Source organism: Columba livia, chromosome 9, assembly GCF_036013475.1.
Source record: "Columba livia isolate bColLiv1 breed racing homer chromosome 9, bColLiv1.pat.W.v2, whole genome shotgun sequence".
NCBI lineage: Eukaryota > Metazoa > Chordata > Aves > Columbiformes > Columbidae > Columba > Columba livia.
This window is the reverse complement of record NC_088610.1, coordinates 3,699,527-3,771,615: the sequence shown is the minus strand read 5'-3', so window position 1 is coordinate 3,771,615 and position 72,089 is coordinate 3,699,527. Positions and strand designations below refer to the sequence as shown.

Sequence of the window (72,089 nt, the reverse complement as noted above, 5' to 3'; positions counted from 1 at the left end):
GAAATCCACCAAAGTAAGTTGAGTTACACAGTTGGAAACCTAGGGTGAATGTTCATGACTTAAACTTAGTGAAAGTCTTTCTAGAACGTGAACTTTTTTGACAGAGTACTAAAATACTAACATTCTGTATCAAATCTTATGAATGGAACATGTAGTGGAGATTTTGTCCAAGGAGCAGGTGAGGCAATGGTCATGTATTCATCGTTATGGTGGCAAGGCTTTCGGAAACATTTAACATGCTTTGGATGTGCAGAAGATTTTGTTCTTTGTTTCCATGTTAGTCTGTGACTCAGATTTATATCTAAAAATTGTGTGAAAGGTAGCTGTCAAGAAAACCGAGATGAGAACATAAACGAAAGCTGCTGCTTCAGAAAACGAGAAAGTCAATATGAAATGTTTTAGAGGGACTCCTAATGATCTGCTTGATCTTTACAAAAAGGTCCCTAAGGATCCACTTGTACAGAGTCAAAAATACGTTATTGTAACAAGAGCTTTTAAGTCTGTTGCTGCATTTGTTGGTATGTTTTACCAAGGAAATAACAGGTTTTTTTCTGACATTCCTATGTGAGGGAAGCATGCCAGAGTACCATCTTCAGCTTAGTATAAGAGCATGTTATTAAAGCTTTAATAGAATATGGCAGCAAGTACTAACATCTCTGCCTTTCAGCCTTGTTCTTTCACAACATACTTTAGGCACATTTTCTTCTCAAAACTGTGTCAGGAGCACTTAAAAGCCTGGTTTAAAGGAAAAAAACCATTCAATAATATGAAGTATCATTAGTAGTGACACCCAAATCTGGGCACTGACTCACAGGTTACTGAAAAGCCTCTCCTTGAGAAGCCTTAAACACAAAGTGGAAGAGCAAAATGTGTGACTGATTATGGTTCAAGGGCCAAAGCAAGCCCCTAGATCAAAATAGCACATATACAGGAGTGTAGAACACCCACAAGATGTTCCATGTTTTGAGAAAAGTTGCTTTACATCCCTTTGTGTGTTTCATTGGATTCACCATCTGGATTCCTGTAGAAAGTTTTAAAGATCTGTAGAGCAAAACCCCAGCTTGTAAAATGTGGCATTGGGCAACACCCGATGTGATTAATGCTCCCTGTGCTAGTCATAATTTAATTAAATTAAGAGCAGGAGAGATATTAGGTGTTCTTCTCAATTAAGAGATCATAAATAAGAATGCATTAAAATGCACTGGTACAGCTTTTGCTTATTATTATGAACAGGTTAATCTTCCACTAATGTATAATGTAGGAAGAAAGCACAAATCTGACCATTACATATATGTGCAAAAATGTACTTTTTGAAGCAGTTACCCCAAGGTTGATGTTGCATAGGCTTTTATACTTTATTTTCCACCCCCCACCCCCCCCCCCGAAGTGGACTACCTCCTTGTGCCACTTATTGTAGCATCTTGATATGAGATCACATTAATCTGCAATATAAATTTCAATTCTACATGTGCCTGCCTTGGATTAAGGCTTAATCAGTCTTTAAAGTGAATGATCCAAATTGAACCCTTGGATAAATGTGCTCAGTTCCTTAGGACAGCAATAAAAGCTGACCCTACTTTTCTGACTGCGTTTTGTCTACTTTCTGTTAAACATCTGTCTTTTGTACTCAGTTCGCTGTTATATTCTCCTAGAAGAAAAATGAATTGCTAGCAACAATCTAACCTTGTTCTATGGAAGTTTAAGCGCTTACAATACAGACAATAATTGCCTTTTTTATAATCATTTTTTGGGCATAAAACCAGCGGTTGTCCTTGAATAAGGAAAAATGTAGATTTTAGAAATAGTGGACATCTTAGGAAAGTGAATTGGTTTGGAGCCCATTTCTTGAAAAATGTGTTGCAGAATAAATCACATACTGTCCTTCAAAAGTGAAGCTTTTGGTAATGATGAGACCATAGCTGTTGCTACCATTAAAAGACAAGCATTTATGAATGAAAAATTTGGGGTCAATAATAAAATGCAATGCTGACACTACACTTGAAAAAGAATATTCTAATCAATACTGAAGTCTTAATCTCACTTTCAGATCATTTGTGGGATTAAAAACAGTTCAGTTATCAAAAATTGATTTAGTAGTATTTTGTACTGTGGCTCATTGTGATTGCATAATAACATTTTATGCAAGTATCCTGTAGTAAGATGAAAATTTCACTGATGTCCTTAGAAAAACCCAAACAAACAAAAATCAGTCTAAATGAGTAAAGCACCCATAAGCTTTTCCTTGTATACTGTGGCAGGGCATCTTTTTTGTGCATATAGAAATTACTTTTAATACGTAAAGTAACTAAGTTAATTTACGTGTAGATTTATGAACTAGCTTACTTTCAGTTATCATATTGCTGGCCACTATAATAATAACCATAGCATTGATTTTTTCAGGGCTTTCTGCTGATTTAGAACTACTTGGAATTTTGTATTAATATAAAGAACATAATAATGTTGGAACACATAGTCTCGATTAATATCGATAGGTGTTTGCACAGTAAATACCAGAACTGTATGTGGGTTAGAGGCAGATGAAGTGTTGGGAGAAAGCAAAATTGATGTCTTCCTCAAAAAAAGAAAAGTACAGGAACTACAATTTGCAGGCCAGTCAGTTTAATGCCAATTCTCTTAGGTATCGGTAAGATACTAACATCGATAAGAGCCAACACATCTTTTATTAATAATGATCTATGTCAGAAGGCTCTGATTTCTTTATGCAAGACAGAAGGCTTTGTGGGTGGAGTACTATCTTTTTTATATATCTTTTGCTACAGTTAATACCAGATACTAAAAGAATACTAAAGAAACATTGACTAGGAAGCCACACTAGAGTAGTATAAATGGGTGAGAATCCAGACTGGTCTTAACCAACCATAAAAACCACCATTCAGCAAGGCAGGAGTTGCCAAGGCAGAATTAACTACAGGTGCAAATCCAATACGGAAAACAGCACCGAGACACCAGCTCTACAGAAGAGACTCTGCAGTATATAAAGAATCTGAGCTGGACCATGTAAACTAAGTGTTAGAAAACTGTGTCAAAATATGCAAGAAGGGGCTGACATAGTGTTCTCAGAATGTAATAAGCAATCCTGTTTCAAAGAAGCTGTGCAGAAGCATAAATAGAGGTGTGCTGAAACTTCGGTTCAACACACAGCTTTCAGACTGAGTCCAATTTTCAGCAGTCAGTTTCAAGAAAGATGAATTGATTATAAAGCATAGCGGGGAGAAGCAAGAGTATCGGATCCTGGAAAAGATTTTACATTTATTTGTTTCAAATAAAAGGCTGAAGGGAGGCATAATAATACTTTTAAAGTGTGTAAAATAGCAATACAGAAAAAAAGAGAATAAAATACACTGTATTTAGCCAGCCAGGATGTAGGGGGCTTCAGTTGCATCCAGGGAGATTTGGATTAGAATTTGGAGAAAAATGACAGTAAGACAATGCAACAAATTGCTTCGAGTGGTTAAAGAGTTGCCATGACTGAAGGTCAGACAGTTGTGGGAGGTCAGACAAATGTCTGTCATGACAGATAAGTTATGGCTGGTCCTTCCTTTGGGCACAGGGAATGGACCAGATGATCTCCAAGTGCCTTCCTTGTGTTCTATGATTCCATGTAAAATGTGTCTGGGTCCTTAAAATAAACAAAAATGAATGCTTATTAACATGACAATGGTTGTTAGCATTAACTAGACTTAATCAGGCCTACTGTCCCTTTCCACAGAATAATAATGACATGATACAAGCCATGCCTGCAGCAGTTTCTTCTGTTTACAAAGATGAGAGAGATGATCAGGCCATCTACAAAGAGTGTGATTCTCTAAGAAAATGAAGTGTTTAATGAAGACTAGACATCAAACTGACATTTAATTTTAAATTAAAACCTCCAAAAATGTAACAAAGTAAACTTCAGGGTAATGAATAGGAACAGTGAAGCTTTGAAAATGGAATCTTTTCACTCAGATGGTGGTTGAATGGGGCAGGAGCTGATAGTTACCCAGAGAGTGGTCGGGTCCCATCTAAGTCTGTCTCACAGAGGGGCACAGCACAGCAGCTTCAAATTTGCATCAGGACTCCTCCAAGTTGACCCTATGCTGCCACATATAGAACAGGTTTAATTTTTTCCAAAATGGAATTTCCAACACTCAGTTAACAATATGAGGGGCTCTCCATACTCTTTTATCTATTGATTTGATTTGAATTTATTTCCGGTTTCAAAAAAAAGAGAATCATTATGAAAAAAAAGAACGTTCTTTCTTTGCTGGTAACTGTATCTTTAAGGCTCCGCAGTGCAAATGAGGTAAAGCAGATTTGAGAGTCTGTCATCTAGATTAACATCTGGATTTTTCATAGATTCATAAAACAGAAAGGATTTGCCAGACACCATCCAGACCAGGGAGAACAGTGTAACATTTTGTAGTGAGCCCATTGTCTGGGTATCATTCTGATTGTTGCACACTTGACATCTTCATATATGAGAACTTAGGAATTTTAAAATACCAGAGAACTTCTGGCCTTTATTCAAACAGCAAATCAACTCAAAGCCAAATGCCTGTGTATAGACAATTTTGATAGAGCAGTCTTTCAACATCTTTGAACAATATATTGAAAAACAAAAAATAAACAGCTTTTGGCTTTCATCTGTGAATACTCCAATAAAGGGATTCTTAAAGAAGGTCTGTTTGATTTCCTTTCTCATAGGCTAAATTAGGCAAATTTTTATGTTATGACTTTTTATTATTAAATAGTCCCGTGTTGAATTCATGAAGTGAAATTTTAAAAATAGGAGATCTATCCTTGAGAAAACAATTTTTCCTCTCTAAGTATGATCTGATTCTGTCCATATACACTAAATATGAACATGTTTTGTTGGAATTTTCCATGTTTTAGAAATTTAAGATGATCATAGAAACCTGCAACAATGAACTATAAGCTCCTCTGACAGTATTGCTCTTAGACAGATGTGCCACATGATATGTATTACTTGTGCTCATCAAATAGATGCAGCTATAAGGGTAATTGTGATGCAGTACATTCTTTCTGCTTTGAAAAACTGAAAACATGTAATGGATCCACTGTGCTAAAGGAGCAACATTCTCCACAAGGAAACTAGTATTTTTTCCTTCTATACTTACATTGTAATGATAGACGACTTTCCTCTTTAAAAAAAATAGTTTATCTGAAAAAAGAATAGTCACGCAATATCAGAATCTTATGCCAAAAAGTTAAAAAAAGTGTCCCTGAATCTGCTTAGTGTGAGACATTGAAACTTGCTTTAAAGTACCTTTACAGAGTCAGACTGGTATAAAAGGACCTTAACACAGCTGAAAGTAGGGCTTTGATCTCTGTAAGTTCATACGTCCCTAATAAGAAGTTGTTCCTTATATAATTCAAAAGAATTAACAGTGCAGCAGAAAAGAGAAACCCGCATTTATTTTATGAAAGTCAGAAAGAACCAATATTTCACTGCAAAGAGATGAAGCGAAAGAGCTTCATATTGTGCAAAAGCATGAAAAGGTAAATGTTTCAATGAGGAGTCACAGGAAAAGCCTCCCTGAGCCTGTAAAATCCAAAATGTCTTTAGGGAAAGATAAGAGGGAAAGTTTTATTAGAAATGATAGAAGGAGAACAATGGCGTCTTGGTGTTTTAGACCCAAATGTTAAGGAGAGTCTATTGTGAGGAATTCTTGTGGTGATTCACAATTTAAAAGCCCAATGCTGCACAAAACCCAAGAAAAAGGAGAGAAAAAAATATATATATATATCCTGTTGCATTGTATGAAAGGATTACTAAAATGGTGAGTAATTACTCCCCACTCTGTCATCTAGTTCATAAGAGAACAGAGTGAAACTCTGCAATATCTAATAATCAGAAATAAACAGCACTAATGGTATTTGCGCAGTAAAAATTACCAAGTCCCCAAAAGAACAACTAAAGAATCCAGGCAAGTTATCATGTTGAGAAAGTTATTACCGCTGCCAAAGTGACAATGAGTAAATAAAATTAAATTAAAACTGTGAACAAATGTTGCTGCCCTTGAGACTGGGATAATTCTGTGACATACTGTACCAAGAGAGCCAAGCACTGTACCTCAGTGCCAGTTAATGCGTCCAGTCCAATCCCCCCATGGAGCAGGAACACCCAGATGAGGTTACACAGGAAGGTGTCCAGGCACGTTTGAATGTCTGCACAGAAGGAGACTCCACAACCTCCCTGGGCAGCCTGGGCCAGGCTCTGCCACCCTCACTGAGAAGAAGTTTCTTCTCAAATTTAAGTGGAACCTCTTGTGTTCCACTTTGTACCCATTACCCCTTGTCCTGTCATTGGTTGTCACCGAGAAGAGCCTGGCTCCATCCTCCTGACACTCACCCTTTAGATATTTGTAAACATTAATGAGGTCACCCCTCAGTCTCCTCTTGTCCAGCTCCAGAGCCCCAGCTCCCTCAGCCTTTCCTCACACGGGAGATGCTCCACTCCCTTCAGCATCTTTGTTGCCCTGTGTTGGACTCTCTCCAGCAGTTCCCTGTCCTTCTGGAACTGAGGGGCCACAACTGGACACAATATTCCAGATGTGGTCTCACCAGGGCAGAGTAGAGGGGCAGGAGAACCTCTCTGACCTACTGACCACCCCCCTTCTAATCCACCCCAGGTACCATTGGCCTTCTTGGCCACAAGGGCCCAGTGCTGGCTCATGCTCATCCTGCTGTCCACCAGGACCCCCAGGTCCCTTTCCCCTATGCTGCTCTCTAATAGGTCATTCCCCAACTCACACTGGAACCTGGGGTTGTTCCTACCGAGATACAAGACTCTACACTTGCCCTTGTTACATTTCATTAAATTTTTTTTCCCTGCCCAGCTCTCCAGCCTGTCCAGGTCTCTGGATGGCAGCACAGCCTCTGGCATGTCAGGCACTCCTCCCAGCTTGGTGTCATCAGCAAACTTGCTGATAGTACACTCTATTCCCTCATCCAAATCATTGATGAATATATTGAATAATATAGGCCCCAGTACTGACCCCTCATGCACTCCACTAGATTTCAAGCCACTGTTTAAAGTAGCAAATAAATCACAGGCTGTTTCTTCCTATGCATTTGCAAAATACTTAGGAAAATAATAGGTTTGTGTTATATCATAATAATAATCACTTACAGACTATTCTCATAAGTTTAAATCCTAAAGAAGTACTTTAGGATTTGATCTAATTATCAAATTCTCTCTCTGCCATAGTCAGTAAAATAATTTTGTATTACATAATCTGCATATGTAAGTGCAACAGACTGACCACATTATTGAATTCAGATGCATTTGCAGAAACACCTGATTTCTGTCCATTGTTAAATCCAATTTTATGCAGTGCTTGATGTGTTCTCTTTTGGTTGATATGTGAATGACTATATTTCATAAAAAGTACACTGTGCCTTTTCTTCATAGCAAGTCAAAGGAATGGTAGCCAGTAGCACACCAGTATATCTCCAAAAGTTATTCTGATTGAGTTTGGAAGTAGTTAATAAATTTTATTTCTTTCAACAACATTGGATTTAGTTTCTAAGTCTTTGAACATAGATCAAGATAAGGTGGTTTGAAGCCAATATAAATCAAAGCATGGTCTGAAATGTTAATATACTGCCTCTGTCACTGGTATCATTTCTGTCAGAAATTCTCTTAGATATCAAAAGACAAAAAAAATCTATTCTTGAGTATATTTCTGGGTGAAACACATAAACTTGATGCAAGGTAGAAGTTCCTCTATATATCAGTATCATGCAGGTCATTATAAAGTTGAAATAGAAGTTTGGTATTGGAGTTGTACACACTGACTGTGGATCTATCAGTTATTACTTTTAGGAAAAGAGTCATATTTAACTCCTGTGAATATCAACAGAAGTATCTCTTGCTATCTTATGATATAAATGGAAAAAAACATTTGGAGCGTAAGAGAAGCACACTGTTCTTCCAATGTATTCTTCAGTAAATTTATTAAGGAAAATACTTCTTGGAGTCATAAGCAAACAATGGTTATTTTCAATAGCATTGAGTATTTTGGCCACTTTGGATTTGTAATTGTTGGATTACAAAAGGAAGACAAAACTGAAAGAAAAAAGAGAAACATGGAGGGAGGATGAGGAAACCATTTACAAGGAATACTAACAATGTAGGAGGTGTTTTCTAAACCACACTCCAAGATTCAATAATTGTCTTTTCAAAGAGCATTCAGGGGAAAATATTTCCATGGAATCTTTCATACCAACTCTTGCACACCCAGCAGGATAGCTCTGTCATTTGAGATGCCTTTATTATTTTTGTCAGTTTCTTTTTTTTTTTTGTAGTGCAAACTGTGCTCAAAAGTCTCATGTCCATGCTAACATTTTTGGAGTGGTGGCAATTTCAAACATATTTATCTTCTTTTCTTTGTTGCTGTTTCAGTTTATTGGTACCTGTTTCTGATTTTGACCTTGATATGGTGGGAAGAGTTGTATTTCTTTAGCAACTTCTCTCTTACCAAGAATGAATTTTGATTCTCATATTTTTTCTCCTTTAAATCTTTTGCTTTTTCTTGGATTTTCAGTCTCATGTAGTAACCTCTGATCTGATAAAAATAACATCATGCAGATCCCAGTTCTGTAGTGCAGCGGGGAAATGAATCCACCACCTTCAACATCTGCACCAATACTTCCAGCTACGGAAATCTAGCACCAAAAAATACACCATGTTCATTTTGCGCATGGAGGTTTTTAGAAATGTTTGATTTTGAAGAACTGTCCTGTGGTAAGAGAAAAGTCATTGGCAATCCCATTACTCTGAAGTCACAGGCTACATATGGCTGGATAGATAACTTGTCTTTGAGGTACATAGTCTACTAACAACTGTCCAGGACTATTTATTCATTATTCTCTAACAGAATGGGTAGCTGGACTTGTGCATAGAGCTTAGCTTTATTGCAATTGTTTCTCCAGCTATACAATGCAAAAATAAATACCTACCATATGGGCATGCAGGGGAGATTAATTCATTAATATTTATGTAGCACTTTTAGACAGTTTTATAGACGTGACTATAAAAATACTTATACAGATGAGGCTATAAAAATGTGAAATTGTATTCCTGCTACTTATAAATTTTTGCTACTAATGGCATGCACCTTGTTTTCAGTATTGGCTCCATTCTTTTATGCAAACCCTTCATTTAGAATGGGATAAATTTAATCTAGTTTCAGTCATCTAAAATTTAGGTATAAGGTCTAAACTAGTAATTGTTTTCCTGCTGGAGCAAGAGAAGATAGGCTGAGTTGCCAATGGCTAATTCAACAAATCAAAGAGACTAACTTGATGCCCAAGTTTTGGTTTCTGAAAATGTCTGGAGATGAATCTCACCTCTCTAGTAGAAATTGGTAGTTGCGGCTATGGGGAACCACCAGCTTTAGAGTTTGCCTTCACATCCATGTTTGGATCTAGTCCAAATCTAGCCTAAGACTCTCACAGGTTTCTGATAGAAAGGTGTAATTTGTTTTATAAAAAACTAGTCTCCTGGCAAAACCTATTTCTGAAGAATTAGAATAAAATTTTACATACCATTTTGGGTTGCTGCTTGCTAGCAAGGCAGTCTAGAAATGGTGGAGCTGCACCACTGGGCAGGCTGAGGAGCGGACTCGGGCAGTCTATGGCTGGTTCTAACAAGGTGAGCTGGCATTGGAAGCCCAGCTAAGCCTGGCCGTGGATGTCTGGTGACCATCACAGCCTTTGGGGTTCTGACGCCCTTCTGGAGTGTTGCAGATTGCCACCTGGTTTTGGAATGAAGCTGCTCTATCCAACAGTTTCACACCACCTTCCTTAGACACTGTGTTAACTGAGGAGGATTTTCTCCTATTCTGCTTATTTAGTTTCTAAGGAAATATTAGTTACCAGAAATACAAAATTGTTCCTATTATGTAGGTAATAGAAATATGTCTTATTTCACATAATTCCATACGTAGAATACATGAACGTATGGTTGTTTATACTTTATATTTTTAAAAAGACCTGTGCTTGTTGCACCATGAAAATACAGACCAGAGCTTGCATGTGCAGAAATAAAAGGATGCATTTTCTTCCATGAAACCCAAGGAAATTTCACAAGAAGTGTGAGTGTGCTAACAATATTAAACCTCTTAACTGTCACATTCATCACTGAAATATGTTACAGTGCAGCCTTTTGCATGAGCATTGACTAAAAGCCTGATTCTAAATCTCTGAGTCAAGGGAGACAGAGGGATGAATTCTATCTCATGGCCTAACAGACAAGTATTTTACAATAGTTTGCACTGGTCTGAATGGCAATATTGAAGAATTTGACAAATTACATTTCAGATATTTTCAAGAGAACTTTAGGTCTGTTCATTCACAAAATAACTCCTCTCTGTTGCAGAACTTGATTCATCATTGAGTAGCACATAAAAGCTGAATATGAGTTAAAAACATATGGAGAAAACAACCTTTTTTTTGTAGCTGACTTGATCAAGTTGATTGGTTACCTATATGGCAAAGGAAGTGCATGATCTGTGGTCTTAATACAGTAGGTTCATATAGGAATCCCCTCAGGTGTGGGGTAGAACTAGTTTAAACTGAAGAACTGTTCCATAAGCAATTCTAAGACATAATAAACAACGATTTGCTTCTTGGAGGATTCAGTTTTCTGGTATGATAATGATCTAACTGTAATGAACCGTGTCTTCTTGTTATGAAAAGAAATCAGCACAGTTGTTGTGCAGACCTCCTGTGTATCTTGTCTGACAGCACGCTTTCTTTTTCCCCAGATGCATGAACTCGCTTGTAGGGAAATGACAAAGCATATCTCCAGCCTTAGTACCTTAATGTGAAAAACATGTTTTCCTTTATGCACAGTAGACATAAGCGCATTTCTGCTTTCAGTTTGTTCCAAAAGAAAGTCTAGCTTTATAGCAGTCCTGTATCCTTTGGAAGTCAATAAGTGTTCTTTACAAAAAAATGAACTATACATCTGTTCTGCTGCATTCTATACCTCTGCTAGGTGAGCACAATCTGCAGGGTGTATAATTCACATTCCCAGATGCTGTCATGATTGATTGTGATAGGGATTTCCATATATTAAATTGTTTTGCAGAAATACTGTGTGCATGATGAATGCCATTTGTTTGCAATGACTGTAAATATAAAGAAAAAACAAGAGGTGGCATATTTCTTTTGATATCCCTGAAACTCTCACGCAGAATTTGATATTAACTCTGAGTTCTGGTAACTCTTTCATGAGTGTCCTGTAATTACAGAGATAAAATGGTATTTTTGAATTCTGTTTCTTACCTTTTTCATGCATTTTTTTTCCTTCATAGTACGTGTATGGATATGTCTGTGTTCTAGTAGCCTGAAATGATGAAAAAGCAATTTACTATTGATTTCCAACCATAGAACCCCAGTCAGTCAAACAACTAGTTCATCACTTTCCAGTATGAACAGAAAAGCTGTTGTGAGTAGCACCCAGCTTACACAGGTGTTTCAAAAAATGGACCAAATTACTTAATAGTACTGCTTTGAAATTGGGTCCATCTTTTTGAAACACCCTGTTGAATAACTATGCTACAAAAGCAGCTTACCCTGGCCTTAGGTTTCGACAAAGAATTTAAGAGCAGAATGGCATCTACATTATATGAGTATTGGTGAAATTTGTAAATAAGGAGGGTGCAGAAAGGGGAATAAAACTGTGAAGAAGTATGTTCTGAAAAACAGAAATAATTATGTGTTTGAGGAGGTTTGAATTCTTGAGGGGCTCTAGGTGGTGCCTTTAAGCTCAAGATGTAATTTACAAAATCCTGAAAGGCATGGGCTGTATGAGAAGTAGTTTACATTCTCTAAGAAGGAGCATAGTGCTCCAGTGATGCTGCGAGTCTCCACTCTTGTTTTCCATCCCCATCAGTGGGTATCTCAGCAAAGTGAGTCAGGCCATACCTGCTGTAAAACTGGTGAATGCTGAATCGGTCCCACAAACACAGAACGTCAGTTCCAGCAATGGAACGGGTGGCAACAAACTGGTTGCTGGTTAATTAGACTCTTTCAGACAGAATAATCTAACCTGGATAATAAAAAGGATATTTGTCACATATGAAAGTAAACAAAAGAGGATTGACAGTTATTGTACAAACATGCCCACCTGGGAGTTGACAATGATACGCCGTAGCTTGCTGTCTCATTGCCTGTGGTCCCACCGAGTCCACAAATATAACCAAAGACAAACTTGAGATACCCACATTGTCAAGAACCCTTGGCAGCTGAATAGGAGATGGCATTTTCTGAAGAGGAATCCAAAAGAAAAATACAGACAATCTCTATATGTTATCCATATAAGGCTGTCAGTTTGCCTTGTTAATTTAATACAATACAAATTTTTCATCCAGAACCTTTTGATTTCTAGGAAAGGAAAGTGTATGCTTTCCATCCATCATAAAGTTTTGAACTTTAATTAACTTTCTCAATGTAAAGGGCTGATGCCTTGGATACCAGACAGAAAGCCTGTGTAAGCATATAATGGATAATAGCGTATCTGCCACCTTATGTAATCTTTACATCTATGCCAAAAAGATTTATGTTCTTATGAATAAATATTATTTGGTTAGTATATGAAAAACGATTTCTAACAGGAGTAAACTAGAAGACTGCTTATACTGCTATTACTTACCTAATGAAAGTACTGTAGAAAATATATTTCTAGATTATTCAAAAAGCTCATTAAGGTGTCCAAAATCTAATACTACTTTCTATCAGAAAACACAATATCCTGCCCAAATAATTTAGACCTCTATATAAAGGGGTTAATTTAGTTTTATTCTCATGCAGAAGTTACATGGAAAAGTAGCTGCCTTGAATATGAAACCAATAAATAAACAGGGGCGGGTCCGACACTTGAAATTACACAGAAGTCAAGAGAAAATATAAAGTAACCAATTCTAAAAGGAGGATCAGTATGTCAACTAATTCAACAAAAACTGCTGAGACAATATATGCTGAAAACTACTTTCCCTAAACTGAATTTGTGAAAACAGAACAATTTAAGAGAGACTCAAATCCCTTTTAGATATTGGTCCAAGGCATATTTTAAGCATTGAGCTTAAAACTCTTCCAGGTTTGTGATAATTTTGACATGAATTTGGTTTGATTGAATGACTTTTTGTGATCACTTTCATAAATATGGTGTTTGTTGCCAAAGTATGGGCCAAAACAACTTATTTTAAATACCTGTCAAAATGTATTTCCAGAGCTTATATTTCAGATATATAATGAACACTTTGTTCTGGATATTTGGTTCTAAGGGCTGATGTTTATCTGCTGCGAGAATAACCCATCTTGTGTGCTTTGTGTCCGATAGCTTTGACACTTTGAATAGCATTTATAATAATACTAGAGTGTTGTTAAATACTTTCCAGAGGTTGATTCATACAGCTGATGGGATTATTTAGTGTTCAGAGAAAAAATACTGAAAATGCACACATCTAGTTTGATCATCTAATCGTAGTTGGATCATCAATCTGATTGATCACGGTCAAATCATGAGCTAAAAACAAGGTGAAATTTTCATCAAATATATTATCCTTGTAGGCTGTTTGCCATATGCCACAAATAATGCTTCTTCACTTTCTCTAACATTAAACTATGCATTGCTGAAAAATAACGAGCCCATTAATTATGTGCTGACAAAGACCAGTACTCTGTAGTGGTAGGAGAGGAGTCTCTCTCTCTCTTATTACTTATTGCTACTATTCATATGTCTTAATGCAAGCACCAACAAAAGTTGCCAACAGTACTTGAATTAGACTTTATATTGATAAATACAGGTTCTGTATATGAAAATGTTCACCAGGTGGCACAGCACCTTTGCTAATATTCACAGAAAACTTTGGTAATAGTGCGCAGGTAATTTAGCCTCGGTGGTCCTCAGGTCACCAAAGCCACATGGATGTAACTGTTGGTTACGTTATGAAATTTGCTTTCAGAGCTAGTTCTCACATTTAGGATTCCAGTGGCTTTTGTTTTCTCTTGCATCCATTTCTGTTGCATTATTCTGAACAGTGATGCATTTTTTGATGTTTTCTAACCTAAAACATCAGAAGAGGGTCTGCACTCAATCTCTGTGATGAACAATGAACTACAATTCAGAACTTGAAATTTAGATCCTTGGTATTATTAAAATATTGAGTCATCTTTTCCTTTGTTTCTTTACATTCAGTAATCATCCCTGTTGTTTGTCTATAAATATAAACCCAACCCTTTATACATGGAAATAAATGGCATCATTGTAGTCACACTATGGCACCATTGCCATATTCAGCAATTTTTAACAACTGTTTAAAATACCTGCCCCGTTTCGGTGTCATACTTCTAGATGAAAAAAAGATGTTAATGATAGTTGCAAATCAAAGGGAAACTGACAGCCTGCAACTAAGACTTGGCTTTGCTTCTCAGACTAAATCCAAACTAAGAACCTGCAACTCTTATGACATAATTAGCTGCTTATTATCGCAGACCTAGGATATGCAGGTGTTTATGTTGTGCAAAATATACAGAAGTCAAAGTATCTTGTTGCAGAGAATCCAGTAGCAAAATTAAATAGGATGTTATGAGGTTTCATAATCAAAAGGTTCGGTATGGCTCTGGAAGATTTTAAAACTTATGGAGTCATTGTAAATCTCTAAAGAATTCCAACAGGAGCTGCTGTGCACATAATAAGGCTTAGATTATGTTTATTTGCCAGCTGAGGGAACTTATTAAAAAATCATCTATTAGTAATAGGTGATAATGCTTCTCCCATCCTGCCATGTAATGATAATACATAGTACATTGCCTGTGAAATACAGGTTCATACATACACGTGTGTATCTATACGCATAAACATATTAAAAAAATGTTATTGGCATCCACACAGTAGCACTGATTTGTCTCCAGGATGTTTATGAACGTATGTCTTTTGATCACCCAATATCAATAAGTTTGTGCTCAGGATGACTGATATGTTTTGATTCCATTTTAAGAATGCATGGAATTTCAGCACCATTTCTTTGTGTCCTGAGTCCATAGGCTCATGTTAAGTGGTGACTAATGTTATATTGCTCCATATTTTTAGCCCCATCTTGGAAAAATGAATGCAATGGATGATTATAAGTATGCAGCTTACAGATGACTGTAAACAGTTGCTTCTCAGATGACTGGGATCATTTAGTGAGATTTCATACCAGCCATCAGTGCTTCATATGTAAAGTTCAACACTATAATCTCTGGGAATTTAGTGTCTGGAAAGTTTAATTTCAGTATTTTAGCCTGCAATAAGCATCTGCAACTTCTTGGAGTTCTATCAACTTCTCTGTTAGGGGTTCCCTCCTGTTTATTGCTTCTGTGGCTTCAGAGTTAATTTTGCATTGAAGAAGTCTCACATCTTATGATTCTCTGTTTTTAAGTAAATGTATCAATTTGCTGAGCTGTTTCTCCTTTTCCAAATGTGATGGAGAATCCAGAACAGGTAGTACTGCAGCATGACCTACTTTCAATTTTTAGCTACAGGAGCAGGAGAAAAGGATTCCAAATGTCAGCAGGAAAGGTAATGTTTGTTTGGGCGGATTTAAAAATGAAACTTTTCCTAGCACCATCATTTAACGGCTCTCAGGACATGGCATTATGTTACCCAGTGCAGCTTACAGATATACAAGCTGCCTTCCACATTGCAGTGCTTTTTCTCCTGAATGTCTCCTCTATGTTTTATTCCTACTGCCTAATAAGTATTTAGGAACTAATTTGGACTTGTTTGTAAATAGCCATTACACAAATGAATATATGTAGACAAAATTAAATGGAAAATTAGAGTCTTGCACTTTCAACTAATAAGAAATAGTATCTTTCTTCTCCATTTTAAGCAAACCACGCCTCCCTAGCCTATCTTGAACTAAAAGCTTAACATATATGTGACTTAGGGTCTCTGTGAAAAACTATTTTCTCCTGAAGAGTGGGAAAATGAATAAAGAGTAGAATATAACAGAGTAGAAATACATTAGAAATGTAAATTGCTTGGAGCCAGAATATAAGAAATGAGGGTTGCAACTGTCTCTTTGCCCCAGTTCTCAAATATAATGCTGGGGGGGGGGGTGGGAAGAGGGTGCTGAGCTGGCTTTTTGAAGTGATGGATGGGTAACAGTTATGAACAACTGAGCACAGCTATGGAGCCAATAAGTGTTTGAAACGGTAGTTGTGGAGAGCATCCAATGTTGTTCCATATGAGGGAAAGGAGGAAACCTTTCCCATGCAGAAAATGTTCCAAACCTGTGTACTCCAGTGTGCTTTGTACATCTGCCTGAAATACCAATGACTGGCCATTCTGACAAATATGATGCTGGAAAAATGACCCATTCATCTTGACCATTTGTTATTTCATACATTTCTGTGTTCCTTTTTAGTTGATAGAAAAATAGTGGCTGAGATAATTGTGTAATTAAGTAAAATGTTTTCTCCATACAATCTAGAAGGAAAATACGGTCGGCTTCCTACCTGCTCCTTCAGAACAACTCTGCATATCTTGTGAAACTCTTTCTCATTTAAATGCAAATATCATGTAGCATAAGACACTGAGAGATTTTTCTCTCAAACGGTGAGTATCCTTTTTATAGCCTGTGTACTGGGCACAAGAACGCGGGAGCTCTAAGGCTGATCTGCAGCCTCCACGGGCATTCAAGTACACGAACCACTTCTGGTACTTGCTCCTGTTCCATGTCAGTGCTTTGTGAGCTTTATTTTGCCTTGGTTTATGCATAGAGGATGGTTTTATCTTCTCCAAAATTGGGGAAAAAAAAAAGATAGTTAATTTGAATTAATGTTATCTTATTGGAAGAAAATCTGAAGATTTAATAGCTCTAAGGTAAGACTGACATTGATTTCTTGATCAGACTCACTACACTGACATTCTATCAGTGTCTTCAAAGCAGTGGTAAAAGTAAAATAAGTGACTGGCTTCTATTGATCTTAAGTGACTGGTCATGATTCTCTACATTTATGATGTTATAACAGAAAATTGATCTATAAATACATGTTAATACATAGGTACAGCAATATATTCTTATTATTACTTAGAATACCTTTGTATGTTTAGCATTCAGATTCTAATCATGATATTTCTGGTTTCCATAATGCCTTTACATTAATACTAGAGGGTTTGTGTTTAAGTTAATCCTCCCATTTCTTTGAAAAGAAAAAGGGAAAAAAATATGTCCTTGTAAAAAGTGAAAAATGGAGAATAACAGCAGGTAGGGAAGGAATAGAATACAGTGGCACAAATAATACGTTCTTATGATATAAAACGGATATGTCTTACTCTCAAAAGCAAACCATCTGTTGTGGTAATAATAGTGGAATGGAAAGTCTCAATTATGACTGGCGTAAGCATCAGGTGCAGACTTGCTGTCAGAGCTGACTGAAATTAACGTATATAAAATATGAAACCCCACATAAAGCAGGGATATTTAGGGTATTGCTACTTGTTGATTACTTTAATTAAATTTGGTCCTTTATTTGTCATTGTAAAAACATTTCAAAGAATTGTATAATTATAGAGGTGTTACCACTGATGGTGCTGCAAGAAGAATAAAATTGTCTGGAAAAATACTTCATATTCATGTGCATTTAATATAACATAAAGAAAAAGAAAATTGTTATCACTGATTTCATTTTGAGATATTTTTCATTTCATCACATTACAATATATTTTTCCTGTATTTCACTGTGGTTTTATATCAATACACACACATGCATAAAAGATAGAAATCAATATATGCGTCATTATCCCATTTAAAGAACTACATTACATGTTAATTGGACAGAGTGCCATTTTGATAAATCTTAATTTCCCAGGATGTTTAGGTTTTCTTTAGTGCAATTCTCTGCTAAACAGATGACATTTAATAAAGCAGCAAATCGCTATTCATCTGAATAAGCCTAAACAAACCTATTATACATCATAGTGTATAGGCACTCCAGTGTTTTTTCATCTGTTTTTCTTTCAAAACAGACTGGCCAGAACTCAAAAACTCTGAACGTCTCATTGGGAGCAGGACAAACAACTTTTTAAAAAGGAAGCCTCTATCCATGTCATTCATCTCAAGAAGAGATGACCCCTTAAAAGGTGAGTTGAAGTATGCTGTAATATAAGGCATAACACAATGGCCATCCTTTCCTCTTTTGTTTTGATATCTATTTCCTTGTTTCTGAACAAGGATACGTCACTCTTTTTAAGACTGCACCAGTAAAATCAAAAGCAAATATTCCAGGTGCTTAAAATGTAAGAAGAGATCACACAGAATTTGTGATGAGGCCATTGTAAGTTTGTCCTGTGAACCTTAAAATGCAGCAGGAATTTATGATGATGATGTTTACCTATGTAATGTTTTGCATTTATTAGCTTACTGTTAGCCATGGTAGACAAGAAGAAAATGGCCTTCTCTAGGAGGAACCCATTTTGCTATGTTATACTCAAAAGTGAAGAAGTACTCTAATATATATGACATATTTTTTAGTTACCATCTTGAAAAGAAAACACAGATAATTAAATGATCACAAACTGGAGTGCAATTAGAAGACTTTGATGAAAGATGTGACTTAAATAACACAAGTTTTAATGGCAAAAAGAGCAGTTCTCCACTCAAATGCATATTAATCATCACAGTATGTGTGCTTTGTGGGCTGCTGATAAACTTGTTATTTCTTTCTTCTGCTCTCTCTGAATAAACAACTATTCCCTAATGCCACCCATAGCATTGAGTGCAAAGAGTCCATCTATAGTCAGACAGAATGGGATCCTGCACTCAGCATAGATATCAGCCATATCTTTTTCTTTTAAATAATTTATAGTGGCAAAGGGTTTGGATAATGCGAACCAGTAGACAAAGCTGAGAAATTTGTGATCAGGGTGACTGCGTTTGAGAGGAGACTTTAAACCTTGTCCCTTTCCCCCAGCATCCTGTAGTTCTTTATTTATTTACCTGTGAAAATGTGCTAGACAAAAGAGCTTTTGTTATTACTGCTATTTCAGCACGAGCCAGAAGTCTCAGAGCAGGGTGACATCGTAACAGCAAACCATCCTCGCTGAGGATCCCATTCTGTCCAAAACGTTCATGTTTCTATGAGGAGAGTTCCACAGTCATCTGCAGTCAATTCTCTTAAAATGGTATTTTTTTCCTCTACGAAGTTGAACACATTTTCTGAAATTAGATTTTTACTTCTCATTTTCTTACTAGCTGTTCAAAGGAGTGTTTTGAGTTAGCACCTCAGTCAAGAGTATGCGTTTGAAAGTAAATGTTCCATAGAAATGTGAAAAAAAATATTTATTAACCTCCCATAACACGTGAATTATCTTAGATCTGGGGGCTTATATTGCAGCCATTACACTATATTAGAGAACAATCTTAGCTGTGGGGAAAAGACAGAGACATCTGCAGTCTAATATGAGTAACAGAATTAAACACAATGGGAACATAGAGAAAGTGGTAAAAATTATGCTGCTGTATGGCTCAGTGGAACTAAATGTTGCATAACATGTTTTTTGTTTTATTTTTTTTTTTATTTTTGCAGTGCTTCACCATTCCAATTAATTAAAGAATCTTCCAGAATGAGGTGCAGGGTTGCTTTAGAAAATATTGCTTCAGCAAGCTGTAATGGGCAACTCAGCATACTTCTGTAAAATAAGTCTGTAAACTTGGACCAATTATAGTTGCTATGCTATAAATGAATTTTTAAAGTTCCTTATTCCTAAAAGCCATTTTTAATTCCCTCCATCATTAATGCTTTTCCACACAGTTATAGTAGCACATCACTGAAGTACATTTCAGTTTGTTATCAGAGGTTATGAAGAAATAGATGATTAAATTTCACACTGATTTTCAGTACACAGTGGAAAGAAACTATCTTATTTTACACTAACCATCAAAAGAAATGGCATTAAAGTCACCACACAGCCTCATATCTGTAGCTCATACAAACGGCCATTTCATTGAAGATACCTGAGTAAGGCATTTGACAGAGTCTCCCACAGCATCCTCACAGCTGAACTGAGGGAGTGTGGTCTGGACGATCACGTAGTGAGGTGGACTGTGAACTGGCTGAAGGGAAGAAGCCAGAGAGTCGTGGTCAATGGGGCAGAGTCCAGTTGGAGGCCTGTATCTAGTGGAGTGTTCAAGGGTCAGTACTGGGGCCAATATTATTCAATATATTCATCAATGATTTGGACGAGGGAATAGAGTGCACTATCAGCAAGTTTGCTGATGACACCAAGCTGAGAGGAGTGCCTGACACGCCAGAAGGCTGTGCTGCCATCAGAGACCTGGACAGGCTGGAGAGCTGGGCGGGGAAAAAAATTAATGAAATATAACAAGGGCAAGTGTAGAGTCTCACATCTGGGTAGGAGCAACTCCAGGTTCCAGTATAAGTTGGGGAATGACCTATTAGAGAGCAGTGTAGGGGAAAGGGACCTGGGGGTCCTGGTGGACAGCAGGATGAGCATGAGCCAGCACTGGGCCCTTGTGGCCAAGAAGGCCAATGGTACCTGGGGTGGATTAGAAGGGGGTGGTCAGTAGGTCAGAGAGGTTCTCCTGCCCATCCACTCTGCCCTGGTGAGACCACATCTGGAATATTGTGTCCAGTTGTGGCCCCTCAGTTCCAGAAGGACAGGGAACTGCTGGAGAGAGTCCAGTGCAGGGCAACAAAGATGCTGAAGGGAGTGGAGCATCTCCCATGTGAGGAAAGGCTGAGGGAGCTGGGGCTCTTTAGCTTGGAGAAGAGGAGACTGAAGGGTGACCTCATTAATGTTTACAGGTATATACAGGGTGAGTGTCAGGAGGATGGAGCCAGGCTCTTCTCGGTGACAACCAGTGATAGGACAAGGGGTAATGGGTTCGAAGTGGAACACAAGAGGTTCCACTTAAATTTGAGAAGAAACTTCTTCTCAGTGAGGGTGACAGAGCCTGGAACAGGCTGCCCAGGGGGGCTGTGGAGTCTCCTTGTCTGCAGACATTCAAACCTGCCTGGACACCTTCCTGTGTAACCTCATCTGGGTGTTCCTGCTCCATGGGGGGATTGCACTGGATGAGCTTTCGCGGTCCCTTCCAATCCCTGACATTCTGCGATTCTGCATTAATTTCTAATAATTAGAAATTATATATACATATGTAATGTGGGTAAAGTTGCAGTTAAGAAAATATCTCCACTTAGTAGCACAATGGACAAATCAAGTGGCGGTTGCCATTTGGCACCTATTAAGGACAGACACTAAAACACATAGAAGAGCAACATGCTACTTCCATTTAACTCACACTGTGGTAAGCATGATTTGTTCCAGTGAAGAAATAACATGTCGCCTTCATGAAGGGAAGATTCTTTGCTAATTTAGATTGCTAAACATTTTTTCAGTTTTCTGAAATAACAATGTCTTACATCAGCTGTCTGATTCATACTGGTATCTCTACCCAGTTTGAGATGGGGCACATATAGGGAAAAAATTAATGAAAAAGATGAAGCTACAATCTGTGGACTAGATTCACAGATGTCTGCTTATTTCAGATAATTGTAATGTCTGAGTAGAGAGAGGGTTTCACCATAAATAATCAAGAGGAAAAGAGTTATTTGTAAGCATTTCAGCATGATTCATTCAAGCATTCTTAAGTGACTACCCACAAATATTGTGTAAAGAAGCAGAAAAGGAAAGGCCACTTGGTCTGAAATACGCTCAAAGGAATATATGTAAGCATGAAAGATTTGCACTGCACTGGAATTAAGGGAATTTATGACTTACTCTTTAAAATTGCCATTTCTTTTTCTTGAGATTTGGGTAAGCTATTTAACAGCACATTCTGGATAGTTTTTACAGGTATTGCTTCTAAAAAGTGTCCATTGAAACTACTGACTAACACCCCTAGTGTAACCTTTTAGGAAGGAAAACAATCTACAGAATCCATAAGGGTACCTCAGGTTTTGGTTTTGTTAATGAACTGGAATTACAAGTCTTCAGAGGTAGCAAATGACAAGAAAATGTCTTGAAAGCAGAGACCATTTGGGTGGAATTGAAAATCATGTATTTATGTAAGAATATATCCCATGTTGGGTTTTATAATCCCACAATTGTGGAAAAAATAAATGAAAAACTATACTGTAGTGCATAGTCATGCTGTATTGTATGTTACGTATAAAAAAGACTAAAATATTCACTATTTTTATTTATTTTGCCTAGTGAACATCTTATCCATGTTTTGTCCATTAGCTCAGTGATCAGTGTCTACTGTCATTTATCTTCATTTACTTACGTTGGCTGAACAATGGAACATTGCTCATCCTAATCTCTTTGGCAATCTCTGTTTGACATCGTTCATTATTGTTTGCCTTTCATCATGTCACCATTTTGAGCTGACATTGTTTATCTTTCCTCACCATGCATTTATCTGGCAGTTGTTGTCTAATATCATTAGTCTTCATTCAATCCTGTCTACCAATCATGAGCTGACAGAGTTTACCTCTGCTGGGTCAACTGTCAGAATTTAGTGCAAAAATGAGTATGAAGAACTTTCTTGAATGTTGCAGAAATTGGAAGGCCAGACTCACAAAGGGCACAGAAACCATTATTCTATCAAAAAAGAAAAAAGCTAAGGTCCTAGATGTTTTGAGTTTGCATGTGTCTCACAGACATTTGCATGTTCACGCATACGGATGTGAAGCATAATCTGTTGTTTATGGCTCTGTTTAATTTTCAGCCCTCAAGAAGTTCTGCTAAGTGAGGCGTGAATATTTACACAGGTACCCACCTGAATGAGGGTCTTTGAATATATTTCTATGTTCAAAGAACTAATTACTTTCTTAACTGGGAACTATGAAAAAAAAGAAAGAGAAATGTACCTTGCACGAAATAGATATAACTTAAACACAGAGCAGTACTTTTTCCTCTCTGGACATTCAATGTTATGTATGCTTTTCATGATAAGAATCTATCTGTTAGTGGGATTTTTTTCTTCAAGTGATTGAAATAAGTCAAGTTTGTTCCTTTGTCCTTGTTTCATTACATAAGAAGTAAAAATTATATATAGCTAATCATACAGAGTTTGCACAAATTGCACCTGGAAAGCACTTGCTGACAGGCTCTTCTGGAAATGATTCTGAGTCCAAACCCAAACCAGACTTAACTACAACCAAACTGTGCGGAGTGTGGATAAATCCACTGTGTGGAGGTTGAGCCATATCTTGGCAAGGTAACGGTTCCACTGGTAGTTCACTAAAATCTGAGCACGTCTTTTTCTCTTTGAATACGTGTAACAGAAATTTCCTGGTGGATGTCAGTTTTCTCTCTCCAAATTGTCGGAAAAGTGCTAAATGAAGCAGCTCCAAACTCTTGGAAGTGTAAATAGCACCCTGTCTCTGTAAAACAAAGACTAACTGACCTCTATTTCTTTAAGGTTACTCTGAAGATGAAGTTGACAAGTCACAAAGCCTTAGCTGAGCTCTGTTATGATAACAACTTAGTGTGTCTTTAAACCAAGACAAGTAGTGCCAACGACTTCATCTTAGCTACACTGTGAAGTAGAATAAGTTTTCCTACGTTTGATGTGGAATAAAACAGAACACAAAGGCATTAATTATTGAGGAGCCTATGTGTTATCCTTTTAAAAGGTGACATATGATGATTTGAGCTTTATTGTTATTTGCTTGAGCATTGTTAGTTAACACAAAATAATATGTGCTGAACAGGGTACAATTTTTGCTATGTTTTCTTAATTTTTTTTTTCTGTAGTGTCCCAGAAATATAGGTCAAAATTTCATCTTGAGAAATAAAATAACTTTTCTGGGGTTTTATGGATACCATATACTTGCTACAGACTTTGTATTTTATACATGTCATTCTAAATATAAATAAGCAGACTTGAAAGGACTGGAAATAATTTATGGACTTGATTACTTTTCAAATGTCAGGTGGCATTTCTTCTTTAGAGTTAATTATACTTGGTATTGCTGATTTGTTCTGTAACTAAATCTGGACTAAATCGACAATTTAAAAAGTTTCAGATACCAAATTTTTTTTTTTCTTAAAAGAAAAAATGTTTCCATAAAGATCTGCATATACAAATGTGTCCAAATCGTTTTAACGAGCCTCTAATTTAACTTAAGAGAGCAGGTTTTTTACTGAAAGTAAGAATGCACATTTGCTTTGTAATGTAAAGTACTCTGATTTAAATTAGGGTATATGCAATTACGCTCTTATTTATCCTTGAACAGGTAATACAGTGATTTTAGAAACTTAATCCAAATTCATGCAAATCGTGGAAAATGAATCCATTTTCTTCATCTATATTCATTTTAAGGTAGGCCTCATGTCTACTGAGTCAGTCTGTCATTTCTACCAGACCCAAAGCCCCTGCAAGCTACTGAATGATGCAGAAACCAGCCTTGCGTCTGCTGGTACAACATTAGCTAAAATGTGTTTTAATTCCTGAAATAACTAGAGAGGGCCCTTTAGTTATTTGTATTTATACATAGTAGTAAATACATTCTCATGTAGAAGACGTAACAGGAAAAAAAAAAAGGCAGTTGTGAATGTCAGAATATGATCAATATGTTGAACATAATTTCACGGAATATCTCTAGAGTCTATTAATCAGTAAGTTAGCCTTAGGGACAGATGCAGTCATACGAGATTTAAAAAAGAAGAAGTCATGTTGGTTGATATTTCATGTCCTTTACACTAGAAAGTGCACTAAAGGTTATGGAATAACAAATGCCTCAATGTCCACAAAGTATAGTGTCAGGAACTCTGGGCTCGTCATAGGGTAAACTTTATTCTTTTGTAACCTTATTCAGTTCCAACTCATTTTAAAACTTCTTTTTTCTAGTGAAGATTAAGTCCATAGCTGTGAATGGCTCGAGGTAGTCTATAGTGCAGAAACAAGGCTGTCCGAAATTCCTGATCCTAAAATCTTTACAGTAAGAATGTTTGGAGGACACACAGACACATGTTGAGGAGTTAGGATAGGTGTGTATTAATGCTGCATATACATGGCCAAGTGAGTGATCAAATAAATCTTTTCAAAAAGAAGCTAATACTTTGCTCATCCATTTCTCTTAACACAGCCATATAAAAGACTAGATTATCCAACACCTGTCACTGTGTTCACCTGTGTCACATCAACGATTTAACCTCTCACCCAGTCCCCTGGTAAAGGTCAGCGTGCTTCCTGGGACTTAGTACTCACCAGGGAATCAGGTAGAGCTCCTGCAAAAGTGAGTCTTCCCAGCTCAGGCTTAATATTTGTGATAACTTCACTGTCCACCACCGCACCTGTAATAATATTTTGTATGTTATCTCATTGTTTATATGCAGTGACCTCCTCGCTGCGTACAACTGCGACTACAGCTAAATACTGTTGTCCCTGGATGACCTCAGTGCTTTGATCTGTCATTGAAGGTAAGCACATAATATTTTTGGTACTGAAGTGATGGTGTTCCCAGTCTCTTGGGGCAGGAAGAAACATAACTTCGTTCAGCAGAACAACAGAAGTAGGTCAACATGCTAGTTTTGTTTTTATGTCACATTACCTATTTCCCTTCACTAGTATAATTCACATCCTTGTAATAAACATCCTTCAAGTGTGACCAGTAGCAACTGTTGGAAATAATTATTTCTTCACTTAGATGAAGTTCACCTCAATTTTGTCAGTGCGGAAGTTGCTGGCATGCACATATGACCATGTCCTTGTTTAAAATCATTTGATAAACTGATTGTAGGAATGCTGAGTACTACAACAGGCCCTGCATTCTCTTTTAATTTAATTACAGTGCAAGCACAGGAAAACTGCACAGCTTTTACAGGTTGGTTTCTGCTGATAATCCCATGATACTGCCTGTGAAAGGTAGTATTAAAAACAAGTATGTATTGTGTATGGGGTAAACAAATAGGTAACACAAAACGTGTAGTTTCTCATAGCTTAGAGATTCTGTATCCAGGAGATGTTTCTTTCACATGCAATGGAAACCTCAAAGAAGAGGAGTATAATGTGATGCAACTTATAACAGTTCTGTGATGGTAGTCCATATAATTTTTATTGAACCTATATAGTTGTGATGACACTAGTATGTTGCTGACCTGAGAAGATTGTATTTGACAGTGAAATAAGTTGTATTCTTCTCCTACTATCTATAAAATCAGTATTTGATCCCAAACCTCAGTGATGGCTTTCCTGTTCCTTTGTTACGCTTTGAATTACACCCAGCTAAAGAAACTTTTAAATTATATTAAAAAAAACTTACAGTGCTCATTTCTCAAAAGCATAGGTGATAGCAGACAAACAGTTTTATGAGTCTATAAAGAAATTAGGGCAGCTTTTCTCATTAGTTCTACCAAGGCTGTTAATTCTGTATTGTAATAATTCTCTATCTTCTAGTTCTTGTTAATAACTTATTTTTTTCCTTTTTTTTTATCTTCTTTTTTTTCTTACCACTGCAGAGGATGCATGACTATGTAATATTGTTGCCATAGTGAATGTTGTCTGATATCAAGGGCCTGGCAAACGGGAGGAGCTATGAAACTAAATGACATACTGTTCATATCATTAATCAAAACAATTATTACTAGAGAAATGTGCTGGAAATTTTATTTTTAAATGAAAAGAATTCTGTCCCTTCATTTTAAACTAAAAATGTTTTTATGTTACGACCGTGTATGTATATACATACTTAATGAAGAAAAACGGATTTTTCTGACACTTCTTTTACAGTATTCTCAGATTCTTTTCCTAACTATATTCATGCTGTCACACAGATCTAGTTAAACGGTATAAGTGATAGTCTAATTAGCAGACAGCACTAGGCCACTTGTGTCAATTGACATTTATTAGCTGAGGGAAGGCAGGAGAGACAGATAAGGCTTTCATTCCCCTGGGGGAATCCGCCAGCCATGGGACAGCCCTTACCTAGACACAACGGAAAAAAACGAGTGAAAAGGAGGAATGAGTTGTGGTGCTTAGTTTTGAATACCTTAACGCAAATTTTCAAACTAACTCTGGGTGTAATATTGAAGCCTAGGAAGACCTTTGTTTTCCTGCATGAGAAGTTTGGTGTTGGAGGACTGAAGAGAAAGAAGCTATGCCTTAAAAACTGGTCTTTTGAAAGGGAAGATGGGGAGACATTCCAGGATCTCATCTCTTTTCTGGGAAGGCTAAGTCTTCATTTTTAGTTCGAGATTGCAACTTACAGTACCTTTCCATTAAATAGTATGTGCGGTATTTAGGAAGGCTTACAGCCAGCTATTTCAGTAAAGAAACCTAATTCTAGTCTTGCTTCTCATCTTGTATGATTATTCAGTACATAAAAGAAATCAGCATGCATGGTCTTGCATTACTATTAGTTATTTAAGGCAGAAGGAACACGTAGAAAGTGGGAAGAGACAGCAAAAGAAGTTATTTTGTTTCCTACTTCCCTCAAAATAATATACCTGCAGACTTCATGGTCTTTGAATTTCTTACTTTCCTGATGTTCTGCAGCTAATTCACCGTAACGTTACCCACAGTCTCTAGGACTACAAATATAAGTAGGGCTCCAGTCTCTTCTTGAGTTAGTGATTAGGTGTTAATTTTTTAGTAAAGTGGAAATAATTAACCTCTGATGTTGACAGACCTTAGTCCTCAGTTTGACTATGTATACAGTAAAATTTTCTTTCACTGTGTTTGATCAGTTCGCATTAGAGCCTTGAAACAATCAATATCACACTGTGTTTAGAATTATCTTTGAAGGGACACAAAGTAGTCAGGTGGAAAAAATCTCAAGAGACCAGCATGAAACTAATAAGATTTACTAATAGCTTTTGCTTTCGTAATTTGAAGGGAAACCAGAGTTGGCTCTGAATAGCTAGACTCTTAATTGGATATTGATCTAAACAAATATTCTCTTTCAAAGTACCTGTTAAAATCAGTTATCGCTATTTGTTAGGACACATTATATTTATCCTTATTTCTTTAGAAGTGGTACTGCTGTTCTAAGTTATATAAAGATGCATTAGTAGCACACTTTTAATAGATCTATTAAATTCACTTTGCTTTGATTTGTTCAGTATTTGAGTGTAGGCTGAATATTGTATACAGCTGCAGAAAGAGGAGTACTGAAAATAATGTAATTGTCATCATTTATGCTACTATTTATTTTGCTAATTTGCATGGAACTGTGGTTTATGGAGCACTTGTGCTGGATCTACTTTTAAACATGCTTTATATGTGTCTTAATACAATTTACCCTCCAGTTTCCCTGAAAGATCCAACTTTCATTGGCATTTTCTGGTTTTGGTTTTACTTACTTGCTGTTTTTTCACTGTTGTAGTGTGACAACACAGAATTATTCCAGAATTTCTAAATCATTCTTTTTCCAGACAAAATCTCATCGAGTTAAAATGAAATAGTCACACAGGCAGAGCTGTGAAAAGCAGGCAGAACATACCAGTGACCATTTCTTTTCCTTTGCCGAGGGGAAAGGGACCTTGAGGTCCTGGGGACAGCAGGATGACCATGAGCAAGCACTGTACCCTTGTGGCCAGGAAGGCCAATGGTACCTGGGGTGTATTAGAAGGGGGTGGTTAGAAGGTCAGAGAGGTTCTCCTGCCCCTCTGCTCTGCCCTGGGGAGACCACGTCTGGAATATTGTGTCCAATTCTGGGCCCCTCAGTTCCAGAAGGACAGGGAACTGCTGGAGAGAGTCCAGCGCAGGACATCTTATACAGATCTATTACTATGTGATAAATATCTAAACACAGAGAATGATGATAAACTCACTGTCACATTGAAGTAGTGCCATTTGAACAGGGGTCTCAGTATAGTTTTTTCATTCTCCTGAAGTGTTGTTTTTGTGGTTTTTTTTCTTAGCTTCCCCTCGCTCGCAGCTGTTCAAATACCGTGATGGATGCCAGTTGCCAACAGTGCCATCTTGCTCCTGGAGCAGCCTGGGAACACTGGTGCTCAGGGAACTATTTCTGTGTTTCATTTTCCCCAGGTACTTGCTGAGCCAGGAGTGGAGGGGCTGACGTTGGAGAACAGATGCTCTAGTTTGGTGTCACAGTCCTCCTATAGCTAGTTATGCAAACTCTGGAGTTTCTTTGACTTTACAAGACAAAGACACAATTTCAGGACACATTAGAGGCTGTAGTTAGGTAGGTCGATATGCTGAATGTTACAAATTAAGATCTGTGGATTATTTATCAGTTTAAAGAGTGTGGAGAAACAAGCCTGGCATTCAGCTCCTCAAAAAGAAAGAAATCACAAGTGGTCTTCTGGCTCTACTTTGTGGACCGGGATATTTTAAGCCTTTACAGAAAACAGAGGCTTTGAATTCACTCATTGTTATGCAGAATAAAGACTAAACAGGACAAAGAACATATAATGAAACCCAAAATATGAGCACAGTCAGGACATTATATTAATATCCCAATTTAAATGCTTGTGAGAAAGAAAACATCTCTCCTTTCATAAATGAGACTTCGTAGAACTTGTAAGGAGAGAGTTTGTGATACTGAAAAGGGATCAGAACAAAAGTATTTTGGAGTTCTGGGTCCATCTGCTGGTAAAATTATAATTTTGATATTTTATAGAGCAAGCCGCATGGTATTAAGAAGCTGCAGACAACTTCATTACCGACGTAAACTGTCAGAATTACTAAAACCAGTGAAATTACATGAGTTCACAATTTTTGGTTGAAAATATTTTATGAATTTTCTTCTCCTTTAACATAGCCCGAACCAGCTTTGTTATGAATTTGTTTTCTTATCAAAGTTTCCTTAGGAAACTTTCCACACTTTTCAGAAGCTCTGATCCATCAGCACTAAGCAGAGCACCCACCTCTGCGCAGTGGGGATGTGCGGGTTCACACTGAAAGGTTACGGTGGACAAAAAAGCAGCATGAAGAAGAAATCTTTCCCACTGTTTCCAATCATGCTTTTGGCTATTTGCCTGGCTTCAGAAGTGCCACCTCTTTATTACTTTCTGGGAAATATTCTTTTGTCTTTTTCACATTTGAGGTAGAAAAAGGTGTTTGTGTGCCTCTTTTAGCCATTTTTCAAGTTGCGATTTTTTTTTTTTTTTGGTTTTGTTTTGAAGACCAGTTTAAATTGAATGACTAAATGACAAATTACAAGTAAGCAATTATGTCTCCCCAGCAACTTATTAACAAGTAAAATGAATAATGCAATGTACAGCATAGATATATATCATATGATACATAAATTAGCTTGATTTTAACAGACAAAATAACACCCATCATTAAAGTCTTTTTAGGCAAGTATATGATTCATCGTTTATTTTTGAGAAAGATATATGCAGTTAGAACGTCCCCTGGGAAATCTCCTTGACATACAGTAGAATTGTGAGACTTCCTCTGGTATGTTCTGATTCACAAAATATCAAGCCTACCTGATTTATCTTAAGGTGCTTCAGAGAGAAGAGCTCGTAAAACTCAGGCAGAATGAAAGTTTAAGAAACTGTTTGGTCAGTTATATGTGGAAATCTTTCAAATTCTATGTCTTTGCTGTTTTAAGTCATTATTTTATTGAACATCTCTGCCCCAAATGAAGTGTTTTACACAAACACTATTGCGTAGCACCCTTAGTTAACATTATTGTTTAAATGTGGCCAAGGCATCACAACTGATCATGTCTAATTTTTGGTTTAATTGTCGAAACTGTTAGAATAACTTAACTCACAAAACCTTCAAGCCAACCTTATTTCCATTTAAAAGACTAATGAAAATTAGTAAGAACTCGTAACTTTAGAGAGGGACTAATTTTTAAAAGTCAGCTTGAAGTACTACACAGAAAAAAGCAGAACAGGAGGACTTTTGTGTTTGCAGAGTTGGATCAGGGTACCCAAGGGATTTCCATGTTTCTATTTAATAATGAAGAATGTTTCTTAAGTGAAGAGATTGCACTGATGTATGTTTGGAGAAAACATCTGTACATGCCTTGATGATTTTGGTCTTCATGACTGGATGACTACAATTACTGAAAATAAAATCCCTAACAAACAGAAAATACCACACAACCCCCCACCCTCTCTATAGATATTTATATTTACTGCAGGAGGTTAAATGCTTTAAACAGATGAAGTTCTAATGAAACATGGATCAGGAAAAAACTGAGCCCTGGACCACAAGGTTACACTGTACTCCTCTAAAGAAAGGCAATTTTCACAAAATTTAGTGCATTTTTTGGTTCTTCCACAACTTATGGAACCGTGCCTAGGAATAAACACAGCTGGATTGTGTTAAACCATACCTTCTACTATTTATCTCATTATGGGATGCCATTTAATCAGGAGGACATGCAAGAAGGAAGTTTAAGAGATTATCTTGAATTTGCTAGATTAACCACTATGGATATTTTAGAACAAAAGCATGCACTGAATTTCTATGCAAAGCAAGAAAGTCTTTCCTATAAGTCATTAATTTGGAAAATACCCTGACTACAGTATGGTGTGTTTTGTTTTTTTAACCTCCACCTCCTCTTCATATATAACTGTATTATGTTTAGGTAATTGTAGTCTATTTTGAAATGTACCTGAAGGTGAAGAAGAGGAAAACTTTGTCTTTCTGGCAGTGCCTTTCTGTCTAGAACCCTATGCATTTTCATAAGCTGTGCTTTGAAGTAAATATGATAATGTCTTAACCTTCTAAATGATGAGTGATGTGCCATATAGTAGAACATGAGATAAATCTAGGTTTATAAATCAGTGGGAATTTACTGAAGTGAATATAAATTCCATCGAGATCTAGCAAATATTGTATGTTATCATGAAGGCAGGTTAGATTAAATTCTCAAGCGTACTCCATCAGCAGCCTTATCAATGCCAAAGGTCGTACAAAGAATAATAGTGGCCCAAGTTAGGAGTTTTAAAGCAGGCACAACAGAATTCTCAAGTTTTTTCCTTATCAGAGAGCTTTTTTTGAGAATTGAAAATAACCAGCAGTGCTAAGCAATTAGGCATCTTTATGCTGTTAGTTATATCTCAATGAATTATTAATTATTTGATAATAAATTGAGGTACAAATAGTGAGGTTTTATTTAAAAATGGAAAAATCACTGAAGTGGAAATAAAGATGACTAACACACTAATGACAGAATTCATTTAGGAACATGTTGATCCTTTCAAACAAAACTCTGTGTTCTTATTGGAATGTGGGCCCCTGTAAGGTATCATCACACTTTACCATAAATTGTAGTGAGTTAACTGACTTACCAGTGAAGATTTTAATGTTATTTTGATAGACTGGGTTTTATTTTACTCCTGAGCCCAAATTTTGTTATTGAAAGAGTGAATGGCCTGCATACAGATTGGTGCAGACCTGTTCATGCTCTAAGATACAAGCTTCGATTTGTACTTTATAGGACTCAGAAACCAGGAAATCCCATTTAACTCTGATATTGTCATGAGAGTACCAGCACTTCTGTAGCCTTTCATTGGTGAGTTCCAGGAACACTTTGAGACCTTCGTGCCATGGGGTTTCACAGTGTTTTGCTGACCTCTATGATGAAAACTGGTTTCCAACCTTGACAACAGACTAGAAGGTTTGAGAAAGAGCTTGTGGGCAACTCTTACGAAGAAGAAGGACTTGTGATAAGATTCTAGGAAAAGCAGAGAAAAGAGGAAAAAAAAGAGAAAGGAAAAAAGGAGACTTGATAAAACTCTTTTTTTTTTTAAAAAAAAATATGGCATTTCTGAATTTACGCGGTATTCATCTTCATTGCCCTTCTCCAGTCATTTTAAGGCCATTAATATTTTTTTCTTTTATAACCACACATTTAATGTCTAAAATAGATATATATTGTCTCATACTTTCTTCTCAACTCAACCTTTCAACATGATTTTACTGTAAATTTTTCAGGGAAGCAAATTTTCTTAAAGTTTGACCCACCTTATTTGTGCATAGTACAGAGAGTAAGATAATTTGGAACATAACAAGCCTTCTTCTGTGCTGTTAACTATGGTTACTGGGTAAATGTTTATTCTCACTTTGACAAAGTCTCACATCAGATTTTCTTTAAGTTATGAACAACCTTGAGGTGTTTAATTAGGTCTTTTAAGAAATTAACGCTTGCTTTTTATTTTGCTGTAATTTATTGTCTGGTAAATAGCTCTCAAGCCTCTTGATAGAAAAAAAAAAGGCTAAAATATTCTGAAATAAAAATTCCTCCTACTTCAAAAGAATTATCTTAACTGCTAGAAAAATATAATAATTGCTGCAGGAAACTTATACAAGCTCTCATCTATAAAGAACACAATGAAGGTGTCACTTCAGCTTTACAACACAACATAAATGAGCTCACACAGAGATCATCCTTGGTGTGTTCACTATGCCAAAAAACCGAGATACCTGGTTTCGCTTTGCTTTTACCTCAGGATCAGGCAATGGGAGTATAAAATAGCTGAAATAAAACTGCGGAGTCCTTCTTGTAGTGAAGATTTTGCCATAGCTGCTTAATGACATTTAGAAAGGAATATTGTTTAAAGACACTGCTGCACCTGTATTACCTTCTGCTCAGAAGAATAATGTGATGCCACACTGAGATTTATTCGGGAGATTTCCTGCCTGATTACTTTTAGTTTCAGGGTGGCCAACATTACATGCTACACTGTCTCACAAGAACGAGGGTCTCTCAGGAATACCTGGGCATGATCCCAGAAAATGATATGTGATTTATGATACTCATATAGCGACACTGTGCTCCAAAACGTCGTTCAGCATATGACAGAATGATGTTCAGTATACAGACTATTTTGATCTTGGAGTGAAGGATACAATAAAGATCAATGCACAGACACCATTATCTTTTTGTTTTCTAGTTGCAGCTGATTGAGTGCAGTTTTCCGGTGGTTCATTCACAAGCCACTAGATCGTGCCCTGAAACTTCAAGAAAGGCAGAGAACAATGGATTATGACAAAGACGAAGGTATGAGTCATTACCGTACTGAATTTGTAGTGCTGTTGAGACTTAAAAAGAAGGCTTCAGTGTAGATAAAATAAAGCTTAAACTATTAGTGAGAGATTTAGAAAGAATGGGCACAGATACTGAACAAAATGTGGGAAACAATGCTGGATCCTGTTGATAGATCTGATGATGGCTTTGGGGCTGTCATGAAAGTTGTTGAAAGTTAGCATGATAAAATTTCAAGCTTTGACAGCAAAGGTGATAGCTGGTTGGTATCTGAGCAGCCATCCGTGTGCTGGATGCCCAATATATGTCTTTCATGAACACTATTCTGCTTCATGTACCTAAGAAAACACCAAAGTTCAAAAATATAGTACTTTAAATCTTTAAGTTTCTTTCACTTTTACGTGCAGAAGTCAGAAAGTCTACATTCTTTAGTTAAAGTAGAACTTAGCCTGCACAGAGCAGATTTTGCTTTAAGCTTAACGCCTTGTAATAAACTAAGGCAGAATTCTTGCTTGAGATGAACCACTTCAAGATAAAAGCCAAACTGATTCCCAATGCAGACATTGCCATGCATTGTATTGAAATGAATAATCATCCATTCGAGCATTCCCCATAGATGTTGTTATACTCATTTTTACTTTAAACAATTGTTTTATATTTTTTCAAAAAAGGATAACATGGTTTCACATCTCCTAACATCTGTCAATATATTATAGAACAACAGATTTATAGAGGTGGCTACAGGATTTAAATTCTAGTTTTCCTTAGACCTGGGAGTGAAGTCAGGTAGGGCTCAAGTCAGATACTGAAGAAATGTCCTCCAAGAGGAGTTAAAACTTATTTTTCTAGTAACCTGACCAAAAGAGGTCACAAATAATAAAATAAAGTGCTTTCATAAATTTTAAGCAATAAATGTTAGGCTCAGGTTTTTCAGAAAAGCTCACATAGCATTTCAACACTAAAATGAGTTCCAAACTCTATAGTACTTAGTAAGAAAAATTCGTACTTTTAACTAGGACACCTTTTCTGCCTTTGCATGTCCTAACCACTAATGCGTTTTTTTCATGGTTTAATTCCACTTTTTTTTTAGCCGGACACCTTCATTATGCCAGCAGGGTTCTTTGAGACCGCATAAGTAGCATGATAATGTCCAGAGGAATCTTCACTTGTGCTTCTACATATACTTCTAGCAAGATGTAGATTAGACTCAGATCTTCTTCACAGTGTCACGTCTGTACCAGCCTCAGTTCCAATGCAGAAATGTATGCTCTGCCATCTTAGCAGCCTGACTATTTTCTATTGTTATTTCTTTAATTATTTTTCTTAAATTCCTTTTTAAATAAAAGAGTCTTAGCAAATAGAGCTTCTTAGGAGGTCTAGGAGTCAACAGGTCCTTTTTTGATGTTAGAAGTGGGCTAAAAATAGAATAGAATAGACTAGAGAACTCCAAAAATTATCGAAATTTAACAGTGCTTGAGGAGATCACACTTCAGTGCTGAAAAGGACTTAAAATCCAGGAGCTAAATGAAGCATGGACTGGGGACACCCAACATTCTCATCACAGCTGCTACCACATCATGGAGAGTGTTGCTAACACAATGGAAAAATAAATTAATTGCCCATCTGTGCAATGTAGACTGAGAAAATGGACTTGTGCTAATGTTAGGGTACAGTTCTGGAAAGTGGAAGTCCCTCCCTTGGCTGATGAAGGGAAAGCTTTTTACTGTTATTTCAGTATATTTCAGTGTTTCAGCCCTATTTCAGTGCCGCTCCACAGCTGCACCGCCAAGTAAGTAGCTTGGACCACTGCACTCAAGCCATGAGACTAAATCTCTGCAACTTGTATTAGTTACATCCACGCTTTAGCAGCAATGCCAAGGCTTGCCAGCAGTCTGACGTGCTTTTGAACTCCACTACAACAGATCTTTTGATTATCTGTATTTCACCAAATTCATTTTCATGCCTTTCAGTACGTGTTCTACCCCGAAAGAACCTTAGAGGCTCTGGTCTTTCAGCGTTTGTGCTGCGCTCATTAAATTACCTGTAGCTTTGATGCTGGAAAACAGCAGTCTATATTTCATGAGTTCAGGAACCTTCAGCACTTTTAATTGACTTTTTTTTTTCTCCTGCTTCTTTCAAAAACTTTAAGAGGAGGTAGGAGGGGAGAGAGGGAAACCATACCAGTTTTTATACTTACATAAAGAGCACATGAAATTGTTGCCTGATTTTACTCACCTGAAGGTGCCCATTTCAACATCCATTCCTATTCTGTACAATTTAATTTCCATTACAATATTTTGATGTGTTTCTTTACCTTTTGCTGATGAAAGAAAGAAAAGCCTGAAGACTAGTTACTCTCAGATAGAATTGCCATTTTGTTTTCAGTGTATCCAGAGACCGGTAAGAGGAAATATCCCCTGCATACTGCAGAAGCAGAGAGTACTAAAGGGTCATTTTTGACTAAAGGTGGGAATTAGAGAAATCATGTGAAATATTGAAGCTGTGTCTGTGAACCGGTGTACTTCACTGATCTCACCATGCAAACTTTGACTGGGCTGAGCCACAGACAAGGGGAAGACTTGCCCTGGCTACTCTTCAACCAAAAGATCGTTTTCCCTCTTCATCAGCCCCTGCCATTGCTGCTTCTAACAGACATTGATTTCCTTCTGTTAGAGGCAAGACTGTGGGACTCTACTTCCTCAAATACAGTTTCCATCTAAATACTATTGCTCTCTATTTCTAAAGCCTCAGTTTGTAGTTATAGTTTCAAATCTGTTCCTTCATGTCCAAGTGTATTACTTGCTTTAGGAGACTGGACTATATCTATCTATCTATCTATATCTATCTATCTATCTCAATTAGAAGAGCATAATTAGCTTAAGGTCCAGTTGAAAGAATTCATCCCAGTTGTTTAAGTTTCTGGTTAAACCTCTGTTGAAGTCACTTTTAGTATTATAAAAATCAAGCAACCAGCTAATGAAAAAGAGATAGAACAAATTAGAATGAAAATGAATTGAATTTTTTGGTTAAAAATACTTTCCAAGCTAAAAGCACAGTGTCTCTAGGGCAAATCAGGTTAAAACAAGTCTTTTACAGTTGACTATTACTCATTTAGAACTTGTTCTTTAAGTGGTCAAGAATAATTTTCTCTGGATTATGTGATTAAAGAGATCAAAGAGTTCATTATTGCCTTAAATAAGGGCTAGCAAGTTCTATTCTCCTGCATGCAAAGAGAACAGGTCTCCAGTTATCTCCCACCATTGCAAGACTTACCCCAAAAGTGCCCTCTGCACTTTAATTAGTTACATATCAAAGTCATTTCTCTCTAGGAGGCCAAAAAAGACAAAGGAGCGCGCTTTGCTCTTGGCTGTGCCAACGATGACTTAGTGAAATTAGCGGGGTTATTCAGCTCTATCTGCAGATGGAATTGAGGCCACGAGGATGTGGAATTTCTTGACACTTGGTATTGTTTCATTTTGCTTCAGTTACTCCCTGAACATAGCAGATTTGCATTTTACATCTTCATTTTTCTAACCCACCTATTTGTGTTTCCTGATTTTGATTCATCTCGTTGCTTTCCCCAGCAGCCATGAAGGGAAATCGCTGCTGTTCTTGTTGGATGCTGAGAACAAAATGGCCCCTCTTGGGTGGCCATTTGCAGCCTCTTGCAGCTGTGGAAGCACCAGGTCAGCTTTGGCATCACTCCAGGGGTGCACTTTGTTTTCCCTCCAGCCTCCAGATGTCACCTGCAGAAATGGGGATTTTGCCCTTACAGATTTTTTTATAACTGCCAAATTATCAACGTAGCCTTTCAGCTGGACAAAGCTTCTCAGAATTCTGTTTTCCATGGTATTTTATCTTGGATCACAAAGGGTTATTCCAAGCTGTTGCAGGAAAAAGAAATGGAAATAATTGCACAGCTACTATTGCATCAGATTTTAATGCTAACATTACAATAAAAGCAAAAAGAAATTCATCTTAGGTTTCCTTCCCACATTATATACAATATGTTAGGAGATATTTCTATATCTGTCTTACATTTAGAGAATGCAGATTCTTGAGTTAATGCCTTTTACTCTGGTTCTTCTTTTCTACAGAGTTTGTGTGACATTTCTTCACTTTTCTTTCAGTCCTTCTGATAATATTTATGTGAATCCGTGAGCCGTTATTTTGAACATATGCAGAAAAATTGCTGAGTTGATCAGATATTTTTTAACAAATTAGGCTGACTATTCCTACTTCTGTGTAATTTATTGCTCTGGTTGCCATGATGTGCTCTTTGCATTGCTAAAACTGTCAGATAAAATAATCAGCACAGAAAGGCAAAACCTGAGACTAAGATCAAATCTGGATTTTTATAGAAGTATATGGCAGATATGAAATGAATGTTATTCTAATCTGTTATAAAAATGAAAAAGGAAAGAAGTTGAATGTGAATTGTGTGAAAAACATTTCATAAGTGCAGCTGGAGTGGTTTACTTTAAAAGCACTTGAGTGTTTTTGAAGTCTAAGGACCAGGTTTTAAAAGTATTTATGAACTCGTTATTAAAACATTAATGACACAATAATTAGTTCTTAGTCTTGGAGAGAGGAGAGAGTCCATATAGTAACCAATTTTTCACAAACAAAAGGTTATAAATGATCATGTGTGTTCTGCAATAATACAAAATGGAAAGCAAACTCGTCAAATTCCTAAAAAAGACAATCAAACGAAGGTTTTTGTAATTTCAAATGGACTTCAACCTAATATATTTACATTTTCTTCTAACCTAAAGTCTCATATCTTCTTCTTGTTACTATTATATTTTTCATTGTTAAAATCAAAAAACTATGGCTAAAAGCAGGAAAAATACTTTTTTTTTTTAAAAACTATGAATTTGTATTATTTTTATTATTTCCATTAAAAAGTTGATGAACTCAGAAACAGCCATAATATGTTAGGAATAAATTCTTCATTTTTTCCGTCATTTACATTTTTCATTTAACCTGTATAAACGGCGTAAGCCAACGCTATCAGTTATTGGATCTGTATTTACTGATGCTTAGTAGGGAATGGCATAATGAAAATATTGATTTTACTCTGCTTTCTAATTTGGAAGATGGTCCTTGCAGAAGTACTAAGAATGTATTGGCATTTTTGTCACCTAAAGCTATATTATTATACTTTTTTTCTCCACATTTTAATTTTCTCTTTAATCGGTGGGTTTAATTTACTGTTTATCATCTTATATTTATGGCCTGATTTCTTTCTCTCAACCTGGTGTGATAAACTACATTCCCCAAATATGCATGAATTCTAAACTTTCTGTGTTTTCCCTATCACAGATATTGGAACATTACAAGCATGGCAAAGTTTGTGAATCTCTCATTTATCAAGGTTCAATCCTTTGTGTGTTTCTGTACAATGCTATATATATGTATAGATATATATACACACACATTTGGTTGCAGAGATATTTTTAATCAAGAAAGAGAGAATAAAACAAATTGTGTGTGGTAGTAGGAGGTAGGATTTTCTTCAAGTCCCCTTCATTTCTTTGAATATTGTACAGGTTACCAAAATCTTGGCAACTGTGAGTTAATTTCCCATGAAGATGGGTGATTTGAGTTTCATCTAAGTTTGCATCTTTAGAGACTTGACACTTTTAATACTCTAAAGCATTTGATCTAAACAGAAAGGATTTGATAAAGAACTCATGCAGTACAAGCGTGTTTTCTGCAGGTTGGCTGAAGGAGCTGATTCTGTCTTAATCAGCTTTTCTATGCTACCATGATGTCCTTGACTACTTTTTGGAAGCTTGTGATGATCATCCTTCGAGGAAATATGGACGTTAAAAGAGGTCCCTTTGCAAAGAATTCAAAGGGAAGACAGAGATGAAACGGTGAGTTGCACTGCTAGAGATTATATACAGTCTATGGAATGTGTGTGAAAATCTACCTTTTGTTCATTGAAATGTTACTGTTTGATCCCTCCCTCACATCTCCAGGGTACCCTCGGCATTTTTTATAGAAATATCTGAAAATGCTATTCTGACCATGAGCTGAAGAGAAGAAAGGAAACCCAAATCCTGATTAAACGGCACCAAACTCTCCTTCTCTCCTTGCCTACAATATGTACAGGACCTGCATAGTCTTCTGTTTCAACTAAATTTTATTTGCGGGTTTTTTTTCCAATGCAAAATCTGTTTAAATTTGTCCAAGGCAGTATTTTTTTTAATTTTCCCTCCCCTTTCTCCCAATATTTATGCTACAAATACACTTGTATATAGTGCAAGTTCAGCCCAAATTGAACTGTCAGTCATTTCTCAATGGCTTATGCAGGAGATATTAAACATGAAAAAGGCAAAGCCAAGAAGACATTCTAAGATGGGGAAAAATAAAGAGAGACTCCCATGGTGTTGCAATTAGAAGTTCAAACTGGAATCTACTTTGCTCGTGGAAATATCAGTCAAGATGCTGCAGCAAAGTCGTTACAGAAAAGTTCATGGTGCAGGTAGGAGAGCTTCTCAGCCAGTTTTCTAGTACAATGTTAGAAACTAGTATAGTTTCTAGTTAAACAAAGAGAACATTGTGTAAATACATCCTAAGATTATGTATTTTATGCAAGCTTGATTGAATATTTTAATTGCACTATAATCATTAAACATATCTGCTTAGGGTAATTTTTTTTTAAATTAAATTCAAATTCTTGGTGTTACATGAGAATTCTGATGTCACAGTTACAGTTCATTAGATTCGTAATTAAAATGTGCAACTAGACTAGAGGATTAGGGAATATTTAATTTGGAAAAGCATTTTATTTCATTGCTTCTGTAACAGACTAGGCTAGGTTTCTACAAATTGCACATGTAACAAATACAAAAGCTCATTGCAACAGGAGGATTTAATTCCATTACTAACATGTTCATGGTTATAAGGCTAACACATAATACACTTCAAAAATCCCTATAGCATGAATGTTACAGATTTGCCTCCACCGCAGTCTCGTAGATTTTTAAAGCAACGTTACAATGCAGAAAGACTAAAACAATGAGGCACCAACATTATATCAAAACTGTATGAATGTGAATAGGGTCTCATCTTTTTTTTGACTACTTGTCCTACTTTGGGTGATGAAACAGGGCAGAACTCAGTGTGAACTTGTCCACATTTGGTGACTGTTCACCCTGAGTCAAAACACATATTCTCCCTTAGTACTTCTACTCTTGATGTGAAAATGAATAAACAACAACACAGAGAGGTTTGGGAGGGATGGTAGGGAGCACATACTCTGCATAAGAGAAATTTTATCTCTAGAGAAGATATGTGATGAAAACTAAATACACTGAATCTGTAGGCTGGATGTTTAATGTCTTAGCAAATCAGGATTGACAACAAACAGGGAGAACACAATTTTCTTGCGACTCCCTTGGTTTCCATTTGTGACCCCTGAAGGGCTGTAGCCCTGACTGCTGAGAATCATATCTTGGCTGTGCTTCAGTGCACAGATAACTAACGAAGGTCAGGAAAGTATTTCTGTTTGGGGTGTGTTCTACGCAGTTAGAAAGGGTTATGTTATACTTATTACAACCATATGTTATGGGAGCCCTGAGTTTTTCTCTGAACATTTCTTTGGCCACTGTTGAAAAGGGGTTCTGTTGCTGAATGAATCGTGAACCATTCAAAACCTGCCTGGACACATTCCTGTGTGATCTGCTCTGGTGAACCTGCTTTAGCAGGTGAGTTGCACTGGATGATCTCCAGAGGTCCCATCCAACCCCAGCCATTCTGTGATTCTGTGTTTCCTTTCTGAATTCCAGGCAGTCACCCTTGAGAGCTGCTCACTGAAGTCCATACAAAAGGTGTTCATGCAGCTGGATTGTAATATCTAGAGTAAACGTGAAAACTTGCTTCTTATGTAGGGAACTTTCCAGCTGAACACGGATGTTTTGGTCATTCTAAAACATGAAGCCACTCCTGGCTCCATGAACATTTGGTCTAGAGACTTCAGTGCTGTTTGTTTGATGCCTGGGCATACTTTTCTGTTATTGTTGTTCCCCAAAATGCCATTTAAATGGATGTAAAATCAGTTGCCAGAGCAAAGGGATAAAGGAAGGGTACAAACAGCAGTAGATTTTAATACTTTGGAAATTGTTAGTAGAGCAAAAAATTTACAAAGGTACCAAAAAGAAGAATAGTTGTCTTTCACATGAGTGACAGAAGAGAGAGAGATAACCTGTTCTTTCAGAACGAGACGATGAAGGACAGAAGGATGTCTTCTGCGGTGACAAATGATGGTAACGTTGTTTTCCATCTTGGTGCCATTTACTACAGTTGACAAGCAGGTGGGGAAGAGCTGCCGTGAAGGCAGAAGGGAATGACCTGTCTCCTAAGACTCCTGAGAGACAAAAAACCTGCAGTGTGACAGTTCTTGTTAAGTTAAACCAAGTTTCATTTAGATTAGTTTGTATTTACATATATTTATGCTGAAGGTACAGATTGGGTATTTGGTACATGATTCTAAACTTACTTACTTATGAAGCCATAACTTCTCCTTGCTAATACTCTTATATTAATTACACATACATTTTGTGTATGTCTGTATACATACGTATGTAGTTGTATGAGTATATATGTCATTCCGAGTACCTGATGAAAATAGGATGATGTTAGTTTTCTGTTACCTGAAAATACAATATCTCTACATGGGTACTCTCAGTAACATAACGTTTAGATACTCTCAAACCATCAAAACCTATTTATCCTTTTCTAAAAGGGAAAAGTGCATGGATTTCAACATTACTGTGTGACTTCTTCATTGATTCCTATAAAATATAGTCACTAATAACATCCCTGTTATATAAATTCTGTTTTCTCTATATGCATTATATATATAGGACTAATTAATAATATAGATGATAATTATATTATTTTCAGATAAGCTTCTGTTCACTTAGAAGTTAAGCAGTTTTTAGCATAAAGGCTGTATATTGAAAAGAAGAATGAGAGAACTCCATCACCACCTGAGATTTGAACATTAGCTCCCTCTTTTCAAATACTGTTAATCTGACCGTTTTCTAAATTCTGTTTCATACTTTTATTAATACAATTTGTAAAAACTCATAATTATAAAGTCATGAATTGGTTATCTTTAAACCTTTTACTAGAGCAGAAGGAAGGAAAATCTTCTCCATTAAACAAAGTTCCTGTGTGTAGTTTCTTTGTTATAACACTTTGTTTGACTCCATTGGGAAAAAATCCCTCCAGCCTAATCTTTTTCCCTAAAGCATCTGCTAACCAGATGTTTAGCACAAATGTCTTTTAAATCTTTTATCTCTTAGCTTCAGCTATAAGTTATCAGTTCTTTGTAGACTCAAAGTCTGATATATACTTCTTTTATTTCAAGACAGGTGATGATGGGGAGAAAATGAAGTTATGATACAGAAGCAAAACAAGTAAGTGCCACACCAAATGTGTAAACTGTATCACCAGCCTGATACAGACAGATTCACATTTCAGCTTCATTTATGCCCTGGGAAATCAGAATATTGTTAGTGCGATGAAGAGGTCATATTTCTTCCTTCATAAATCACCCTGCTTCAAATACTAGTCAATTAATTGCTAGTCATCTGCTTATTACTCATTATAGGTTTCTTTTTTTTTCCTTTCAGTTTGTACTCATGACATTATTTGAAAATGTAACTGTTTTAGAACTTTGTTTGTAGAAACTTTTATTTCTTTTAATATAAGCCTGGAGTGAAAACAAGAAATTCAGCTTTTAATGAAACTCCTAGTTTCAATTTGCTTCAGTCGAGCTTTGGAACTCTTTGAGTCACTGTTTGTGCCCTCTGCCACCAGGGTTTGCAGTCTGCATGAATATTTCACTGCAAGCTCTGCTACAGAAGCACAACACATACCTGATGCACTATGCACTTGTTAAATGAATTACCAATTTGTGAACATGGTTTTAAAATACAATGGAAATTAACCATATTTTTTTTTTTCTGTTCTTGGGTTTCAATATATGTTCTATAAAACAAGAAAAACAATAAAATCTTGTTGAACACCACCCAGAAAATACTCTAAACCAGGATAATTTTAAAGAAGAATTTTCATTTCAAGAGACCATAACTGAGCTATCACAAACTGAAAAATAAACAGTTGTATGATATGGATGCTTAGCATGGTAAACATAAAGCACCTGAGCTTCTCTTACTAATGACAGTTTGAGGCTTAATAGAGGCAGGGTCCATGTCCTATTTGTCTCAATCACATCTTTAAAACTTCAGCGCTTTTAAGAAAGACTTGTGGTCCTGAGAAGCACTGAGAAAACTGTCTTCTAAATACCATTTCTAAAATGCAGTATAAGTGAATATCTGTGGCAGCTGTCGTCTTTTCCAATTTCACCCACCTCTTGTCAGAACATTGAATCTGATTATTTTATTTAATGTTTTGATGTATACTGTTCTCTCTAGTCCTTAACAGTCATCCAGCAGCTTTGAGACGATGATTTTTGATGACAGACAAAGGCCGGCTTACAGAAATCTCTCCAACAACACAGAAAATGTAATTGACTCTATAAATAGAAAATTAAGTTTTGCTTTTGAAGTGGGAAGCAATGGAATAATTTTCAATATAGAGGCATTTTTTATTTCTATGAGACAGGTCCTATTTTTGTTCCACTGAAATTAGTGTAATAAAAATATCAGTACCAAGGAATTTGATTAGCGAAGGACTAACTCTCTAGATGTTGATTGACATTCATGATGGAAGTAATATTTGGACCATCACTTGGAACACAAATAATTCTGTAAGGAAAAATGTTTGTTATGGTTACTATCATCAATTTCAAAGTGATGATAGTGCTCCATAGTGCTCTGCCTGGCCTTTCTCATTTTTCACTGGGAATTCATAAATATTTAGTTTGGTTTCTGTATTATCTGAGAATTTAAATTATATCAGATAGTGTCACAAGCTTTACCTATTTATCAACTAATGTGTGAGAGCTTACTGCACAAAATACTAATATATCTGATATGACTGAAATAATTAATTTTAGTCTAGAATAAGACTTTAGGGTCACTTACTGCCCACGTCTAACAGGAATAAATCCAGAGAGGCCAGTAGAGTTAAGATAATTCAGCACATTGCAAAAAATCTGGCTATTATATTTGATTTGTTCTGTGTAGGAGATTTTATCACATCACTGGATGGAAAACCCCGTGGTGCCGGAGGACATACCCAGAGCCTACAGCCTTGACAGGAGTGTGGTTCAATGGCACTTGTCACCCTGGTCACAGTCAGAGCTCTTGACTCACAAGTGGAGAGAAAATAACCCCAATCTGCCTTAGACCTTGTGCCTACATCTTGCTTTCAGGTATGGTCTGTGCAAAATCCAGATCCAGCTTTTCAAGAATGGCTTGTATGGTTATTAGGAGACAAATTAGCAAGTAAATGTTATAAAATATCGCAATAGCTACAACAAAATTAAAGCTCTGACATGTCTGAGTAGAGGAATTGTTGATGTGGAGCCCTTACTGGATCAAGCCATGAAAGAAACGTAAGAAGAACAAGTCATACATTTATTGTAGGGTATAGATGAAACATATGCATGGAAGGGAAAGAAAACAGGATTATTATTTAACAAAGATGTGATTCTTGGTAAGTTACAAGGTGACATATCTGAATTTTGTTTAGTGAAATCACCAACATCTACAGTTTTAAAGCTGTTAGAGGTGAATAATAGAGTTATGTAGACATCAAAATCAGAAGATTGGGATGTGGTCTTTTTGTTTTTCCAAAGGCTTCCTTAAGCAAAGGCTCATCATTATTATTTCAGTCCTTCCTAAGCAAACAGTTGCTTCTAACTTGGTCAGACTTGCTTAAAGCTGTGATATATGGGAATCAAGATCTGAGCTGTGGTCGCAAGGGTAGTGGCTGCTCTTTTGGGTACAGCTGCTTAGTGTCCTGTTGGAAAATGTAGTTTATATTCATTATTGATAAACTGGTGACTGTCCGAATTAATGAAAGTAAAAATGAGTACTGCTTCAAAGAGATGGCCATCATGTGAAATTATGAAACTGCCATTAGAATCTTCAGGAGAAAATTTGACTTTGTCTTATTTAGAAGGGATTGATCAATGCTACTTTTCAAACCTGTGATATTTACGTTAAACAAGCAGTTTACTAGCGCAGCTGAGTTGTTAAGACTCCTGTCTAACTAAATGCAATATCCTAATTATTGTCAAATCACGGCGATTGCCTGGTGACACTTCTGCTATTTTATTCTCATCAGGCATGACCCCACATTCTACAAGGTCTCTCCAAATGTTGACTGGATTGGTCATTTATTGATCATACTGTCATGCTAATGCAGTGTAACATTTCACATGCAATTGAGATGCTTATTAATTCAGGGGAAAGGTGGAAGATTAATTCCCACAGAAACCTGCTGAAACATACATTAAGTTACCAGAAACAAGGATATCGGGGGGGGGAAACAAAAAAAAAGTAAAAAAAAAACCAAACAGCATTGAAGTTCATATTTTGAATATGGATATCTTATTTATCGTGTTATGGATGCAATTGTTTCTTTATTTGCATCAATATTTAAAGAAAGGCATTTGACAGAGTCTCCCACAGCATCCTCACAGCTAAACTGAGGGAGTGCGGTCTGGATGATTGGGTAGTGAGGTGGACTGCAAACTGGCTGAAGGGAAGAAGCCAGAGAGTTGTGGTCAATGGGGCAGAGTCCAGTTGGAGGTCTGTATCTAGTGGAGTGCCTCAAGGGTCAGTACTGGGGCCTTGTATTATTCAATATATTCATCAATGATTTGGACGAGGGAATAGAGTGCACTATCAGCAAGTTTGCTGATGTCACCACGCTGGGAGGAGTGGCTGACACGCCAGAAGGCTGTGCTGCCATCCAGGGACCTGGACAGGCTGGAGAGTTGGGCAGGGAAAAATTTAATGAAATATAACAAGGGCAAGTGTAGAGTCTTGCATCTGGGTAGGAACAACCCCAGGATCCAGTATAAGTTGGGAAATGACCTATTAGAGAGCAGCATAGGGGAAAGGGACCTGGGGGTCCTGGTGGACAGCAGGATGACCGTGAGCCAGCACTGGGCCCTTGTGGCCAGGAAGGCCAGTGTCATCCTAGGGTGGATTAGAAGGGGGGTGGTCAGTAGGTCAGAGAGGTTCTCCTGCCCCTCTACTCTGCCCTGGTGAGACCACATCTGGAATATTGTGTCCAGTTGTGGCCCCTCAGTTCCAGAAGGACAGGGAACTGCTGGAGAGAGTCCAGCGCAGGGCAACAAAGATGCTGAAGGGAGTGGAGCATCTCCCGTGTGAGGAAAGGCTGAGGGAGCTGGGGCTCTGGGGCTTGGAGAAGAGGAGACTGAGGGGTGACCTCATTAATGTTTACAAATATATAAAGGGTGAGTGTCAGGAGGATGGAGCCAGGCTCTTCTTGGTGACAATCAATGATAAGACAAGGGGTAATGGGTTCAAAGTGGAACACAAGAGGTTCCACTTAAATTTGAGAAGAAACTTCTTCTCAGTGAGGGTGGCAGAGCCTGGCCCAGGCTGCCCAGGGAGGTTGTGGAGTCTCCTACTCTGGAGACATTCAGACCCACCTGGACACCTTCCTGTGCAACCTCATCTGGGTGTTCCTGCTCTGGGGGGGGGATTGCACTGGATGAGCCTTTGAGGTCCCTTCCAATCCCTGACATTCAGTGATTCTGTGAAATGCTCATATACACTGAAGATAGTAGATATATTGAACTATGAAAATGTACTCCTCTCTGAGTATTAGCAGAATGAAATTTTGTAGGCTCTCTTGTATCTAATACAGAGAAACTGTACCCCACATACAAGCTGTGTTCAAGGCACAAGTGTTAAACGAAGAGAAAAAGTTTAGTATGCAACGCATAGAGTCTTAGAGAAATTACCTACTGGAAAATGTTATTGAATGTTGCATGAGTAAAAGTATTTTACTATCTGTTTTTCAAACATCTGGTTTAATTGAACTCTAGAGATATAGGGACCCAAATTCTAATTTATGGTGTCATTAAATAGAAGGGAATGTAAAATCTTTTATATCTAGCATATTTGGCTATTATGAAATAAATTATCTATTACTTTCCCAGACAGGTTCTCAAATATCAACTCACGAATGCACGGGGAATAATTATATATACTTGCAAAAGAATATGCTGTAAACCAGAGTTGTTTACACAGCTAGTAATTTATGCAGATGTCTCAGAAGTTCATTAGGAACAAATTATGGAGGATGCTATGTGGAAAGGACATGGTTTTCTAAACTGTATAGTGTAACTTCATTGAAGCTGCACCATGGCTGTGAACAGCTAAAATGATCTTTTATTTCATACTTTTTTTTGGTGGAATTTAAAGGTATTAATTTATATTTAGATTGATATGATCACGTCTGGAAGAATAACTGATGTTCAACTTTCCTTCCTGTTGGTTGATTTTTATTTTTTTTTAATTACTAAAAGCATGCAGATTTTAATTAAAATTTGAATTGCATAGAAAAATTGATTTTTGAAAGTGTAAATTCAGGAATTTCTGTGATGTACTTAATATTTCAATTTGCACCAAAAAATACTAGTAGAAATTCAGCTCTATACCTACCAGCTATTCAGGATATTTAGTTGACTTTAATAATTTTTCTTAAATTTCAGCAGGTTGAAAGTATGTTGTGTGAAATCAAAAGCAAAGTTGCGTGTGTTCATAGAGTTTTACAGGTTAAATACAGTGTGCTGATCTTTGAATTAATGTCCCTATTTTTTTCTTCACTGAGCTCACATTTAAATAACTTCTAGAGATCTTGTAGCATGATGTCTCAGAAATCGTAACACCATGGTAATAAGATGGGTTTAAGACAACAAATGGTGACTATACATGAACTATGACTGAACTTGAAGATTGTTGAGATCAAGGACACCAAGTCTAATTAGGGATTCTTGTGAAATTTATCTCTGGGTTCATGGTAAATGTTCACCAGCTTCAAAGGACGTGTTCTTATCTCATGTTCCTCTCAAATTTTAAACCATTTTAAAAATAGATGTTGCAAAGGGCCACATTGCAGAAACGAACTGTTATGTCTAAAATGAAGAATGAATGAATCCTCTTTTAAATTCACATCTGGCCATATTCTTATACTAACATGACAACTGTAATTTGAGTGTTTTATGCAGAATCTGTGTGGGATGCTTAACTGGAGTGGAAAGAGATGAGCCTTTGTTTTTAGTGAGAAACTCTACAGTCTCTTCTTTCTCAGCTTCAGCTCTGCCTGCCCTTAACTTTGCAGTGGAGGCATATGCTCATCTAGAGTGAAAAAGGTGACCATAACTGACTTTACCTTGAATAATTTAACTTAAATGTTTTGCTTTTTCATGGATAAATATTCATGTCTAACCGCAATGGACCAGAGCAATGTTTTGAGCCCTAGCAATGTCAGCAGACTTCAGCACTGGTCCAGCTAGCAGTGGGCACAGTTCCAAAGCAGATCTCCAATTTTACTTACGTGCTCTCACAAACCTTCACACTGTACAATCATTTCCATACTCTAATGATTCTTTTGCTGTTTTCTGCTACACATTCCTCCTATTCCTGTTCCTCCTAGAACTACTGTTCAGAAACACAAGTTTTGCTTGTCCTAGTAGGGGTGAAGACTTAACATTTTAACTACAGCAGAGTACAGCTTCACAGCTGAAAATAAAATATTGTACAGGGAGGAAGAAAAGGGCCAGGGTTTATGTCAAGAGGTATCACTGCTTAAGCAGGGAGCAAGATTTCGTATTTATTATTTAATTTTTTGCTCTCCAGGCCTTCAGGTCATTCACAGACAAAGTTTCCTACAGTTCAACATCTGTCTGGCTTCAGCATGAGAATAACAAGGTGAGCAGGAAATAACTATCTGTTTTTATTGCCAAAAGTTAGCCTGACCACTTGAAAGGTTCTTTCTAACAGATAGGGGTATGGTTAGGGAAGGTTTTTACTAGTGAACATTAGTGCTTAGGGAGCGTTTGTCATATAGATCTCAAAGGTATTTGCTTTGCCCTCAAATCAGTCTTTTGGTATCGTAGGCAAACTTGTTATCAAACACCATTCAAAATTTAAGCTCCCTCAGGCCAGAAGAGCAGAACAATGTATTAGAAGATTTAGTGACTAAAAATCTCCAGACAATATTTAGCCTGACAAGCTTCTTTAGCAGAAGCACAAGTGGGCTTGTTTTCACAGTAGTGATGCGATTGCTTCCCTGAGAACATGAACCAGGTGAAGTGTGATGAGATCCACGGCTGGCCAGAGCTTTGAGCTGCAGGTGCACAGACCCAGCTGTGGGTCTGCACATCTGCTCACGCAGTGCCCAGAGGCTCTTAAACTCAAAATAAGGTTTTATTAGTAACTGAACTACAAATCTTGTTAGACACTTGCAATTTAGAGAATATATTGCCACAATATTCTGAGAGGAAATTTCCTTTCAAGTCGTGTCCTGCCTGATCTGTGAAATGCACCCGGCAATCTTTGGTGCAAGACTGCTCGACACCGCAATGATAAGATCTGTCATCAAGCTACGTTATATCTGTGAAATACCCAGCCACGGAGACAAATTCGACCTCAGGAGACATTCCAATAGCACATCTTTAACTGTCTCCTCTTTTTTTTTTTAATACCATTTGTCTCCTACCAGATCTTTCATTCAGACTCAAACCCAAAAGCAAGTATGCAGAGAATTATTCATAGCCTAGACATTCCAAAGTTGGCTATTTTATATGTTCTTTGTTGGTTAAAAAAGAGAGGAAGAAAAGTTTGATCTGTTTATTTGTGGCAATGTTGCTTACTCCACAGTATAAATAATGGCATCCTTGAAAGGTAAGATTCAGCACATGGATTTGGAAGTATTGTGCAGAATGCACAAGTAGACTGTTATGAAAGAAAAAACAATTGATTAATTAGGTACACTTTGTGCATGCTATTTTAAAACCATAATTAATCTCATAAATCACCTTTATAAAATCAGGTTAGAGGCATATTAGTTTGGAACTAAAGCTAGTCTTTTCAGGCTTGAATGCAATAAAATCAGGTGTCTAAAGGAATATTTAACATAGGTACCTGTGTTTAAAGTTAGTACTCATGGATTACATTAGCGTTTCAAGGATTCGAACTCTGATAAATTAAAGCACATTTAACACAGAAAAACAAAAGGTTTTATTTAAATGAAAATGTCAGTTTAACTGTTGCAAAAGCTGCTAGTGGGGCATGCACGCTCCTGAATGCCTCTTTAGAAAGATGTCTTAGCACTGACTTGACTCAAATGTAAAGAAAACACCATGGTTGATATTGCACAGGAATTACAAAACAGTGAACTGTGACACCTATATGCTTTAATGTATACTATTAAGCTTCTTTTACTGATGAATTTACTAGAAAATACCCTATAAAAGACCATCCTTTTCATGATGTTTGCATTGTTATGTCCTTCACAAGCTTGAACCTTGAACAGCTCCTAAAATGCAAGAAGGAAAAGGACCACTTTGAAACAGCAGCCCCACATCTGGCAGAAGAAACAAATGTATATAGGGATGTGTCCATATGTGCAAAATTTTGATGAATGGAGCAATTAGTTAACCAGTGGCTTATCATTATTTATTAATTCTTTATTACCATCACACACTGCTTGGAGTGATTTATTTCTCTTTATTTATAAATTGTTCTGTGTGCTGGAGTGACCTGGACATGTGTATAGGCTGAGTGTATGGAGCCCTGTGAGCTGACGTGTTCTCTTGTCATTACAGGTGATCTGAGAGACTATAGGTTTTCATCATGAGCTGTTCCTCCTGGATTTGACTGGAGAACTGGAACTGGGACAGACATTATATTATGGGAAATGCCATCTCAATGGATTCTACTCCAGAATAAAATAGCAAGTAAGCCATTCCATTATATAACAACTGAGCAAGCCCTTCAGCTACGGACAGTCCTAGTTGAGGTAAAGAGTTTTAGTATGTAGTAATAATTAAAAATAAAAGTTCTCACATGGCTTTGAGTAAAAAGTGAATTTAAATAACTCTCACATTGCTTCTTTTGAACACTTGGAGTCACATCTCTAATGTTTCTTCTCTGGTGTTTGCAGAATTTTATGAAGGATATGTTATTTCAAAATGTTATCCTTTTATTAAACAATACATTCTGTTCTCTTTCAGTTCTGCCCCAATCAAAATCTACAAAGACTAGACTGATCAGTCAGGTGTTCTTCTGCTTCTGATAGTGGCTACTTCCAGTACTGGAAGAAGTGTTGTTAGAATCTGTTCTGCTGAAGGGCAGGTGAATGATGCTGATCTCAGATAAGTGCGCAAAAAATGCAGACTCTGTTAAACTGGGAGAAGTGATACCCACAGGCCATACAATTGCTCCTGTCTGATTTATGTGGAAATATATGCTAGATTTTCATATGCCTGGGGTGAAAAGACTTGCAGCTCTTTTACACATACTCCTCTTAAATGACTCACTCCATTGCTTGAGTAGCTGTCCCAATAAATTTTAATTGTCGCCACATTACAATGCTGTTTTTTTTTCTTAAATTGTCTCACATATCAAGAGGCCTGGTGCATACACTGAAATGGCCTGATGGTATTTGCAACAACCTCCTTTCTTTCCTTCATTTTCTAAATGTCAGGCCAGTTCCATTGACTGAAGAAAAGAAGTTGAGGTTTTAAAACCACAATGTATTTTGTCAGGGCTTGATTAAAGTTGTCACGCTAACTGTCGTGCCATGATTTGCACTTGTACTAGTGCTCATAAACACTTTCAGGGCTTGCAATTTATACCACCTGATGTATACTACAGAATAACATATCTTTATTTATTTATTTAGTACTAATGAAACTAAAAGCACATATATATAACTTAATATACATGTATATAGTGTAAGACCAATAAATAATACGCTCATCTTCTAAAGATGAAAGTGAAGCAGAGAAACCATATTCCAGGCAACATTCACCTTATTTTTACATTGAATTAATGCTAATATATGTGCTTTTCATTTGAAATACATATACAAAAATGTCTCCCAAATTGAGAAAACTAAAATTATTTTATTGCTATGGTTTATTTTAGTAAAAAATTAATTGTGGTTAAAAAATATTTTAGCTCCGGAATACCTGTTAAGTATGAGTATGGCAGGATATCCTTTATCACCACTGAATTCTCCTTAATTGCTTTTAGTCTGCACGCAAACACAAAGGAAAGACAATAAAGGTACTAACCTTTTCCTGTAATCCTGACACACAATGATATGCAATTTCCATTTCCCACTGCACTGTTAGAATCATCAAGCTTTGTTTGTTTGAATTTAGTATTTATGATTATAAATTATCTAGTAATGACCAAAGTCATTTGCATAAGAAAATTATCCTCCATCAAGTATGCTTTTACTGCACGTGTTTTAATACTGTAACAGCCTGTTACTATTCTTCCAGTAATTAAAGGCACACTGTAAACTAATTTAGCCTAAAAATAATTCTAAATATTCTCATAAACTGAATGGGGAAAAATGTAAATGAATTTAACACTAAAATAACTAAAAAGTAAAATAATTAAAACCATCTACTGTATCACTAACAACATGGAAATGATCATGAACCTAAGCCAAAGTTGCTGAAGTCATTAGCCAACCTGAAGCTGGCGTCCCTGGCATTTTATTGTTCAACCTGAGAGAAAAGGAATGAATAAATGCTTTATACAAACACTGAACTTACAAAGTATTTCTTAGGAGTTTCTCCCCAAACTAAGGAGCATGACCCAAGTTCTCTCTGGACTAAAAGGAAGCCTGAAGTTAAGATGAAGCACAAAAAAGTGATTTGGTACTGACAGAATACCTACAAGTGCTGGGCAGCAAACAGATGCTTTCTTGGTGTGACTCTGCTTTGTCCAGATAATATTTCTGTCTCGTAAGAGGATAAAGACTGAATCGTTTGTGGGCTGAGACACTGAGATAATTAATGAAATTGAGTTTTCCCATGGCAGCCTTCAAACAACAGGAGAACTGGGAGGGCTGCAGATGGACTAACTCAGACTGGAGATCAACATTATTCATGTGTTTATATTGATAGTCCCTGTACACATAGGAAAGAGGTTAACTAAATTCAGTGGTCATTGCACATGATTGTAAAGATGCACCAAAGTATTTTCTTAAATCAAGCCCTTATCCCTCCATTTTTATCACTGAGTGCCCAGCTGCAAGTGGAAACTTCAGTTTATAAAGTTGGAAAATGTTTACTCTGCAGCTCAATATATTTTTAAAACCTTTGAAAAAATGTCTTGAAGAGCTAATAAAGCTTACTAGCTGGGGGAAAAAAAATCATTTTATTGCTTTTTCTCCTTGGTTGTTTATTTTTGTCTTGTAGGAAGGTAGGATATCTTAATCTTATTGGTGTGGTATCTGTCTAGAAATAAATTAATCTTTGAGCTTTGCCCCTCCACCCTTCTCTTGAAAAAAATCTTTAATCCTTATACAAGTCCTAGTGTTATGCTACATGTCAAAGAGACTTCCTATCCGGTTAGACTCTTCAGCATTGCTCATCTAAAGGAAATATAGCACAGAAAGGTTAGCTATTAACTCCTTGTTACCAAGTGTGAAGTTATTCCATAAAAGCAGTAGATTTTCACTGTAAATGCTTATTCATATGTTATAAATAATTATACCAGGATACCATTACTATCAACATCTCTCAAAGTTTATTTCTGGCATTAGGACAACAAAGATGCTGAAGGGAGTGGAGCATCTCCCGTGTGAGGAAAGGCTGAGGGAGCTGGGGCTCTGGAGCTTGGAGAAGAGGAGACTGAGGGGTGACCTCATTAATGTTTATAGACATATAAAGGGTGAGTGTCAGGAGGATGGAGCCAGGCTCTTCTCAGTGACAGCCAATGATAGGACAAGGGGCAATGGGTTCAAAGTGGAACACAAGAGTTTCCACTTAAATTTGAAAAGAAACTTCTTCTCAGTAAGGGTGACAGACACTGGCCCAGGCTGCCCAGGGAGGTTGTGGAGTCTCCTTCTCTGGAGACAATCAAACCCGCCTGGACACCTTCCTGTGTAACCTCATCTGGGTGTTCCTGCTCCAGCGGGGGGATTGCACTGGATGAGCCTTTGAGGTCCAATCCCTGACATTCTGTGATTCTGTTAACATTCTTATAACTGTTTCCAGGGGGTCCCTTCCTCAGCAAATGTGTGAGCAAGATAAACCTGGCAGCTGCTTCAGTCTGCTCAATGCTGCACGTGGTGTCAGTGCTGAGACCACGCAGGATTTACCCTGAAATTTAAAGTTTATGAACCAGTTTTGAATCATAAACCGAACCGCCACTCCTAGCCTGTGTTTATACATTCCTGACTTAGAGGTACAAAAGGTCGTATATATTCTTTACCTCTCTTCCCAGTGTAGTGAATGGAGGAGACAGTAAAAGAAACATTCCCCAGGCTGTGTGACTGCAGGGATTTTTAGCTCTTGAAATAAGACCTGTAACTTCAGGAAAATGATTTTCTTACTCTTCTGTATTCACAAGCTTTTTCAGACTTGTTTTTCAAAACGGCCACCATGATAATGCAAAGTAGATAAATACTAGTGGTGCCTTATTCTTCTCAGATTAATAATGTTATATTCCATAAAGTGTTTTCCATTGTCAATAGTAACAGTGTGGACTGCAAAGTATGGAGTGATGGCTGTGAGCAAAAGCTTTCTGCCTGGTGTAAAGGAGCTAAAAGAAAGAAATGAGATAGAATATAGTGGGATTTTAGACAGCTTAGTTGTGTGTTAATTGAACAGGAATTCACACAGAAATAGCTATATTTTGTGGTCAGTATACTTGGTTACCAAGAGCAAATATACAAGCATTCTCTTATTTTTTTATTTAGCTGGGTAAAAGCAGAGTAGTGTCTCTCTGTACATGTTGATGAAGTGAATTAAGTGTTGTGAACAGGGGAGAAAAGTGGTGTAATATATGACAAAGTAGTTGATATGAAATGGAGATGAAATGTTCTATACAAGATGTTACAATCTTCTCCTCTCATTTTACTCCTACTGTGAAAATGCATCAGAGGTGCAAAATAATACAGTGAATACAAATTCATGTGCTAACTGTGTGATCATCTGAGCAGTCTTTTTAAGCAATTGTAAATACTTTTCCAGAGATTCCCATCCTGATCAGCTACATGTATTGTGAGGAAAACCTAGCTTAATATTTTCATTCATGTCTTCAGATTTTCTTGAAGTACAAGTAATTCATCTGAAAAATCATATCAAAATCAGGTAATGATTTTGCTGAAGGTTGCACAGATGTTTGTTGATCAAGGTAGGAACAAGATACTGTTCAGTCATTCGCATCTCAGGTATTTGGTCTTTTTAACTTCAGCTTAGACTGAGCTTTCTGAGTGTGTCCCTCAGTAAAGAGGGAAAATCACAGAAGTATTTTTTTGTTTTGTTTTGTTTTTTAATGTCTATTTCTAACTTAATTAGTCAAAGCTTACCTGGTGAATAAAGGTGTATATTTAGGATGCTTCACTACTCTAATGGCACCGTCTATTTTGTAAGCTCTGTATTTTACAGCAGTGTCATGAAAAGTTCAGGCTGCTTTAAAAGTTGTCCAGACAAAGGCGGTTAAAGATCTGTAAGGAGTTCTTGAAAGTGTATTCAGGAATGACAGAATTATTTATGAGTGCCCTGGGCTGATGTAATTTACTCTCCTGTAATCTGGAAAACAAAATTAAAGCACCCTCTGAAAACTTCCTGCTGAACTTTAGAGTACAAATTTCCTTCTTCACAGCAAAATGCATTTCATACAGGTTTTGGTTCTACTAATTTAGGCATCTGAGAGTAGAATTTAGCATTGACAAGAGTTCACTGTGTTATTTGAGAGGAATGCTCCCCATTATTTGGTTTGACCAGATGACCTCCAGATGTCCATTCCAACCTCAACCATTCTGTGATGCTGCGTAAGGGCCAAGAAAAGTACACGTGGAATCCCAGGGAATAACTGGTTTTTATCTTTAAACTGTGACTTTGGTACCATAAAGATGCACTAGCAGCCATTAAGGTGGCCCCGTAAATGAGAACAGGGCCAAAAAGAAAAAGAAACCTCTCAACATGCCACAGAAACACATTTTATTGATTCTTTAATCTGAACAATCATTCCTACATATTTATCACAATCACCCCACATGTGACTTAACTGATGAGATAATGATTCTTCAGTGTTATTTTCTTTTTATTCATGTATTAACCTTAATGTTCCCTTTCATTAACGCTTTAACTCTCCACTGAACTGAATTACTTAAATATTTTATCCTCCTTATAACACCAACTGATAATTTATTTTCCAACTTAAAAATATGACACTAGTCTCCAGTCTTGCATTCATCTACTCACATCAGAGGTCACTGCTTTAACCTTGTCATCATTTTATGATGTATGTATCTTCTAGATTTCTTCCTGTCATTTGATCATTGATCACTTCCCCCCCTCTTTACAATAGATGTGCCAATACCAATTAGTCTTGAACTGCTTGTTATTTTGTGACCTTTCAAAAGGCCGTGTCGCATGATTTATTTGCTCCTGCAGTGTGTGTTCAAATATTGTTTTGCTGTGGTAGAATCATAGACCATCTCAGATTTGGTAATTTATTTCCTTTTCTCTAAATGAAAACCCATCAAGAAATATTGACATTCTCACTCCAGTGGAGACTAGTAAATGTTGTCTGGAGAACTGTTCGGTTTGATTTCCTGATTTTAATTGCTTGAGGAAATTCCTCCAGCACTTAAATTAGTTTCTAGTGAAAGAGACTTCTAGATGCTGTAGAGCAAATGTTTTGGCTGGAAAGAGCAGCAGGATCTGGGATGCAGCCATGGATGGGGTGGAAGCAGATGGATGTCACATGATGGCACCGAGTGGTGCAGCACTGAAGAATTTGGGGGAGATGGAAGAGAAGGAACAGAAAAAGACAAGCTGGTGAGGATCTTCATGTGGAGAATCAGAACACTGTTTTGAAAAGGTAAGAGGTTGCCAATTCTTTTTCTGTCTGGTTCCATGAATACACTTTACTGCTTTTTGTCCATTATTTTAAATTTCCCAATTTAATAGTTGTTTTAAATTCCCTCTTCACTTTTTTTTTTTTTTCTTTTTTTGATAGATGAAGTAATTCTACTGTTTTGAAATTAAATTGCACTTTTTAGGTCATTTTTTAACAAAAGAGTCATTAGCTCCTCTTTGGGGTAAGTACACATATTCAGGGTTTATGTTAATCTGTTTCTCCAGATTGTAATAGTCATGTTCTTTGTCAGTGTAATTCAAACAGACTTCACAGGATGGATATTTGCCTGAAGGGCTGGAGAAGAAAAATATTCACATAATTTTTACTATTGGCACCTACTGCAATTTGACTCACTGGTGAGTTCTGGCCTCTCCTTTCTGTGAGATCTGGAGTCCGTATTTCTGACTGGCTCGCAGGAAATTAAAACTAGATACCAGCCCACCAAAAATGGAGTACGGTTTGGAAAGTCAGAGTTTTCATTTATTTCAGACCTCATATAGTTATCCTTGTTTTAAGGATCCCTTTTACCATTTATTTATGTAAATTGCTGAAATAAAATGTTACATTGTAAGCTAAGTGACATGGGCCAAGGTTTTAAGCCCCATCTCAAAGGAGCATTAATAAATTCCCACTTATCTGGGAATATAATATTGATCAATTACACAACGGATGTTGTGGATCAGTTGTATTCAACAAATGCTGAACTTGACACTGAATTTTTCAATACCAAAAGACAAGATTTTGCTACTCAAACTAAAGAAAAACAACTTCTGCTAAGGTTGTTTTATTTGCTGGAATTTAGACCAGATCAAAGTATTCCAGGTTCAGTCAAGTGTCTCAAGGACTGACAGGCAAGTGTCACCTCAGTAAAATGAAATTCATCCAGACTGAAGCAGTCCTTACCTTCAGGTTATGCCTGTGGAGAGCTGTATTTGTATGGTTAGAGATGTCGAACTATTTCGAACTAAACTAAGATCACCAATAATTTAACATATCCTTGCAGGTTTCTACCCAGAAAGGTGAAGATGAAAAATATTGGTTCCTATTTCATTCCCCTGAATCCAAAAACTGAAAATCTTAAGCTGGCATTCACAAATTATAAAAGTCATAAATATAAAACTTATAAATACTCATCCCCTTCTCTCTCCTAATGTCCAAAAGGGAAAACTGCAGCCTTCTTTGCTACCAGCCAGGAGAGGATGCAAGTCCCCCTCTGTTTCTCTTGTTCATCACTCTAACAACCAGAGAAATTTTGCTGAGAGGAGTGAATGAGCCATTGTATAAAACTTTGACCAAAAATAATAGAAGAAGACAGATAAAACTATGACTATATTACTTATATGGTGCAGAAGTTAGTTGTGTTATTGCCATCATGTGTCGATGGGCACCAGAAGATGCTGTGGTCTTATAACATGCAGTGGGTTACTTCAGCTCAGCTACTCTGCAGTAACTGCTTACGTGCATATTCTTAACTTCAGACAAATATGAGGTAATGCAACATGACCTGAAATCTTTAAAGCTTTAAATTAAACTGAATTACTTCACATTTGTTTTGAACTATGAGCACACACATGGACAAAATGCACTAATTGAGTGGTGTAATTTAGTGAGACACATAACTGGTCTGTGGGACTGGCCCTTATATATTTTTGTAAAGAAGAGAATAGGAAAGGATGAAGAAAAGCATGTGATGAATATTCGTCACATGTAACGAACTGGAAAGTGTTAGGCAAGAAAATAATGTAAGAAATTTATAGTTTCTCTGAGAAAAGAGAGGTTTGCACTGTGCTTTCAAATAATCTCTGACTCCATGAGGCAGTTTAGACCTCTAAGTCTGCACACTAGATTTCTTAGTGGCTCTGCAAGTACATTTCCAAGAAAGAAAAATTATAATGACACAATCCTAGGAAGTATTCTGCAGAAAAAAATAGGCAGTGTGGATTAATTCCAGTGTTGTTAAATATTACTTTTAATATTCATGTTCTGTAGGCCTAAGACGTACTAGTCAGAATTAAGAGCACAGTGTTGAACATGTGGAGCACAGGGTAAGTCTTTGTATCAAAGTATATGCAAGAATTTCTTAAAGGAAGATGATATATCATCTAAGGTATCCAGATGTAAAGAACTGCCATTTATCTCAGGAGTAACTGTCATTAAGTGTCAGTATCTACCTTGGAAAGAAATGACATAGCCCTCTATAACAGCCATAATAGGCATTTGTAGCATGCAACAGCGTATTTTTCTGAGGTAAAAACAGCTTCCACACACTTAATCATTCACGGTCTGCCAATCCAGGATATCCTAACAGGAATTACTCTGGAATTTGCAAATGAAGTTTGCAAAACAAAAGTATTGCAGCTAAAAGCAGCTTTTCCGAATTCCCCACAGGCTTTGCTTGGTGGGACCTATAAGTACATTTTCATGAGAAAAAACTGAAAGCTGGATCCTACTGATAAAGAGGGATTTTTCTTCCAGTTAATAAGTTCAGTGTGAATTATGAGCCATAATGCTTTTAACATTCAAATAAATGATCCTAAGAGTTTTTGTTCTACAGCTTTCTACCTGTGAGTGAAAGGTTTAGTCCAGTGCCCTAGCAGCATGTTTCCTTGCATTAACAACATTTGGTAGATGAAATAATTCCTTAGCATATTATCCTAATTAAATTACCTTTAAGCATTTCTGGGAATCGAATTTATATTGAAGTCACCTTTGACTCCCTTGGCTGTGCTGAGATTTTCCAAGTCATGACACAGCAACTGGGCCTGTGTATTCTTTATTTTATTTACAGATTCAACAATTCCAAGAGGAAGACAAAGTGCATTAAACGGCTTACCTTTGTCTATAAGTCTCTTTGTGTACAAAATCAGAGTACCCACCTCCCCAGGGAGACCTCTAAGAGACCTCTGTAAAACATGCACCTCTTGTGAAAAGAGACTGTAAGAGTTGAGTTTTCAACGTGATGGTTTGCCAAGAGGTGAAAAACAAAGACTGCTAAAGGAAGCTCCTGATACAGATGTATGAAGGAAGCAAAAATAGAGATTTTAAATAGTTACATTTATTCCCAGTGCAAATCAAAATATTTCCATCTAAAAATAAAATAGGAAATATGGATTATGTAGTAACCATAAGGGCTTATTTAGTATTAATTCTCTCTGCTCTTATTTTTCATGTTCATGTCCCACAGTTGTAAACTGGGTATTTCACTCTTTGCCAAACCTTCACCACAGCTTTGCCCATGGCCAGCACCTGTGGTTGGACTTTACTTGAGTTACACTTGCTGCTGGAGTTTGAGTGTCCCTGTGGGCTGAGGGGAACCTTCCTGAAAAGGGGGGGACATTGGTGCAGAGCAGGAAAATCTCCTCTGATCTTTCTATCCATTGAAGCTGGAGGCAGTTCTATCCCACTGGACTGCGTGGCAAGATTTCCCTAAGATGCTGATGCCATCCAAGTCACACTTGGATCACACTCAGGCTGTCTCAAATTTCTCCTAAAGTGGGTTGTGGACTGCAAAATCCTAGATATATATATGTGCACTGTATCTTAAGGTGACATAGATGTCAAACAGCACAATTACGATCCTGGCTTACGAGAGGCAGCAATGCTAAACTGCCCGTCCAGTCTGCAAGCTAATCTATGTCATCACCTCTCTGTCATCTCAGAAAATAATGAATGTGAGGCCTTGACACAAGGACAGGAGCCTATTTCAGTTCTGGGGTTTTTTTTTGTTCTGAGTTAACATTCCTCTCTCTCTCGCATTTATCTCTGACAAGTAAAATGTTTAGGAGTCAAAGACTTACGCACCTTTGCAAGAAGGTCTGATTTCTAGATCAATAGCGTCCTTCTAATATACCAATATAATCCATCCTCCATCGTTGGGTTATCATGAATCAGAAACAGGAGTATGGAGTCTAAGCCCTTTGTTACCTTTGGTAATTCATCTTGTATTTTCAGGTCATTTCTTCTTTTGGTGCTTCAGTCTTTTTCATATAATTCCACAGTAAACTCTCAGATTTTTGGCAACGTGCCCATGGTCTAAAAAATACCCACCCAAAAAGGAGGAGAAAAATACCCTTTTGTTTCCTAAACCTTCAAAGTGAACAAATGTTAAAACTTCCAAACAGTTACTGTCATTTTAAGAACAGAAGAGTAGCCACTTTCCTAAAAACAACGGTGCGAGCAACACAGCTTTGTATTTCTATAGTGTTTGACATTTTCTGTGCAGCAAATATTGACTCCAACATTCCCTCGACAGAGCACAAAAATTCATTTTGTGAATTGTATTGACAGCCTAAGTAGGTTCTTTCTTTTTCACTTGAACAGGCTGCTCTAACTTATTAACTCAGTCTTGAGGGTTTTTGAATATTTACCTCTCAGATCTAGATATATTCGCAGCACAACATATATTTTGACAAGCAGGAGATATAGGATGAAGGTTATCATGCAGTCAAAGTATCGTAAAACTTCATGGAGCATCCAAATGAAATAGCCTCTAGATCATAAAATGGAAAGATCAGCTTCAGGCAGACTCTAAAGTGACATATTCCTGAGGTGGTGCCTTTCAATTGCCATGAATATCAATCCCCAGCATCTGCCTTGTGACACTGAGGTAAATAAAATACTGATGCAAAAATATGCTGGCCTTCTGTGAAAATAAAAAATGCGAACTTCTAACAATTTCAGTAAAGCCATTGAATAGATGCAGCAAACAAGAAACTTCGGAGTGATGGGTTTTTTGTGTAGGAGCATCTTATGACAAAATATATCACTCTCTGCTCTGGTGGCCAGTGCTTAGAGACTATAAGGGGCATTTCATCTGATACTGCCTGAAATCAGAAGGGAGCTTCTTCCCATGAAACGTAAGATTATAGCTGTGCTAGAGGAAAATAGCCCAGAGCAGCAGAATTAAAGCAAATGCTATGAAATGTCAGAAAACATTGGAGCTGTTGGTTGGTAGCAGGGAAACAGCACATCTCTAAAATCAAACAAAGTTTAAACAAGTAACTGGGTAAACAGAAACAGAAGCAGGTATATAGATCTAGCAAAAATATCATGGGACACAAGTAATAAAAATAGTATGCTACAAAGCAGTAGGTTGAAGCGGCTGTAGTTATCAAACAGAGGTTGAGAAGAAATTCCCAGAAATTCTATTGTTTCTGGCTGGGATTGTAGTAGATTTGGCACTTGAGTAGATTCTTCTTCTTATGATTTTAGAAAAGCTTAAGGAATCTACTGTATTTTTAGAGGACTCCTGATCTAAGAGACTTATTCCTTTACCAGCTCTGTTCTAGCAATTTATGGTCATGACTAAGGCTAGAAAAAGGAGGTCACTTTCTTTGAACTCTCAAGTTCCATACCATGCTACAGTGCTGAGAAAATCAGTGTAGATCATAATGAGTTAAATCTAATCCATTTCAAGTTAATAAAATAAAAATTCATTGTGACCAAGTGCTTAGAAAATAAACAACCTAAATTATGCGCATGCAGCTTCAAAGGAAAGTGTCTTACAACAAATGATACCTCTAACTTGTCCAAGATGTTGTCACGCTTGAATTAGTGTCCTTAAAACACTGCATAGTATAATTGCAAAAGGTCAAATATGTGGGTGGCAGAACACATGGTACTTACTAACTCAGTTGCTGAAATGTTAGTGCAGATACTAACTAACATCAGGAATTTGACTGGTAGCATCTTCTGCATGACTTGTCCGTTTAAAGAAAGTAGTTGAAAACCAGCAAAGAGGGCAAAAGAGGACTCGTTCCTAGTCAGGCTCTTTTGTGCCTCTGTTTTCTTGCAGGCTGGGTGATGCAGCGGGCTTGTCTTGGGAGAGAGCCAGTTCTGAATCATTTGAGCAGGTTTTGGAAATATTTAGTGATTTGCTTGTTTATATATGGCCATAACGTGTTTTAGTCACTAGGGTTTCCTTTTCTGAGGTCCCTTAGCACATCACCCATTTTACAAAACTCTTAATCTTGACCATTCAGTTAATTTGCTCTCTGCTAACGAGGCCGGCTACTCCTGTTGTTCTGAATGGACACACATTTTAAAGTCAATGAAAGCAGGTGCCCGTTCTTTGACACTATTCTAATTAATAGCAATGTGATGGAAGCAATGGGAAATACATCCTCATACAGCCTGATGTCAATTGTGTCACCTAAATTCTCCAGAATTCTTTTGATACTAAAATGATGTTTCTTATGGAGGTGAACCATTGTGTCCAGTATTAAAAACTGCTTCTCTGTATTTTCATTTTATTTAAAAAGGAGAGAAACTTTATCACATTGAAGAAATTACAAGATAATTAATCACCTTGAAATTTTTTGTCTTTTTTTTTTTTTTTTTTTCCTGTTCTGGCATAGCATGCAATGTCAAAATCACTGCAATATGTACCTATCCCTTTCTACTTTTAATCTAGTTTAATCTACTTTTAATCTTTTTTCTCTTCCTGGTTAGTATATGGTACACAAATACATGTTCAAATTTGAACTTTAGAAAATCTTAGTGTTTGTTTTCTTCTGGAGGATTATTAAGCTACTTTTATTAGCTGGCTCATTAGGAAGCACTTCTGGCTTTTGATGCATTTCTGATAAGGCAGGAGCACTCTTAGGTTGCATGTGTAAGGATATAGTATGCGACTGGGGAAAACTAAGGGTGTGCAGTATAATTATTATTAGTTCAAGAAAAATTTTGAAAGAACATGTCCTTTAAAGTGCATATAGATTTAAATAAGACACTCAATCCTATAACTGCTAAAATATTAAAATCATTCTGCTGTCTGCAGCTGTGTTGTAGAATTAACTTCCGTGGAGTTCAGAAATAAGTAATTATTATAGCAATTGTCTTGCACGAATATTGGCCATAAAGAATCACAGATTAGAATATGGAAGAGTTTTAAACTTTAACATCTTACATTACTTTCATCACATTCAATAAAATATTATATTCTTCCATGATGTTCCATCAGTATGCATAACTTCATTATCTCCATCTCCTAGACACATCTAATCAAGTGCAATGTTTTAAATCATGCTGCTGCTGCTTTTTTTTTCCCTTATATCTTTTTCACCAGATTTCACAATTCCCAAGTCCAAGAGGAAATTCTTGGAAAACTGTTTAACAATGTTTTAGGAATAGATGGTATGTGGAAGGGCATCAGGACTTTATCTGGCAAAAATGGTGGTATGTTCATTTAAGTATGTAGAACTAAACCAGATGAGAGCAACTATACTACATATATTTATATGACATAGATTATCTGTCTAGCCACACTCAGACTAATGCTAATATTCATAGTCCAGATGACAAGAACAAAGGATTTCTATGCTAAAAAATTCTGTTACGGAAGTGCACAAGAGACTAAATAATTAAAGAAACAACTGCGTAATCAAACAGGCCTTCACACTTTATCATGACATACTCTTTATTGGGATTCTTCTATTTCATTATAAACCTCTCAAATTGTCAACAAAATCGTTTCATCTTGTGTATTTATGAAATTAATTTTTCTTTTATAAGTTAAAAAAATCCTTTAAAGTTAAAATATCTGTTAAGAAGCTATAAAATGATCAAATTGTTGATTCATCATTAAAGATTACCAGGTTTGACCTGCTAGTTACCAAGCATGCTGGTCAGATAAGAAACACGGACTTTTACAGGGCAAAACTAAATTAACAGAAGGCAGACATGGGCTTAGATTACAGAATTATCTTTAAGGAGTGTATATAACTCATAACCACATGTTAAATGGATGTACTGGGGACAACAGAGGAATGATTTGGCATGACTGGCGATATGAGTTAATTAAGATGACAGCTGACTGCACTTGGGTCTCTGAAGCAGCTACTGAACAGTATAATGATATTACTTGAATTAATTACTTTATTTGGTCAGTTTTTCTCAAGTTGCACGATGAATTGAAGCTTTGTTTGGATTCTGAGAACTCTGATTTATTTGAACTTGGGTGACTTCTCTGTTCTACCTGCATATATTTCCAAGTCAATATGAACACGCTTATTTACCTAAAAAATCTGCCTTTCTGCCAGCTGCTCAGCTTTCCAAACAAGTGACAATTGTTTGAAGTCATGATGTGACCTCTCTGCTATATTCCTGGCTTTGCCTTGTATCTTTGCAGCTGTGGAGTCTGGTTATGGGCATTAACATGAACAGGTACTGTTTAAACTTACAGAGTTATTTGGAATGCACTGGTTTATTAAGTCATATTTAATTGAGTGTACATTTTCACTTCTTCCAGATATCCCTAAGCAAGGTGTAAATAAAATAAAATTAATTAGTCAGAGCATCTGAGAGTTATTTTTTACCTGCTGAAGAGGTGAAGAGAATCTGGACAGATACTGAGCATCATTAGTTACGAAGACTTTTTCTCACAAAAGTCAGTAAGAGTTTTGAATAAACATTGACAGCAGGGTAATGTCCTTAGAGGTTATTTCAGTTTCAGATGAATCTTCCTGTTCTGCACTGCCACCTGTGCTGTCCCTTGTTTGACAAATTAAAAAGCAGCATCACAGGTATTTTAATAAAAATCACAGAGTGCCGCCAATATTTTAAAGGACAAGACAGTGCCACCGATTTTTGAAATGAATAATGAGTATTGAATAACAGCTTTAAAATATTTCAGCATGATCTAGCCCCCTAAAACAAATAAATTAATGAAAAACAAAGTAAAATATATATATTTTTTTTAAAACCAATAGCACAGCTGTAACATGTTTACTGGAGAAAGAATCAAAGAGCAAATAATACATTTGGATGTCCACTCATCACTTGTTATGCTACTGAAAGGTACTCAAGTTGAACAAGAATGAACAGAAAGTTTGAACAAACTTTTGTTCGATCAAAATTTTGCTACCGGTTCACTAAAATATAGCACTAATCCTGACCCCTTGATACAATTATGTTGACAGCTTTTGTCATATTCCCATGAAGCACTGAGCGACGTCAACTAAAAGGTCTCAGGCATATTTTCACTATTCTCATGCGAGACATTTATTAGTAGTTTAATATCACAGTTTGTAAAAACCCTTAGATATCTCTACAGGCTTTTAAAGTTTCCTCATTCCCTTACAACTCTGTTGAAATCTGTTTTATGTGTACAACTGGGTCTTTTATTTGGGGAGATAAAAACATTTAGTTTTCAATCAAATTAATCCTTTCTAAATACATTACTGACATCTGCTGTGAACTGTCATCTGCTTCATGATTAATAATGCAGAATTTAAAGTAGTATTATCTAAAGACAGTCATTCTATTCTTTGATGTTCCTAGATGAAGCTTATGACTTCTTGACTCCCATTTCTCATCTTCAGAAAGCAACATATTAACTTCCAGTGATTGATGTGAATAACGTTGCTGATGTGTGAAGGGTGTGTACCGACTTCTTAACTACCCAAGTTTCACCCTTTATTGTCAAACTTCTTTTCCTTCTCTTACTTCTCATCAGCTCAGAGGGCCTGGAGGTCAAAGTCAGGTAGTGGGATCTTCCTATCTGCTGAGGTCAAAATATACAACTTCTTCCCAAATTCCCTTTTATAATTATCCCTGACACCTTCTGCCATCTGTTTCTTCTCAATTATCTTTGTTTTGCCTCCTTGCCCCAGAGTTTCAACCTCTACTTGTCTCACTAGATACTTCCACTCACTCTGATATGGATCTGGATATCCCTCCTAAGAAACGGGATCCCTAAGTGAGTAAATATACACCAGTTAAAGTTTAATTTTTAAGATGTATGGTGGATAACACTTTCTCTGTTGCTGAACTGTAGCCGAAAAGCAGAATTTACATCAAACAGTAGGAAACAGTCTTAGAAAAGACCTTCAGATATATCTAGTCTTACCTTTGATACATCATTCCTTAGATGTTCTTTTCCACATGTCTTTTCTTGTTACAGGCGTATGTTTCGGGGCATATGTATTTGTCTTCCCTGTAGAAGCTTATCTAGTATTTTCCTGAATGGTTGACATTTGTTTTCTTGGAACAAATTATGTTGATTTTGCTGTACTATTTCCTCTCTTAGACACATTGTCTAAAAATTGTCAAATTTCCTATTTTATGGTGACTTTCCCACAAATTGCGAGCTTCCGTTTCTCCAGAGCAAGACAGGAAGATGCACATTCTTGTGTCCTGAGACACTATAATCAATATCAGTGACTGTGAACAAATAACTAAAGTTCGGTACAACTCCAAAAGGGAAACCAAAAGACTGTCTGATCTTGAATCATAGAAACCAGAGACTGGACTCATGTTTCTCCTGAGTGCTTTGACTATATTTCAAAGTGCTTTGAGTATTTTTTTCTTATATATCATCCCACATCAAGACAGTTCTTGTGACATTGTGCGTGTTTCTTTTGTGTTGATGTCAAAGAATTCTAAATAACAAAAGATTTAGGTTTTTTAAAAATGTAACTGTTTATTTTCTGGGTATCCTTAGTCACGTTTTTCATAGGAAAGACAGAAATAAAATCAGCTGTACAGCAGTCAAATGACTCTCCATAGTGAATATCATTATATGCATGACAGAATATTACATTAGTTAATAAACATGTACATGATTAAAATAGCTGTAGTAATTGTAGCTGCTGCAAATTGCTTCATGTAGTTTGGCCTATTGATTGGAAAAATGACTTTCTAATTCATCATAACTTCATTTTTTGTATCTGTTTTCTTTCTTTAAGTGGTAGATACTCAATTTAAGGAAAGAAAATAAAGAAAACCTGTGATTCTTATTTTCATGGTGTAGATATCTATCTAATGAAAGTCAATTCAAGTGAACAACTAATTTTTTATGAATTACCAAAAAATGGTAATTGGCTGCTAACACAGTATTTGAATTTACACTTCAGCCAATGAATAGTGATATAAAAATCTAAAGTGCTCAGAAACTTTTCCTGGTACTTGATATTACATTTTCTATGCCCTTAGGAGCATGTGCTTTTGATGTAAGTGCTGGAAGTCTTTGATTATTTTCAAAATAGGAACTTGAAATATTTTCCAATTAAGAAATGTGTCACAGTTTGGAATTCTTTGATTAGAAAACATCATTTGGCAACGTACAAGGTGGCGGCTTCTGGCTTGCAGAGGAAGGCGATGTTTTCCTGTAAAGAGGTGGCTCTGGAGATGTCAGTAGATGTTGCTTATGGAAGATGAATATGCAAATTGAGAGTTCAAAAACAAAAGAAATTCTGTGCCTTGGGAATATTTCCTTTGCTGTTTTCTTTCCTCTTTTCTTTCGGCGAGACAGTTGTTAGGAGACTAGGAATATTAATTATTATGATCCACGTATAAAAAAATTCTGAGTAACATCTATTGTGTAAAGGACATTTTCTTTAGATTATAAACTGGTGAAAACGCTGCAGTTTAATGAAAAGGATGATTAGAAGTTGCTCAAATGTATACTTTTACCTTTTTTTTTGTTTTAGCACCATCTTTTCTAATTTTTATAAGGGGATCTGAAGTCTCAACTTTATAAAAGCAGTTCTGAATAATTTATATAGTGAACTGATGGGAACAAAACTGCAATTTCTAACTCAGTGATTTTCCCCTGTTTATTGTGCAAGAGGAGGACAAGAGATATGCGATAAATTAACTGTAAAAAGGAGTGGTCACTTGCTTCCTAGTGAGTATGAAGTAAATCGCAATAGTATTCAATGTGGAATCTGTTTAATGAAAAGTATTAATATGAGCACAATTTGATTACATAGAAAATCCATTGTCGTTTAGCATTTAGTTTACATTTGCAGGTAGAACCTGTTTCACAGCAGAGACAATTGCTGATGTATTTGGAATGCTCTGCTTCCTACACCAGACCTGAAGCCCCTGCCTGGTTGGATGTCTAAAGTGGAGCCTTCTGTTAAAAAAACCCCTCATTTCTTCTACTAAATGTCTTGTGTCTTTTGCATAACGTTGGGGGCTTTATTTGTTTATTTTTCTCCTGTACATGTTAAATACAAAGATTAATTCTCTGCCAAAAAAAAATAATCTACTTTAAACACAACTGACTGTTACAAAAATTAGGAGTTCGGGCAACAGCTATCAGAATGGTGACTGTACTGAGTTGCAGCAGTCTAGATCTGCCTAATGCAAGCTGCTGAGATTTTCCCTGACATGTACGTTAACCAGCAAGCATTTTGCTTTCAGTTTTATCTCTCTGCCACTATACACCTCTAACTTCATCCTATTTGTCGCACAACATTTACTAGAGATAAATATAGTGCGAGTAGACATTGCATTTGCTTTTGATGATACAGTTCAGATCTGACCTTCAGTTCTCCTGTAATCTCATTGCAGAATGTTTCTTGGGCAGAAGTTACCAAATTGTACTAAATTATATGGAGCTGTGGTGGTCTGGAGATAGCAACAAACTAAACAAGTAAGTGCATCCTGCTTTCTTGCAACTTTTTAACCAAAATTCCACCTGGACTATAGAGAACTCCATGTGTAGCTCTGCAGATGTTTTGTAGCACAGCTGGTATTCGCATGAGGCTGTGCATGGCTTGCAAGATGAAAAAATTCTGTTACCTAACGGGTTTTTCCAATCGTAATTTTTTCTAGGTAGTGATTTCTGATGTATATGTCACAGAATCACAGAATGTCAGGGATTGGAAGGCACCTCAAAGGCTCATCCAGTCCAATCCCCCCGCCAGAGCAGGAACACCCAGATAAGGTTACACAGGAGGGTGTCCAGGCGGACACCTCTTGTGTTCCAGCCTAACCCCATTACCCCTTGTCCTATCATTGGTTGTCACCGAGAAGAGCCTGGCTCCATCCTCCTGATACTCACCCTTTACATATCTGTAAACATTAATGAGGTCACCCCTCAGTCTCCTCTTCTCCAGCTCCCTCAGCCTTTCCTCACATGGGAGATGCTCCACTCCCTTCAGCATCTTTGTTGCCCTGTGCTGGACTCTCTCCAGCAGTTCCCTGTCCTTCTGGAACTGAGGGGCCCAGGACTGGACACAATATTCCAGATGCGGTCTCACCCGGGCAGAGTAGAGGGGAAGGAGAACCTTTCTTGACTTACTAACCACCCCACTTCTAATCCACCCCAGGATGCTATTGGCCTTCCTGGCCACAAAGGCCCAGTGCTATCTCATGGTCATGTCCCTGGAACTGGTTTAATCCCTGAATGTAGTCCTCAGAGGGGCCTGAAACTTCACACTAAATTTGTTATTGCTGATAGAAAGGGAGCTGGACCTATGTGCACAGCTGGATGTTGCGACAAGGTGGTAACCTGTGTCCCGTCCCAGGTTTGGAATCAGTGGGAAATGGGACCTTCCAGAAGTTCTTGTGATTTTTCTCTGCTGTGCTTTTATGTTGGCTTGTAGTTCATACTCGAAATATGCATTTGCTACAGGTATGCAGTCACCTAAAATAATTCAACATTGACTGTTAACAGTTTAGTAGTAGATCATGCGGTTGCTTGGAAGCCCTGTGTACTTTTTAAAATACATTCTATTATATTAAGCTATTTGGCTGTCATAGCTGTCTGGTGGATTAGGCATTTCATAAGCAGGAAACATGCTGGAATTATAAGTGCAGGCAACATTAACGTTTATCTTTACATGACAATAAGAAATGTAAAGCTGTTATTATTTAAGGAATCTATATGTTATTTCTAGCATCAGCCTATAGCATCAGAGGAACATAAGGGAAGATGTAACATAGCCCGTGGATGCTTCCAGGTGTTTGTCAACTTTACAGCTAGAAATGTGTAATAATAATGTGATAAAGTTTAATTCTGGAACAGCTGCTAAGTTTTAAGCTGTGATCAGAGCTCACTTGCAGTTGAAAACGTGGTTCTAAGGGAGACGTTTTACAAACTATTTGGAAGGAATTTTTATACTGCAGCCTTCTTATGGCAGGATGTTCTTCAGTAATGACAGAGAAGACCGAGGGATACTTTTCATGTCTGTTTTGCTCAAATAGATGTTTCTGAGCTCCTACCAAACTCAGAATCCAAAGTTTTGTTTACAGGCAGGACTTCAGGCGAAATCTACTATACAGAAAAATAGGGACAAA

General features: G+C 36.9%; 1 long non-coding RNA gene across 1 annotated transcript; it reads left to right on the top strand.

Moving 5' to 3' along the window:
• Nucleotides 1-17,840: 17,840 nt before the first annotated feature.
• On the top strand, nt 17,841-52,007 carry LOC110355043 (uncharacterized). Its single transcript, XR_010474506.1, has 9 exons — nt 17,841-18,166; nt 25,394-25,477; nt 33,884-33,990; nt 39,698-39,857; nt 40,297-40,468; nt 43,361-43,409; nt 45,144-45,331; nt 49,803-49,874; nt 51,773-52,007. It is a non-coding gene; the product is annotated as an uncharacterized LOC110355043 (long non-coding RNA).
• The last annotated feature ends 20,082 nt before the right edge of the window (nt 52,008-72,089 follow it).